The following is a 71,941-nucleotide window of genomic DNA, read 5'->3' as shown; positions in this document are numbered from 1 at the left end:
TATGGCAGACAGATTAGAGCTCTAACTGAAAACGTAACCACTCGTCCGGCCAAAGACGTGATTACCTGATATTCTGCCCAAGGTCATAGACCTTCGTTCCTCGGGCCGCACAGTCCCTTGGAGCAAAACATTAATGCAGTCGCACAGGACTCAAAAACATTACACAAATCGCAACGCTTTTCAAAACAATCGAAATCAACATTTCCATAATCATTGTTTTCCAAAAAGCCATAACACAAAACAATAAATAGCATCAATTCATGCATATTGTTTTCATACACAAATCTCAACGCTTTTCAAAACAAATCGAAATCAACATTTCCACAATCATTTGTTTTCCAAAAGCCACAACCCAAAACAATAAAACGCATCATTCATGCCTATTGTTTTCATAAATCCACAAACCACCAAAACATATATATTTCACGTAAATATATATATACGTAGTCATCCGCTCAGGAATGCCTACTAATACCAACTATAGTTTACAATTACAAAATAACTCTCAAAACGATAAAGGTATTCCGTTGGTAAATGAACCTTGTGAGATTACTCACCTCGAAAATCCCGCTGCGTCTTCAATATAGAACAAAGCAGCCAATCCACAAAATAACCGTCCAAATACTTCGCCAAGTACCTAAGGAAGCACAGCTCTGATTCAGTCAACGAATCACAAGGAATAACGTTCGAAATCCTAAATCGAACCAAAATTCCCAAAGTGGCGCCAATCGAGGCAAAACCACATCCGAGACCTCCCAAAGCCTCAGGAATACGTCCACGATCGATATGACCAAACCACAAGTCGATCGGACGCTCGAATCCTCACGGATCGAATAAATCAACCGGTATGAAATTGTAAAAATCATAAGAATTTCATACGAACTCCAAAATATGCGTATTATATATCAAAACGCTTGTATCGACGAGTAGAACATATATAATACCAGAAACTATCCCTTACATGGCCGGAACGCCGCCACAGGCGGTGGTACCGCCGCCGGGTCAAACTCGACCACCGGAAAATCAAGGCCAACAAACACGATCATCATGAAGAGTAGAGCAACTTTCATACCTGGAGCTAAGCCTAGATCGGTCAAGATCGTCCTAGATCAAGCTCACAAGATCGACCAATCGCTGCCGTCTGATCAAGCTTCAGATTCACTGTACACCGCTGATCTTCAACCCTTGATCTTCCACTCCACAAGCAAAATCAAGGCGGGTATGAGGATGATCAGAAGGAGGAGGAGATTCCAAAACCGAGAAGGATCGGCCGAGACGTCGCCGGAAAAGTGGATTTCCAGTCGGGTCCCGATCGCGTCGACTGTAGCTACTCCGATCTCCACCTTCCGGTGAACCACCGTGCAAACCAACACCACAGGGAGGAGCGCACGGAGGAGGCGAACTGATCTGGGCTCGTCTGGAGGTCTGCCGTCGCCAGAGCTCGTCGGAAAATCCGGGTCGGATCCACCGGGTCTGGGTCGGGTCAGTCGAAAATCAGGAGAGAGAACGGAGAGAAAAGAGAGTTTCCGAAAATGGAAACTTACCAAAATGAAAATAGTAACTTTCCCGAAAGGGAAACCCCTATATATAGTAACTTTCCTAATTTTCAAACGCTCATAACTTTCTCATACGAACTCCGATTTCCGCGTTCCACTTGTCCACGAACTCGTATCGACGCGCTCTACAACTTCCGTGAAGGAAGTTTTCAGAGAATCGCAACGCTTCAAAAGTCAACCTTTGCAACCCCCCCCTAAAGTCATACTTTCCGAATAAAAATTCATCCGAAACACTTCCGCTCCATCCACGAGCCACGAAACCGTCCAATAACCACAATTTAAATTCCGGAAAATCCTCGGAAAATAAATATGAATTTCCGGGGCATCACAATAAGCAAGTAGGGATCGATCTAATCTGGGGATTAAGGGTACACCTGTCATTGTCAAACAAATAAACAATTAAAATTAAAACAAAGTATTTTATTTACACAAATAAAAGAGAGTATAAACATAAAGATTGAATTATGTTTAGTCACTGTACTCTGACCATTTTTTCGTTTCAGTCCCTGACATTCTCATTTAATCTGAAAAGTCCCTGAGGTCATAATTTCCGTCTAATAGGTCATCACCGTTAAGATTCCGTCAAGTTGGACCGTTAAATTGCTGATGTGGCACTCAATTAAGGTTGTGCCACGTCAGCCTGTTAACGGAATAATTGGACGGCGAGGACCTATTAGACGGAAATTGTGACCTCAGGGACTTTTTAGATTAAATTAGAATGTCAGGGACTGAAACGATGACAGAGTCATAGTACAGGGACTAAACAAAATTTAATCCTAAACATAATTACGAATTAAGGGGGATTTTTGGATTTTTGGTTTTCAAAAATTAAAGGAAACAAAATAAAGAAAATGTATAAACACAAATACAAGAATGGAACATATGAAACAAAGATCAAAACCAAATTCATAATCAAATTCAACTCAACCCTAATATTGTTCATCTCAAGTCATGAGAAAGAGTTGATCATGTGAAATATTCAAAGCAAATAATTTCCCATATTTTACTTTCCAATGCTAATTAACCTAAGTGAAAGCACAAAGATTAATCCTATCAAACATGCATTCAAGTTCTAGAAAGCTAGGCAATCATGACATGTTAGACACATGAAGAACATAAGAAATGATATCAACTCAAGTGTACAACTTAGTATGAAAAAGTTCATCTGATTGCAATCCTTTTCAATTAAATTCGGTTTTTGCCCAAAACCTTTACTACTTTTGATTTAAGTTCACAAAACAATAAGTTGAATCATGTTCTTAAATCTAGCAACAATTATGCATAAACCCTATATGTTTCGAACCACACAAGATAAACACATAAAAGATATCAATCACACAATTTTAATTGAACAATCTCACAAAAGCAACCAAGAATCACAATGATAAGAATCTGAAATTTATTCAATCATAGAATTCGAAATTAAAATCTTGTTTCAAATGTTATGTTAACTAGAACAGAATCATACAAATTCAAACAAGGAAAACCGAAAGAGGTTACAAGGTTGAAGGTCGAATTACACCGTGAATGGAGATGGTGATGAAGAACTCGAATTGATGAACTCTGAATCTTGGAAGCAATCTTCAAAACTCACGGCTTCAAGGTGGATTATGGAGGGGATGCTCACGGCTTCTTCTTCCTTCTTCCTCCCTTGCTTGAAATTGCAGAACCCGAACTAGAGAATGGAGGAGGAGAGAACGTTATGGAGTATTTCTGAAAATTCTAAAGTGTGTAAGGTGTTGAGGACGTCAAGAATGAGGAGTATATATAGGGGACGGCAAGGTGTTGCCCTAGCTTCTTGATTCTTCTTTTATTTTCCAAGGAATTAATTTAATAATTCCACATAGCTTCCACCAATGAGAATTCGCCAAGTAAGCTTTAGTGTGTCTTCCAACCAATCACAAAACTCCAAAATAAGTCTAAATTCCTTAAATATATATCCTTGCCGAAATTATATAAGGATTTTCTGATTTTCTTCATGAATTTCGGCCAAAATTCATTTAGGGAATTTAGGGATGCACCTAGACTTGTTTTGGACGTCTTTCTTCTTGCACATACTTCTTCTTTCCTTAAACTTCTCCCTAATTCTTCTCCCAATGTCTTCCTCTTGATATTTTCTGATTTTCACGTTGGCTTCCTCCTTTCTCTCTCTCTTTTCACGCCAATCACACAAAATTAACTCCCCCAAGAATATTTCCTTCCTTAAAAATCTCCCTAGAAAATCTCTTGGTGTAATCTTTTATTCTTCTCTTTATTTTCACTCCATCTCTCTCTTCCTCTTAGGATTTCACGGCAACAACTCTTAAGTCTCCCAAAAATATCTCTTGCATCACAAAACCCTAGCTCTTTTGGGCTTTTATCCATCTTTGCCGAAAATCCAATGTCTCTTGAGAATTCTTGGGCCTTCTTGCGTCACCTCCTTGCCATGTCATCTTCTAAGGTCTTCAAGAAGCTTCTCTCATGCCATGACACTTCATTATTTCGATCACACTTCAAGGACGGCTTAGGAGTCATTTCCTTTCTTGGACAGGATTTCCTGGTTGAAACAGGAAAGCTTTTTTTCTTCATTTCTGCTCATTTATGCAACCCTCTGTATCTCATCTCGTCTCCCTCCAACGTTGGCTAGCTCCTCTTTCCATTTATGAGCTCATTCCAGCTCATTTATTCCAAGGACCTGAAAATAGAAATTGTTACCAACAATAGAAACTTTCCTAAAACAAGAAAGGGCAACTTTCCTAAACTAAAAAGAGAAACTTTCTAAAAATGAAAAATAGAAACTATAAAATGGAAACTTTCTACAATTAGGAACTTTCCCAATCGAAGAATGGAAACTTTCCTAAACAGGGTTTCTTTAAGGAAATAACGCAAGAAATGTAGGAAAATAGCAGTTAAAACGTCGCATTAAAATGCTCCTATCAATACCAACTAATCATGCAACCTAACCATGTCACTAAAGCAAAACTAGATTACACAACCATAGTTCCATTTACATTGTCTAAAACATAAAAGGGTTTTGATGTCGTAAAGCCTAAAGCCTCTCGACACTTAAACTCGTGGCCCCAAGCATTAATTTTAAAGTAACGAACCAAGGTAATATAGTTCTTCCAACGAGAATAAGCTAGACCACCATCCTATTAGCTACACATGCTTCTCAGTTACAAAAGATTGTTAAGCTTAAGTTTTCGATTTCATTAATACCTACAACATGCTTCTAGGTGACAAATCCAAAAACATATGTAAGAAAGCATTAAAGTAAAGTAACTAAAGGATTCAAAACATGCATATTCAATAAAAACATGGGATCACATGTTTTATACATGAATTTGGCTAGGGCTCCAAAAATTATTCTACTCACAACCTATAGTTACATACATCAAAGCCATAAACATAATAAATATCAAGCAAAAGAGAGGAAGAGTGGAGAAAGTGGTTGGTTACCAAACCGAAACTCAAGACCTCTATCTAGCTCCCCTTGATGCAAAACTAGTGAGAGATGTTTCAAAGTATGGAAATTGCGGTTCTTTCAAACCCAAATTGCCATACATATCCACAAAGCTCTTAGAAACTATGAAGAACAAAGGCTTGAATGTATGAAAATAAAAGTTGTGATTGATCAAAGATGTATAGATTATTCGGTTTAGAACAAAACCCAAAAAGCTATACACTTTTCTCTACTCAAAAGCTAAAAACTATGAACTACAAGATGAAGAAATAAGGAAAATGGATAGGAAATAGAGCGAGAAAGGAGATGAAATGGATGAAGGAAGCTTTAAAATGTCCAAAGTGAGGGGGGTCTATATATAGGCCAAAAGTGATGAATGGAGGGTGGAGATCAAAGAAAATGAAGGATTAGATATAATGGACAAAGATGTAAGCATAAAATGTACTACTAGAATTTACCCAATTGGTGTCAAACCACTTTTGTCACCTATTTTGAAAATTTCGTCACCTAAAAGTATGGGTGACGAAAAAAGTTCGTCACCAGTTTCGTCACCTATAGTGCGTGATCAACTCCTTTAGGTGACGAAATGATAAGTTCGTCACCAAAATAAGTTTAGGTGACGAAATGCATTTGTCACCCAATACATGATATTCCGTCACCCATTCTACTTCAAAATTTGACTGATTAAAAAAATTGGAGCCAAATTTTTTGGTAACCGCCAAATCTTACTTAATGGGTGACGGATTTCATTTCGTCTCTATTTTTAGTTTCACTGATTATTTGAAAATTTATTTCATATTCATCAATTTTATAGCTTGTTGCATGGCCTAGCATAAATTTCAATTCAACTGTCATATAATGCATTTCAAAGTGAATACAAACTGAGTATTCATATATAAAAAACAAATATGTGTAAGTGTTGGACATTACTTTACATCCAAAATGTGAAACTCCTAATACATTCCAATCCTTTCTATCCTTCTCTTGCTCATTTCATCAATATTATCATCCTCATCGCGACTAGGAAGGTGCCTTTGAGTCTCGACCTTGCAGCAATACAATGTAGCTCAAAAAGTTTGCCAAACTGTTGTATAAGAAGTTGATGCAAAGCTAAAGAAGATTATACAAGTACCTATAATATCCCAAAGAAGAGGATTTGTCAAGTAACATGAAATACAAAACACTCCCATATCAATCTCAAAAGATGAAACTTGAAGCCTTCAAAAATATAATACCTCTACTGAAAGTGATACAAATTATAAGGAAATATATCAGAACCGATCGACCTTTAATGGAGGAAAATACTCCATATGCAGATGATAACAAATGATGAAGATGATGACAAATAATGTAAGTGAAAAAAATAAAAATATGTTCAAAATTATCCCAAACTTGCCACTTGACTTGTGGCAAAAAGATGGAAGTTCAAAATTATCCAACTGTTGGATAATCTCAAGATTATATATATATATATATATAAAGCATTACTCCTTAGGAAGTAAGCACATCCAAATAGTCGGTGGCAGCAGGCAGCAAGAGCCAACTGGAAACCACAACAAAGATTACAACATTACAATACTTTTCAAATGCTAATAATAAGATATAAAGTATATATAGAGAGTCATATGACTAACCTCTGAAGGACCAAAGCAAACTTTCAAGTTCCCATCACCTAAGAGTTGCTATCTATTGCAACCAACACAAAAATACTTAATCATTGATGTGATAAAAGAAACTGTATCAAGATAATCATCTATTGAGACATACCGTAAGCTTGCTTCCATCCATCCAACACTGTCTACACCGTAAACCCTCCCTCAAACTTCACCATATATATCAACAGACTCACCGATTCATAAACCCACTACTAAATGATACAAAAATATCAAACTGAATTAGCACATACTTTTATCTCTAATGTGAATCAGCACAATACTTTACTCAATCGTAGGCATGGAAAATGCTGAACGAATACAATATAAACGCAACTACAGTTTTTTGAACTCCATATTAAGTATAGCACCTTGGCATCATCTGTGGGTGATGATCAAACTGTATTAAGTTTTTAAAACTCCATATTAAGTTCTTTCACATCCTCTTTAGCAGAACAAGCTGAACACTTAAAGTGCTCCAATTTTTTTGCTGCTTCAATTGACATGTTCTCGCAAGCTGGATGGTACCTATAAGTTCAGTTGTAAAGTAAATTCATGAGGATTCAGAAAATTTAAATAAATTAAAAAAATAAGTTGAGTGAGGAGATCAATCCATCAGGATGTTCAAAATGAAAAGGAGGAGGTTCTACTATATTGCGACAATAACTATGTTTCATCCCTAAAAGTGTCAAACTCTGAACATTTTATTAGACCAGTGGCCACTGGCCATTATCGAATGCTGCAACCAAAGTATGAGGATATTCAGATCACCCGAATTCCCTTCTAACAAGATTCAACTATGATAATATGAGCAGTGGATCATCATGGAGTTTTGAAACCACTTCTCAAGCATAACCAATAACTTCGAAGAAACACATTTAAAAACTCAAATCCACGAACTCCAATTTACCAAGAATTACTTAGAGAAATTACCTGTCTGTGCATTTCATACAACGCAACATGAAGTCATCCAGATTAATAGGCATCTCACACTTATAATACCTTCAAACCCAAAACAGGAAAAACAGAACCATCATAAACCACATTCACAGCCACCACGTTCGCACTAAAACCACAACAAGAAGCAAATATTAAGGACCTCACACAGCAATATATACAATTGCCAGAAGCCACTGCACCAAAAAAAATTCCCAAAACCCCAGTTTTTTCAGATAACAAAACCACATATATAAACCCTCGGATTTGAAACAGCCATTTCATTAACACAGACGCTTAATTTGAGAAATACCCATCAACAATCTATGCAAACCCAAAAGAAAACTACAATAAGAAATTGAAATAAACTAAATCTTCCAAAAGTAAACTTAAATCATAAAAAATCTAAGCTAAAGTTACTTGATGTGGGAGTAGTCGGAGCTGAAGAAAAGTTAGTGATGAAATGCAATCGATTTCCTTACCTCACTTCGTCAACTCAGTCAAGCCTCAGGAGGAGTCCAATGAGAATCGGAAATTGTTCGAGTGATGGGCGATTTGATTAGAAGGCGGAAGGCTGCGATTTGATTAGAGCTCGGATTACGGGTGGTGGCGGTGTCGAGAGAGAGAGAGAGAGAGAGAGATCTAGAAAGTGAATGGATGAAAAGCTATTAACTAGAGAGAGAGCCAGACTTGGTGGATAATTTTATAACATTTACCAAAACGACATAGTTTTGCATTTGTTCCACTGTCACTGACGGAAACATACGTCACTAATTCTATATTGTTCGTCACCAAAATATACGTAGCGTGGTTTCTCCACAGAGCGAAAAATTTAGTGACGAATTCGAAATTTTGTCACCAAACCCTTTATGGGTGACATATTTTTGGTTTGTCACTAATACTTTCGTGACTAATTGGGTAATTTCTTGTAGCATGTATATGTAGTCTTTAATTCCACATAAAAATGACTTAAAAGCCTATAGATATTTTGATAGATGAGATAAAGTAAGGGTAGGAGGGTCATTGTGCAAGTGAATGACCTGCACAAAAGTTAGTGCTCAATTTAAAAGCCTATCAATGTAGTAAGAATAAGTAGGGATTGTTCTCAACCGGGGATTAGGCCCTTATTAATTCCTAAAAAATAGAACGTTAGACAAAACAAACTATGTATTATACACAATATTTACGAAAATTACATGTAAGAGGATTTAGGATTTATTTTCTAATTTAACAACTAATTAAATATATACATGTGACACATCAAAACACAGAATCAAGTAGAATTTATGAATGGAACGAAATTAGATAGAATTAACTACTATTAACACATTGGCAAAGTTTCTGTAAGACCTCAAAAATTTGTTATTAATTCCTAAATGTTTCCTGGGATTAATAAGGTTTTCGTTTGTACGATTTCGTGGTTCGAGGGTGGAGTGGAATTATTTTCGGACGAATAATTATTCGAAGTGCACGTTTTAGGGGGTTCACAAAGGTTGACTTTTTATACGTTGGGTTTCTATGAAAACTTCCTTCACGAAAGTTGTAGAACGCGTCGATATGAGTTCGTGGACATGTGGAACGCGGAAATCGGAGTTCGTATGAGAAAGTTATGAGCGATTGAAATTTGGGGAAATTTCTATAAATATAAGAAAATCCGAGATTTTTTCATAAATCCCAAAACTTCCGAAATTTCCATTTTCTTCCCCAGAATTCTCTCTGTTCTCTCTCCTCCGCGCAACCCGACCCGTGGCGAAACCCGGAATCCGACCCAACTGAATCTTCGACCTCCGGCCACCAACGGCAACGTAACCACCGGTCTCGGACTCAGACCAACGTCGCCGATCGCCCTTTGGTGCTCGCCATCGACGATAACGGATGGAAGTAGCAGATCGGAGCGCCCAAAGTTATGCTTTCGGGATCCGACCGGTTTTTCGATCTCCGGCGACGTCTCAGCCGATTTCTTCACGGTTTTGGAATGTCCTCTTCCTGCTGATCATCCCCATATAAGCCTTGCATCACGATTTTGAGTGTGGAGCGAAAGATCAAGGTTTGAAGTTTTCGACGTCCCTGATTCGATCTAGGATCTGATCAGACGCACGAGATTGATCCAACTTCCCGGCTTGATCTAGGACGATCTAGACCGAATCTCACTTAGCTCCAGGTATGAAAGTGGTTCATCCCTTCATTTTGAACAAGTTTGTAGTTGATGACTTTGGCATCGGAGGTGGTTGATCTGGCGTTGACCGCCGTGGTTGACCACAATCTGAACCACCGCTTGTGGCGGCGCGTGGTGGCGCGTCTGGCCTTATTTTTGTATTCTGCTTTCAGTTTATGCATCTACGTATCGATACGGTCGTTTTGATATATTATAAGGTTATTTTGGAGAAAGTTGATGCATGCTAGGGTTTTAGGGTTTTCGATTCGTTTCGGTTTTCGATCCGTGAGGATTTGGCCGTCCGATCGACTTGTAGTTTTGATTTATTGATCGTATGACTGTCCCAATGACTTTGTGTGGTCATGGGTGATGATCCGACCGTTGGATCATCGTTTAAGTGTGTTATGAATCAATTGCTAAGTTAGGATCGTATTTGTTTAGGTGATTGACGGTTTTGTTTGGGCTGACGGTTGTGATTGTGATTTTGAGCTGTATAGAAGACGCAGCTGGATTAGAGGTGAGTAAATCTCACGGTGTTTCGGTTGATAAATTAGTTATGTTTTATTTTAGTATATTTTATTGTTAGCATGAGAAATTATTTATCAAAATAAATTATTTGTTTTAAAATATATGAACTTGATCGACAACGGTTCATGGGTAAGTTAAAACAGGGTTTTGATATAAAATGATTTTTGAGTAGTTAATTTATAAAACTATAGTTGGTATTAGTGGCATCCCTGAGTGGGCGACTACGTATATATATATTTACGTGGAATATATATATATATATATATATATATATATATGGAAGGTGTGGCATGTGATATGTAGACTTTTGATGATTTATATTGTTGAAGAGTTATTTGGAGTTGTGATGTGACAATTATGTGTCAGAAGGTTTCAGTGGTAAACCTGGGTTTATTTTGAGGACCGAAGGGTCTGAAGTTTGAAGGTTACAGTGGTAACCTGGATTTCTATTCTGAGGACCGATGGGTCTGAAGTTTGAAGGTTACAGTGGTAACCTGGATTTCTATTCTGAGGACCGAAGGGTCTGAAGTTTGGTCGTAAGGTTGAACCTCGGCAGAGGTGACAGGTTACGATTCAGTTGAGCTCGAGTCTGTCGTAGTTCAGAGAAGGTTTTTGGGGTTTTTCGTTTGTGTTTACGTGAGATTGAGATTTCTATGAATTCTATTGTTTTCTTTTAATGTAATCTCCAGAACTAAGTTATATGCTGGGATTACTACATTTTGAATTGTTTGTTTTAATGTAATCTCTTGAACTAAGTTATATGCAGGGATTACCGCTTTTTGTATTGTTTGTTTTAATGTAAATTCCTGAACTAAACTCTATGCAGGGATTTATATGATTTCTTTTGTTTGTTTTCAAGTGATCTCCAGAACTAAGTTTCTATGCAGGGATTACTGATTTTGCTTAATTCTTATTGTGGGTACAGTTGTGGGTTGTGATCTGTAGTGATTGGGAAATGAGTTGTTGTCACGCCCCTGATTTTTAACACAAATAAAAATCGATATATAACCCCATAATTATACATGCGTGAACGTTCAGTCATCAATACAAAATACCTGGAAACTTTTTCTCCTTATACAACATACATATTGATGCCCTGAACCCACTATATCAATATTGACCCGCCCACAGAGTCATATATTACATAAGCTTACGAATTAAATTGTCAACAACAAGATAAAACGTAAATACTCCTCAAAGTTCACTACAAGCGGAAGTCATAACACGGTAAAGTCACAAAATGGGCTTCCTACCGTAATGCTGCCAGCACGCCACCTCAGCTTCAGCCACGATTACCCTGACCTGCAGGATTAACCCCTACACAATTCCATTGAATAGTGCACTGGGTTGCCACACAACAAACCCGGTAAGCTTATGAAGCTCGTATGAGTAAACTCAAAACCACAAAGCAAAACACATTTCTTAAGTCACCTCAACCTAGACACGATATACACATAGCTCACACCTATGGCCATCAATTCCATAATCTTCTATATCGTGCCTACATAAGTCAACTGGTGACTACAGCCTCATGCTTAGATTCTCAACTAGCGTCCCATTACACAAATTCAATCAAACAAGACTTCCTCAAGCAATGTTTGATGCCATTCTAACGCCCTACAGCGAATCCCAAACCACGCTCATTTCCTCCCCACTAGGAGCCTTTGTCATCAACATGACATCAAAGGTGAAAACAATGAATCACCTTTCTATCCTCACACAGAGCACAATCGTCACCACTATGGTCTTCAAGATAAATCAACCAACAATCAATCAAATCAAGAAGAAAACAAGGCAATCATAATTCAAAACAAGCAAAACAATTCATAGTAACCCCTGCATATAATTTAGTTCAGGAGGTCACATTAAGTCAAGCAATTCAAGTCAAAGTAGTCATCGTAATCCCACACTCTGACGTCTGTAGGTAGCCCCGACCATCACAGCAGTCTTCTCGATTATTGTTAACTTAATAACAATTCAGCTCCGCTACCGAGCTGTCATCACACTGATCATCACACAGATTTCATCGATCATCACACAGATAGCCATCATCCTACTGATCATCACACTGATAGCGATCATCCAACTAATCATCACGTAGATATCGCCAGTCATCACACAGATAGCGACCGTCCAACTAATCATCACACAGATATCGCCAGTCATCACACAGATAGCGACTGTCCAACTAATCATCACACAGATATCGCCAGTCATCACACAGATATCACCAGTCATCACACAGATAGCGATCCTCACACATATTCATCACACAGATATCGCCGGTCATCACGTAGATAGCGATCATCACCTAGATTCAATGCTAGTCATCACACAGATAGCAATCATCACACAAATATTCCTACACAAGCTACACAGATATTTCTACACAAGCTTTACATTACAATCATCACAAAGATTCATCATATTGATGTCATCGATTCCTCATACAGATATTCCTACACAAGCCTTACATGACAATCATCACAAAGATTCACCACGAAGCCACTAATACATGAATATATATGTATATATATATACCCCATAATATACACACACACACACATAGTCATCCACTCAGAAATGCCATTAATACATGAATACATATGTATATATATATATACCCCATAATATATATATACACACACATAGTCATCCATTCAGAAATGCCACTAATACCATCTATAGTCACAGTTAATCCCATAACTCCAAGACAATATGGTAACTAGGCTCATAACACATATCACGAGATTTACTCACCACGAAATTCCCGCTGCGTCTTCAATACAGAACAAGGCAGCCACACCACAAAACAACCGTCCAAGGATACCTCGTCAAGTACCTAGTCACATACAGTTTCAACTTAGCAACAATCCACAAACGATTTAAGTCCAAAACCCCAGTTTTGAACAAAATCCCCAAAGTGACGCCAATCGAGGCGAAACTACATCCGAGACCACCCAATGTCTCCGGAATACTTCTACGATCGATATGCCAAAACCACAAGTCGATCGGAAGCTCGAATCCTCACGGATCGAAACATCGAATGGTCCGAAACAGTAAAAATCACAACATGCTCATACGATCTCCAAAAATTACAAACAATATATTGAAATGCTCGTATCGACGAGTAGATCGAACTCAGGAACAGAAACTATCCCTGAGGTGGTCGGAAACCACCGAAAAACACCACCACAGTGGCGGCGCCGCCGCCGGCCCAAAGTCGGAATTTGACAAAACTCCCAACACCAAAGTTCTTCATCTCCACTCCAATTTAAACTTTCATAACTAGCACAAAGTCTAAATCATAGCCGTTTGGCCGGAATTTACCTCGCAATATCTGAAATTCAATGAACCCTAGAATTTCAAAGCTTCGATTCGTCCTCCACAAGTGAAATCGTCCCAAGCCGCTTTGGGAGAAGCATCAACGTCCTATGGGCTTCAAAAGCCCTCAAGAATCACCGGCAATGGTGGCCGGAATCGGAAGTTCACATCTGGGTCCGACGCAGCTCCGCCGCCAAACTTCTCAGCCTTGCACTGCCCTCCACAGCTCGTTTCATGCTCCAATTCTTCCATAGACCTCAAGAGGGGATTGAGGCGAAGAGAACCCACTTTGAATCGTGTCCTATGGTAGCCGGAGGAGGGAGAACGAAGCCGGCGAAGTGGAGAGGAGAAACCGGGCTCGGGAGAGAAGAGGAAAGCTCGAGTTTCCATTTTGGGAAATCTGGGCTTTTCTGCAATTTTCCCAAAAATTCGTCCTTTTATACAAAAATGGAAAGTTTTTCCGAAGCCCATAACTTCTTCATACGAACTCCGATTCTCGCGTTCCGAGTTCGTGGACATGCGGAACGCGAGAATCGGAGTTCGTATGAAGAAGTTATGGGCTTCGGAAAAACTTTCCATTTTGGTATAAAAGGACAAAAATTCCGGAAATTGCAAAAAAGGCCAGGTTTCCATTTTGGGAAACCCAGCTTTGTTTTCTCTCTCCCCGAGCCCGAGTCGCCTCTCCACTTCGCCGGCTTCGTTCTCCCTCCTCCGGCCACCATAGGACGCGATTCAAAGTGGGTTCTCTTCGCCTCAATCCCCTTTTGAGGTCTGTGGCAGAATTGGAGCATGAAACGAGCTGTGGAGGGCGGTGCAAGGCCGAGAAGTTTGGCGGTGGAGCTGCGTCGGACCCAGGTGTGAACTTTCGATTCCAGCCACCTTTGCTGGTGATTCTTGAGGGCTTTTGAAGCCCATAGGACGTTGATGCTTCTCCCAAAGCGGCTTGGGACGATTTCACTTGTCGAGGACGAATCGAAGCTTTGAAATTCTAGGGTTTCAATCGGTCCGGTTTGTTCTAAGGTAAAATTTGATCTATTGGTTTATAATTGGACTTTGTTGTAGTTATGAAAGTTTCAATTCGAGTTGAGATGAAGGACTTTGGTGTTGGAAGTTTTGCCAAATTCCGACTTTGGATTGGCGGCGGTGCCACCACTGTGGTGGTGGTTTCCGGTGGTTTCCGGCCACCTCAGGAATAGTTTATGTTCCTGATTTCGATCTACTCGTCGATACGAGCATTTCGATATATTGTTTGTAATTTTTGGAGATCGTATGAGAATGTTGTGATTTTTACAGTTTCGGACCGTTCGATGCTTCGATCTGTGAGGATTCGAGCATCCGATCGACTTGTGGTTTTGGCATATCGATCATAGAAGTATTCCGGAGACTTGGGAGGTCTCGGATGTGGTTTCGCCTCGATTGGCGTCACTTTGTGGATTTTAGTTCAAAACAGGGGTTTCAGACTTAAATCGTTTGTGAATTGTTACTAAGTGGAAACCGATTGTGATTAGGTACTTGACAAAGTATCCATGGACGGTTGTCCTGTGGTGTGGCTGCTTTGTTCTATATTGAAGACGCAGCAGGAAATTCAAGGTGAGTAAATCTCACGATATCTGTTATGAGCCTAATTACCATATTGTCTTGGAGTTATGGGATTAACTGTGACTATAGTGGTATTAGTGGCATTCCTGAGTGGATGACCATGTATATATATATTTGCGTGATATATATATGTATTGGTGGAATCTGTGTGATGAGTTGGATGATCACAGATGGTGATGGATCACAGATGGTGATCGATATTGACGGATCACAGATGGTGATTGATATTGAGTCACAGATGGTGACGGATCACAGATGGTGATCGATATTGACGGATCACAGATGGTGATCGATATTGAGTCACAGATGGTGAAGGATCACAAATGGTGATCGATATTGAGTCACAGATTGTGAAAGAATCACAGATGGTGATCGATATTGAAGGATCACAAATGGTGATCGATATTGAGTCACAGATGGTGAAGGATCACAGATGGTGATCGATATTGAGTCACAGATGGTGAAGGATCACAAATGGTGATCGATATTGAGTTACAGATGGTAACAGATCACAGATGGTGATCGATATTTAGTCACTGATGGTGACAGATCCAGGTAGGTGATTGAGACTTGGTCATAGATGGTGATTGGGATTAGGTCACAGATGGTGATCGTAATCGGTGCAACATTTTGAGTCTAGTATGCTTGTTTTGCTGTGACTTCCTGAACTAAATTGCACGCAGGGGTTACTATGAATTGTTTTGCTTGTTTTGCTGTGACTTCCTGAACTAAATTGCACGCAGGGGTTACTATGAATTGTTTTGCTTGTTTTGCTGTGACTTCCTGAACTAAATTGCACGCAGGGGTTACTATGATTTGTTTTGATTGATCTTTAAGGTCAAAGTGATGACGATTGTACTCTGTGTGAGGATAGGAAGATGATTTATTGTTTTCACCTTTGATGTCATGTTGATGACAAGGACTTCCGGTGGGAAGGAAATGAGTGTGATCTGTGTGGCTCGCCGTTGTGAGCTAAGGGATTTCCAAACACTACCTGAGGAGGTTTTGTTTGACTGGAACTTGTGTAATTGGATGCTAGGTTGGGAATCTGAGCATGTGGTTTAGTCACGATGTGACCTACCTAAGCATGTTGTGGAAGATTTTGGAACAGATGGTTCCAATTGTGAGTTATGTGCTTATCGTTGTTAGGTTGAGGTGACTTAAGAATGTGTTTTGCTTTGTGGTTTTGAGTTTACTCATATGAGCTTCATAAGCTTACCGGGTTTGTTGTGTGGCAACCCGGTGCACTATTCAATGGAATTGTGTAGGGGTAAATCCTGCAGGTCAGGGTAATCGTGGCTGAAGCTGAGGTGGCGTGCTGACAGCATTACGAGTAGGAAGCAGATTTTGTTGGCTTTGCCATTTTTATGACTTCCGTTATGTAGCAAAACTCTGAGGAGCATTTACGTTTTATTTTGTGATGGCAATTTAATTCGTAAGCTTATGTAATATATGACTCTACGGAGCGGGTCAATATTGACATAGTAGGTTCAGGGCATCAATATGTGTGTAGTTAAAAGGAGAAAACGTTTCCTGGTATTTTGTATTGATGACTGAACGTTCACGCATGTATAATTATGGGGTTATATATCGATTTTTATTTGTGTTAAAAATCAGGGGCGTGACATCACAGTTGTGAGGTCATCATTTTGACAAATGCTTTATGTGAGTGTGATTTGTCATTGTGATGATATGATATGATATGAACTTGATGTTTGGTTCTGTTTTGTGGAATTAAATATTGTTGCTTTAATTATCTCCGAGCTGAGAAATTATAAGCATGAGTGACGTGAGTCACTTTAATTGAGTTTACTCATACGGGCTGAAAAGCTTACCGGGTTTGTTGTTTACATTCCCGGTGCACTATTCTATGGTGTAGGGGTTATTGTGCAGGTTAGAATATCGGGTGATCATTATCAAAGCTGAGGTGTACGTTCGATGGCGTGGACGTGGAAGGGTGCTCTTAGTTTTAAGTCTTCCGCTGGGTAGTGAGTTGTGGTGGGTGTGTTTACTTATTGAATTGTCATTCAGTTTGATTTGTAAACTATCTGTAATGTAATATGTGACTCTTAAGAACGAGTCGGTATTGACATTGTGAGTTCAGTTTGTTTGTTACTTAGTTTAAATGAAAAAATTTCTATATGTGTTTTCTTGTGTTTGTTCTCGCGTTTCAGATTTGAATTTTCTTTATTCAAAATTCGGGGCGTGACAGTTTCAAACATCAAATCACGAATCAAAATATGTTATAGCATAGAATCAATCAAGAACAAAGATGAACCCATACAAAGTTCTTTTTACTTCCCTTAATTAAATTAACTAGATGAACGCACCATAGTTAACCCTATTAAGCATGCAATTACTAGTGGTAGCTAATCAGTAGCAAAAACACTTTTAACTCATAAAGCACAATGGAAGTTTGATCAATTCATACCAAGAACACAAGTTAGAACGCTAATCAAGCATGCAAGCACCTTAATATGGATGCAATTACATGTTCATCAATCAAAGTATGCATTCAAAGATCAATTAACACATAAAAGATGAGATTGAAGCTCGAAATTAACAATCATGCATAAACATATAAGAAATCGCAATTTTCATAGTGAAAACCTAAAACCTAAAACATGCTTCATAGTATTCGAAAACTACATATCTAAAATCAACACTTCATCCACCATAGAAATCGCAAAACATCATAGAACAATAAAATAAAACCCGAAATCAAATTGAAACCGAAAATTGTTTTACAAAATATCAAAAACCGAAAACAAAATAAGGTGTTCATGGTTACACTTTTTGATCTTCAAGGATGCAAGAAGCTTCAAAAGGTGGTGGAATGGATGAGGATCACGGCAAGGATTCTTGAATGGAGATGGAGGATGCTCACGGCCTTGAACTTTGGAACTTGATTATATTGCCGAAACTTTGGAGGAGAATGGGAAGTGTTTGTGGCTTTTGATTATGAATTTTGGGGTGTGTAGAATGTCTTCACAAACCCCCTATATATATTGCACGGCAAGGGCTAGGGTATCAAGGTCGAAATCTACTTGTGACATCATTCAACCAATGAAAATATTCCTTGAGAAGTAAAGAACAAGTCACCTCCTTATTTGCCGAAATCATCCTTGAACATTTCGGCCTCCTTGTATGTAGAATGGAATCAGGAATTCGAATTCAATATTTATTCCCTTATTTCTTGTCCAAAATTCCATAGAAATTCAAAACTATCCCAAATTGGTTTTTGTTGAAATTCCTTATATTTTCCTTTTAATTCTCACGGAAAAAGCAAGCAATATTGGATTAGGACTCCTCCAAGACGTCATAGATGATTCTAGAGACTCATGTGCAAGTCACATGCTTCAATCTTCGGGCCAGGCTTCTTCAATTGGGTTAATTCGAAACCCATCTCATGTAATTGCCGAAAATCTTCATTTATTCCAGAATATTCTTGAACAATCTTGATTCATCTTCAAGACACAGCATCTCCTAGTCTCACCAGGTCTCCTAGCAGCATCATGACTCCTAGTGTGATCAGGTTTCCTAGTCCAACTAGGACTCTGTCATTTCTCATTTCCGAACATCATTTTTCCGAGCTCACTCATAGTTGAGTTAGGATTCCTACTTCAACTGGGATTCCTTTTCCTGGTAGGACTGTGAAAACTTCATTTCTCCATTTCTTCTCATTTCTGCGCTCTTTACTCCTTGCCTTCCATTTCCAGACTCAAAACTACCTAAAAATACAAAATAAGTTAGAAATGATAATGTTAAGGAAATAACTAAGTAAAATGTAGAGAGAAATGCACTAAAAATATAGCAAATATTAGTCTCAATAGTGAACAAAGCAATAAATGGGAGACAATAGTGTAAGGTGTAAGGTGTAAGATGTAAGAGAGTGACCACTTATTATCTTTCACCATATCTTCCCACCTAAAGTCCCTAAGCCTAGCCAACAGCCCTTCCTTGCCTTCCAGTCCTCTACACATGCTCTTGGCCGGCCAACTAGGCCGGAATCCTGCGTTGATTGGCGTTGACCCATTTTCGTCCTTTGACGCACTTTCGTCGAATTTTCCCTCTTCAATTAAATCTCTAAAAAGACTTTGGAATTGGTCTTCGCTTTCCTAATACCAAATGTTCCTCCATGAATGTAGATTATTTTGGTAAAATTTCTTTGTCTTCTAGTGCAAAAAATTGCACCGATATTTTGATGGCCTTCCATTTTGAACTATCTCTTGTACCCTTCATAAGAAACGATACTCCGGATGTCCAGAATCTCTCTGTAAAATTTCAACTGATTTGGAGTTCATTTGGTCAGACTGTCACTCCTTCCTTGCCTAGCTCGGTTTCTCCTAGCTGGAGTAGGAAAAGGTGCTAAAATTGACATTTTAGTTTATTTCCAAGCTTCTCCATAATTTTCTATCATGATAAGAAAACCATAATAAATATATATAAATAAACACAAAGGTTAAGCAAAAGTAAGTGTTCATTTAAAAAAAAAACAATCCTATAAAAAGTTATAGCTATCGCTCTGGCGCGTACCAAAAAACCCTAACCCTAAATCGGTGTCTCTGCGCCGATCTGATCTCTGTCTCATCATCCTCACCATGGCTGGCATTGATGAAGTTACTGCTAGTTTTGTTGCTTCCATGGCGCTCGTCGGGGACGACGTTCTTGATGTTTCGCGCACTTCTGTTGTGGTGACCCGAGAGGGGGGTCCCACAGCGCCGCGATTCCGAGCCAATGAGGAATCGACATGTCACGAATGGCATCTCGATAGCTCATCAACCCGAAACCGCAAGGCCTTTTGAGTTTAGGTTGTTGGTTTACAAAACACTTTCTTGGACAAAAGTCACAAAACATTCTAGCAACCGAACAACATATTTTCGCAAGCGGAATTTAAAGTGAGCTAAAAGATTTGGGCTTACAATAGGATCCCAATTTGGAAAATAACGAATCACGAAGTAAAAACAAGTATGAGAGACGCGCCCCAGGGTTACGGGTCTCTCGAAATTTTGTAGATGAGTGAATAGAAAACTAATAAACAAATAAATTAGTAAGAAAATAAATAACTAAGTTACTTCAAAATCCGATAAGGGACCAAAACCTTCCTTTAATTTGATAAAACTAAAGAGAAATGCGCTAAGCCGGGCCATGTGCCTCCCCTGTACGCTTCCCGACCACATGCTCGAAACCTGCACACTATAGTAGGGGTGAGCTTTCGTCCTCGCATGCCCAGTAGGGGCCGACCCAACCATGCTAGGTTTGAAAATAATAATATGCTTGAAAATATTTACTACATAATATTGTGCACGTTTATCGAAAAATGCTTTAAGAAAAGTGGCAACCACAAACATTTGTTTTCTTTCATAAAACATATGCAGTATGCTTCACACACTTGGAGCTCCGAGATACTTACCTGCCGGCCAATATAAATCAAATCGATGACCGACCTGGTTCGTCCTGAATTCGAGAACCGGCCAACTACTCTGTAGTCCTTGTGACTACAAGTAGCGAAAGTGTCCATTTCCTGGCCCTGAGTCTCCTATGACTGGTTCACTGTCTGTACTCACTCTTCCTCGACAAACATAGGAGCACGGCTCCCTCCGGAGGTTCACGGTTATCGACACCATGGGATCCCTAGGAATCAACGCGTCTAGGTCCCATTCACTTTCAGGTCACAAGTACACACATACAAGGGTACAGTATCTCAACATGCAAGTCTAGCCTCGGTTTTCACAATTAGCAATTATCAGTTCCGAAAACACATGTATCACGAGGCATCGACTAATGAACAACCAAAAATGTTCTTACAGGCAACATACTATCTTAGTATAGCATTCCACATATACTGAAAAGCCTCTAACAAGGAAGGGACAGCTCACCCTACCTGGAATTGGAGTGCTCGCCCAATCTTAGCCTCGTTTCCGACTTTCGATACTTCTTCCAATTTCATGTGCACATGCTCGAGTCCTTTAACAAAAAGTATATTCGATAAGTAACTAATTCATAACTCATTTGCTCAATTTCTTTGAGTCACCAATTTATTCTAAATCGATACTTAATGGTAACCATTTCCGAACAATTCACTTAACGGAGTAAGCTCATTCGGGAGATGGTGATCACACTTCTTTCCATGTTAAAATTTCGGTCAACCAATTTGACCTCAATTTATTTAGCTTCTAAACCTTAAGCAATTAAATAGCAACCACCATTCCCAAATAATCCAAATGATATAGCATTTAAATCATTTGGGATATGGTGACCATACTTGACACATTCACCTTCATTTGTTTAACATTTCTACTTTAAGGGAACAAATGATAATTACCATTCCCGAAGGATTACGATTTTGGGAGATGGTAACTTTAAAATACTTCACTTGTAATTGTTTCCTTAACCATAATTGAAAATCCTTCTTTAACTTAATGGCATGCATAAAGTCCACTATTCACTACCACTAATTTCCTCTCGATAATGGTTAATACTCATATCTCCTATTTTTCGTATCAAAACTTCTTTGAAAGAGTTCACCAAGTTAACCATTACTAAATTTCCAAAATTTACAACAGACCCACTTCTTTAATCAAACAAAACCAATCATCTAATTGCAATGAGCTCATTCAAGCCAAGTTTCCAACAAAACTAATAATGCACAGAACCACTTAAACATTTAAGCAGCACCAAATCTTAATTTGCACTTGGTGAAACCTTAACTTCAATCAGTACAAACAATACACGACCAAATAGATCCAAATATCCAACCCTTACCATTCTTCTTTTCCACAATCAATTCTGTTCTTCGATAGCCTTTGACACCAACTCGATTTCTTCATAGCCTTCAAAACTATAATAACAGTACCAAATCACTGCCCTATTAAGCATATAAAATCAAAGATCATACAATTTTTCGTGACAAGACAGAGTCCAAAAATCAAGGCCTTACCCCATCTTCTTCAACTGTGGATCAACCAAAACGCAGATGTTCTAACCCCAGCTTCGTGCTATACTCTTCAAACCCCAAAATGAAGAACTCCTCAAACCTCAATTTCCAAATTAAACTGCAGTGGATTAGGGATTCCTCCATCCAAATCGAAATTCGGGGTTTAACCAAAAGAGGGTACGATAATTACCTATTCGAAACTGTGCGGAAATTTAGCATCCATGAGGGACGGAGCAGCGGTGGCTCATAAGCCAGCGGCAGCGCGAGAAGCGCGTGCGGGGGCTCTGGTCGGAGTCGGAGGTCGGGGCCCTAGGGTTTTGGTGTTTGACAAGGCGCTGATTCGATTCTTGATGGTGGTTTCGCTCGGTTTGAACTGGAGACCGGAAAACGAAGACATGCAGAGGCAATACTCCGGTGACGGTGCGTGCGGTAGTCTTCCGGCGTCGATCGTCAGCGAAACTTTGGGGTTTCAATGCTCGGTTTGGTCTGGGCACGTTGGTGTCAGCGGTGTGTTGAAATGATGGTCGGAGATGGAAGCTCTGGCCGGCCAACCCGGCGGGACTGTGGTGGTCGTCTGTGGAGATTAACGACGATGCTCGGTGGTGATCTCAGTTGGGCTTTGGTCAGATTTTGGTGCTGGTTCGATTAGTGGTGACGGTGTGGTGAGATGGTGGCCGGAGCTGGAGTCTCCGGTCGTGTCAGAGAGAAGGAGAACGAAAGAGAGAGGTTGGGGTCGATGCATGGCTTCAATTTCTCTTGGGTTTGGGTCGCATCTTCGTGCTGCATTGATGGGTGGTGGCGGTTTTGCAAGGTGGTGGCCGGAGATAGTGGCTTCCGGCCCTTGCAGAGGGAAGAAGAAGAAAGAGGGGACGAGAGGTCGGGAGAGAGAGAGAAGGGAGGACGCGGCTGCAAGGGAGAAAAAGGGAGAGTTTTGGTTTTAGAGTTTCCCATTTTCCTATTTATACTTGTGTACGTGAAATACCAATTTTGCCCTTGCGATGAATTACGGAACTCTCCTAGCTGATATCCTTCGGGTTTTGGGCTCGTAACTTTCCTTTCCCTTTTCCTTAGTAATTTCTCGACGTTGCCTAGAGTCCAAACTCGATTTTGTTAAAACTAAAAATCCAAAACTTTGTTACAACTTAATTTATCGTCTTCAAAACTTCAACAAACGATCGCCTCACTAAACTTCGGTAACCTTCCAGGCCCAAATGAAAGAATCTCGGCCCAAACTTAAATCATAAGGCTCAATAGGTGGTCTCGACACCAAAACAGTCTCCGAAGTCGATTTCTTCACTTAAATCACCTTGCGAAAAATCTTTTTGGTGAAAATTACCTTCTAAAAATTAAGCAAAATTTTCGGGGGCTCACATCTGTAGGGACAATTTGTCACCCTTCACAATCCTTCCTGTTGGCTAGACCACTGACTCCAAAACCTTTTGGGCTGTCAGATCTCACGCGTCAATTCCGACTTGTATGGCATTTGGATGGCAAATTTAAGGTTCAAGAGAGGCCTGAGAAACATTACGTGTTTGCTTTCGATCTGAGGCGCGATCGAAATCGGGTGCCATGGGGAAGACCATGGTATTTTAACAGTGCTCCAATGATTATCCAAGAGTACAATGGTTTGACTCCGATTCATACCATTGATATGGCATCACTCTTCTTCTGGGTGCGGATCAAGAATATCCCCCTGCTTTGGAGGAACCAGAGACGATGAAGGCAGTGGCCTCTGTGGCTGGTATGTATCTGGATTTGGATGAGAAGCTGTTTAACTGGAAAGGGACCATTAGGGTTCGGTTAGCTAATGCCATTGATAAGCCTTTCCTCCTGAAATAGACTCTGAAGCTTGCACCAGGTATTGTGGAAGAAATTACTTTCTTTTTCAAAAACTTGGTGGGATTATGTAAAACTTGTAATCTGATCATCCATAAGGACGGGATATGCAAAGCTACTCCTCGAGTATCGGTGCAGGGTGCTTTGCAAAAGGAAAACAGATTGGACTTGCCCAATCCATTTCAAAATGTGGTTAGTGAAACCCAAGCAGCGGGAAGTTTTAGCTTTCAGGGAGATCGCACCTCCATTACTATCCCTCGTACTCTCTTTGTGGTAAAAGAGCCAACAAAGCCAAGGAAGCCGGTGGTTATAAAAGAAGGTTGCCCTGAAAGCCTCAGAGAATGGAAGTACTTCGAGAGCTCTGGCGATCATTGACACTTGTTGGTGACATCACGAGTATGAAAGTATGTGCAAATTTGTGTGATGTTACCTACTCCCAAGATTAGGAGGTCAAATTTTAGTCAAGGGGAAAAGTAAGAGTATCGTACTCATGGAATTCAGTAACTCTACCCTAAGCTAGATTACTGCGAAAATAAAACCTAGAAAAACATGCGAGTCTATCTTTTTATAAATTAATAGTCTCGGCCCTTTGGAAGCCAAAACTATCAATAATGACATTTACAATGGTAAAGTTGCACAAAAATAAACTAAGCAAATAAAATAAAATAAAATAGAGACTTTGATCAATGAGATAAATAGGAGTATAGGTTTTGCACCTAGCCTCCCTCATGCATATAATGTAACCCATTTTCTAATAATAACATGCTTTGATAGATTTCCCCTTAGTGCTTTGATGAAGCTACGAAGAAACCAACTAGTCATGCAATTTAACAATCTCTTCCGAAGCAAAGCTAAATTACACAACCTTTATACCATTCAAATCTTCCGGATCCTTAATTGCCTATGGTGCGGTGAGCCTAAATTCTTCTGGAACCTAAACCCATACTCTTTTTGTATTTTTTTTTGGATTAATTTTAGTTTACCCCCTGAGGTTTGGGGGTGACATTTGTCACCCCCTCTATTCTCAATTTTGAATTTTTACCCCCCAAACTTTCCAATTTCAATCAGCCGTGTCCAATTTCTCCTATTCCGTCCAAATTGGACGTTAACTCTGATCGGACCCACATTGAGGGCTAAAATATTAATTTCAAGACAAAAAAAAAAATTGATAGGAGCATTTTAATGCGATATTTTAATATTTAACTCCCTATATTTTGCTTAGGTATTTCCTTTACTTAATCATTATTAATTTAGTTTCTATTTTCTAGGTACATTGGAATAAATGACAAAGAAATGAGATGAGATGAAGAAATGGAGTTTTCCTGGTTCGACTAGGAATCCCAGTCAACGCAGGAATCCTGATGAGGCTAGGAAACCTGAAGGCATTAGGAGACCACATGGCTTGAAGATGACGTTGGAGATATTTCGGGAGATTAAATCTGATTTTTGCCATGGGAAATGATGGAGATAATGTGAAAATCAAGGGAGAGTCATAAGAAGATTACGTTGGAGATATTATTGGGGAATTAAATCTGATTTTGCCATGGGAAATTATGGAGTTAATGTCAAAAATCAAGAGAGGATCAAGGGTAATGATGCCATGGAGAGATTTAAGGGAGAAAATGTCCAAAATAAGTCCAGATTCATTCCTAATTTCACTCAAGAGTATTTTGGCCGAAAATTAAGAGAAAAATCAGATAAAATCTTGGGAAAATCAGCAATAATATATTTGGAAAGATTATGGAGTTATTTTGGAGCTTCCTGATTGGTTGAGTGACATGGCAGAGCTGACGTGGCATTAATTTATTGGTTGGAGCTGTGTGGTGCAACCAGAAAATTCCTTGGAAATTAAATTCATGAAGCCTTGCCTTCCCCTATATATACCCCTCTTTGCTAGACGTTTTAAACCACAACACAACACAACAACACACCTCTCTCTCCCTCATAAAATAAACATTAGAAAAATTCTCTCCATTCTCTAGTCTTCAGCAGCTCTGCGTCTCAACCAAGGAGGAGAAGAAGTCATGCAATACATCAAGATCCTATCCGCCATCCACCCTTGTGTCGTCCCTAGAAGACTGCTTGCTTTCAAGGATCCTCAAGTTCTTCGTCTCAAAGCTTGTCATCCATCTTTCACGGTGTATTTCATACTTTCTTTTATTTTCCTTTGTTTGATTCGTAGAGTTATGAATTCTAGTTAACATGACGTTAAGGGCAAAGTTTAAAGCCCATTTTTATGTTTTGAAATAAAGTTGTGATTTTTATATGTTGATTTATATGTTGCTTATGTGAGATTGCTTAATTGATTTTGTTTTATAGAAAACTTTTATATGTATGTGTTCTTTGGTGGCCAACTTAGGATATATGCATGTAATTGGAGCTAGATTTAAGTAGTGAAGGCTTTGGACAAAAGTCGAAATCAATTAAGGAGGATTGCAAATAGATGAGCTTTGTCATACTAGGTTGTGCACTTTGGTTGACATCCTTTCTTTGTTCTTCATGCATTGAATGTGTTCTTGAGTAGCTAGCTTTCTAGACTATGATTGCATATTCAATAGGTTTAATCACTACTAGAATTATGGCCCCAGACATCGGCCAAAAACCGATGAGAAACAAAAACCCGACTGATGTCTTTGTAGGTGATGAGAAAGATCCGGAAAATGCAGACATCGGTTTTTAGCCGATGTCTAGTATTCGTGTAGACATCGGTTCCGAATTATAAATCGATGTAAATAGGTTTAAATGATAACATTATTTTACTATTGTTGAACCCACATTTTATTGTATTTAATGCTTAAAGAAATATAGATTACACAACACAAGTTTGCGTTTTAACATCGTTATTGATTTAAGAACCGATGACTGATACTGTTACAGACATCGGTTCCCATTTTGGAACTGATGTCTGGTACTCAGTAACATATCGTTTTCGACAAAAAATCGATGTCTGTATATTTTAGTAACATCGATATCCATTTTGGAATTGATGTCTGGTACTCAGTAACATATCGTTTTCGACAAAAAATCGATGTCTGTATATTTTAGTAACATCGATTTCCATTTTGGAACTGATGTTTGGTACTCAGTAACATATCGTTTTCGCCAAAAAATCAATGTCTGTATATTTCAGTGACATCGATTTTCATTTTGGAACTGATGTATCTGTATTACTAGACATCAGTTTTTATGGTTAAAACTGATTTCAACTTTATATCTAGACATCACATTCTATAAAGAGGATGATGTCCACAAAATATGTAGCTGCTGTTATAAATTGCAATTTCAATAGTTGACAAGAGTGATTTGAATATTGGAGTATTATATCTGAAATCATCATCCTTAACGGTTTACAAAATGGGCAAAATAAAACCCCAATTCACCTACTACAAGGCTAGCCTAGCAATTGGTATTCATGTTTGTTCATAATTGCTACAAAAAAGTTAATTAAAAGCTAGCCTAACTCAAAATCAAGAAACTGGTCAGAACCTACAGCAGAGTCTGTAAGTAGTCGGCTACTTTAATGCGGACCTCGTCAAGTTGTTGTTGGGTATGCCATCACCAACCTACGAAAAAAAAACAATTGTCACAGAAGAGGTATAGCAAAACTTACGATTTATATGATCATGTCATGAGAATGAATTAATGAACAACCACCTTGATGCAAAGAGGAGCTCTAAAAGAGCTATTTGATTGCATGCATGGTCATATGGTTTAAACTATTGGCTATTTACCAAAACCACCATTTAATCCCATTGCTGAAATGTAGAGTATAAAATGGATACATTGGAGTGAGGCAGCCACTACACTTGGATTTCAATGTTACAACAGCTTTGGCATAGCTAAAAACATATGAAAAAGCAAAATTCACAGAACAAATTGGAGATGGTTACCATTGCAACATGATGCCCTGCAGCTTTAAGACTAGAAATAGCTCCAAATTTTCCCTTTGGAGTCAATGATGACTTGATAAATTCCTTTTCTATTCCAACTGATTTTGCTATAGTTGCAACTGCCTCTTCCTTGTCCCCAGAAAACAGGACAGTTCTGATACCCTTCTGCTGGAGTCTTCCAGTCGAAGCAAAAACAAGTCAGCACACCATGCAGAAAAAACGCCAGATAATCCTTGGTAATTTCAACTTTTCAAATCATCAACTGCCTATTGTATGTAATGAAACCACAGCCACACATGAAAAACGCCATCACAAAACCACCATAACAATCTTTGTTATGGTTCCATGAACACACAAAACATTGAATGGAAACAAAATGACAGGCGCATTGCTATGGTTGCCATGGTAAAGTTCACCAGAAATACAAATAATAATACAGATAAATCATTTCCATGCACTTTGCACCTCAATGCTTCAAATGTGATAGAGATATTACCTAGTTACAGTAAACTCAGCATCTTCCTGCAGGCTGTCGGATATTGCAATAGCACCGATGATACCTTCCCCTTCACGTCCAACATATACAATTGTTTTTGAATAATTTGAGGGTGTTATGCCTTCTGATGATTGATGCACGACATGCTCTAGTTTTGAAATGTCAGATCGATCTGTTCTTCTCTGGAAACGCTCATGAACCCATTCCAAAGAACCCACTGCAACCAAAAGGCCATCTACTTCTGCTAATGTTCCAAAACCTGGTTCGGTTAATTGCCTTTTTGTGACTGAGATACTCAACTCCAATGATTTGGCTTTGTTTAAGATAGCATCAGCAATTGGATGTGATGTTGTACTCTCTACAGCAGCAATTATTTGAAGAATTTCCGAGTCTTTATACTTGAAAGAAGCAATGCTAGAAATAGCAGGTTTTCCTTCAGTGAGGGTTCCTGTCTGAAGGTTGAAGCTTCGAGTGAGATTGCAGAGATAACTTCACATATGAGCAAGAGTAAAATGATTCATCTCTTCAGAGCCAGTACAATGTGTATGAGTGAGCATGATTGTGTAAATGCAAATCTACCTTGTCTAAAGCAATATGATCTATACTGGCCAAGCGTTCCAATACATCTGCTCCTCTCACAAGGAGTCCTTGCCTTGCTCCTGCTCATTTTTCAGTGCAACAAAAGTAATATTAGAACTCTCCAGAAATACCTTAGTGTTATAACTAGAAAGAATATTAAGCATGCTTGAATATATGATTGAACCTCTCAAACACCAAATTAACAATATTAAGTAAGGTTGACAGAAGTATGACAATTATATATCCAATACCCAACACGAGTTTCTCACAGATATACAAAATCAAAGTGAATATAAATGAAGATGGTAGATGGTGCACCAAGAGAAGTGCCAACTAGGATTGCTGTGGGTGTTGCAAGACCCAGTGCACAAGGGCAAGAAACTACCTGCAATAGAACACGAATACTTCATGTTTTGACATGTATGCCTTATATGAGATTTCAATACGAGATCTAATTTTATTATACTTTTCCTTTTGTAATAGTTTGACATGTATGCCTTATAATGAAGAACTATTTCTGGTATTTACATCATTACATAAAAATAATTCATCCCTAAATTAAAACTCTTGCGAATAATTAATGTTTAACTATCATAACAAGACTCACCGAGCTTGCAGAAACACCGAATCCAAAACCCAGAAATCGAGCTTGAAGAATCACCACTTGAACTCAGAAATCGAGCGTGAAGGATGAAGAATCACCAAGCTTCGAGGTTGAAGAATCACCGAGCTTGAAGCCTTGAACCCAGAAATCCAATCCAAAATCAAACCCAGAAAACCCTGAAAAGTGTGAACCCAGAAATTCGATTGAGAGTAAAACCCAGAAAGACTGAGAATAGAGTTTACCTGCGAGCTGGAGAGCTAGAGAGCTGGCCGGACAGAGACTGAGAATCGAGTCAATCGACTGATCGAGAGAGAGCCTGTCGGATAGAGAGAGAGCGACTGGCCAACGGTCGACGGAGCGTGCAGAAAAGAGAGAGAGAGCGACGGAACCCAGAAGAGAGAGCGACGGAGCGTTTTAGAACCCTGGATAAGGGTAAGGTGCTGCTCAGAGGCGGAGGAGGAAGACGAGGAGGTCGGGTGAAAATGAGTTAGGGTTAGGGAATGACTCAAAGTCAATGCAAGTGGTGTGGGAAAAAAAACTAAGTGTGGGGGGAATGAAATTTTTAGTCCCCGCGTTTCTCAAATTTTTCAACTTAGTCCCTCCGCGTTTTTGTAAATTTTTCGTACGAAACTTTTCTCATCGGTTTCTTTGGTGACTGATGTCCATAATAACAATAGAAATCGGTTTCTTCACAAACTGATGTTAACATGATTTTTAACATCAGGTGCAATCCTGACCGATTTAATAGTGGTGATGTCTAATGACATTATTCTAGTAGTGAATTTAGGTGCTTTCACTTAGATTAAATATTCAAGGAAAGTAAAAAATGGGAAATCGTTTGCTTTCTAACGGTTCACATGGTCAACTTCTTTCTCATGACATAGAAAATCAACTATAGGAATTGTGATTGGATTTCATTCATATGGATGTGGTTTTGATCTTTGTTCCTTGTGTTCCACCCTTGTATATGTGTTTTTAGATTTTCTTTATTTAATTTTTAATTTTATAATTCTAAATCCCCCATTTTCGATTACTTGGTTTCTTTTGTATATAATTTTGTAAATATAATACTTTTTACTTTTATTAATTCTTTATTTGTTTTTACAATTACAGGTGTACCCTCAATCCCCGGTTAGAACGATCCCTATTTACCATATACTAACAACTACATGCAGGGTTAAATTGTGCGCTTACTTTAAGCGTTATCAATTTTTGGCGCCGTTGCCGGGGATTGAAAAATCACTTGTTTTTGTTTATTATTTTTGTATATAAACTGTTTGAAACTTAGTGTAAATTAACTAGGTTATTTTTTATATTGTTGAACACGAGTTTTAATTGTAAGTTGTAAATTGAATGGAATAGGTGAAGTCTCTTTTGTTAATATTGGTCTAAACCCGTTATTGGTGCCTAGTTCAGGTCCCTTAAGGTTGAGGGCGGCCTTTATTAACACTTGTTGAACTGTCTTCACACTTATGACCTTTTTCATCTTAGTAAGTATAGCCTATGTGGAATGATGTCTAGGAAGGGGACAACGATCATGACGGTTTTTGAATCCAGAAGTGCTTGCAAATGGGCCTAAACCACTATGTGGGAGTAGCTCATGTCAAAAATGGATTTTGTCTCTCGTGTTCGTCCTCCCCTACCTGGCCATTTCAGTAAGGTTGCCCAAATGATGTGAAGGGAGTTTGTGTCTAGGCGACTATACTTGGGCCGCACGTCCACTTGATTTACCGCTTAGAATTAAATTCGATATCAATAATATTTATAACAAAAGAAAATGTTGTGATACACTAGGGTACAAAATTAACACTTGTAAAAAGACTTGTCACGTTTTATACTCACTTGTGTAACTTGTGTCTTATGTACAATTTACTTGTTAATTATACTTGTATTTTGTAATTCATAGTTACATGTTTTTATATTTTTTATTTCTTTGTTAATTATAGTGACTAACTTTATTTAATGGAGGTACTGTCTGGCTGAAAGACGTTAAACTCAAGCGCTGCTTGGGAGGCAATCCAATTCAGAAGCAGCTGTGAAGGAATCTACAAACACAGATTTGCTTTCTCTTTCCCTATTTTTTTTTATTTTTCAATTTTTCTCTTTTGTTTTTATTGTAGGATTTGTTTTCATAAATGCCTTCTATCTATGCTTATTTGTCTCATTGCATGCTTATAATTGAAAATGGAAAAATACAAAAAATAAAAAAAATGTCAAAAAATAAAAAAATTGTATTTGTTTTTGTTTTTGTTTTCGAGTCATAGGATGCCCTTTCAACTGTCTAGGATGATTCAATATCTCTGAAATTATGGCTAAAAGAGGATCACAATATTGAGATGATTTTAAATGGTATTCTTTGGTTAATTGAGATATATGAAAAGCATATGCATGTGTAGTGGATATGGATTTCGTGACCTTGGTACAGAATATGAGCATGTTAAGATGAATTTTGATTCATGCCCACGTCCCTCTTTTTCTTGGAGTGATAAATGAAAAATATTCTTATTTTCTTGGCGATATTTTGATGATCTCATTATTCTTTCATTTGATTGATTGCTTGCCATAGATTAAGTTAAATGGACTAGAGAATGCTAGAATTCACTCTTGTGCTTGTTGAGAGTTTTATCAATACATGTCCCTGATTTTGGAAAAGATAGAGGCACCCTAGGAATTACCACCATTGCCAAATAAGCCTATATCCCCATTTGTGCCCGTCGTGGGACCCCCTAGATAAAACCCTTTGAGCCTACATTAAGCCTTTTCTTTCATCACCCTTAAAATCCTTAACCCTGAACCTTAGTATAGTTACAATCCTACCCTTTGTTCTAAAAACTTAGTGGAGCTATCTTTTGAGACTTACTACATGGATTTGGTGGCAAGGATGGAGATTTAGAAGAGGTGTAAGTTCAAGTGTGGGGGTAGACTTGTCCATCAAAAGGAAAAAAAAATTATGTGAAGGAAATGAAAAAGATGAAAAAATGTGTACGGCTAGAAAAAAAGAAAAGAAAGAAAGAAAAAAAAAAAAAAAATATATATATATATATATATATATATATATATATATGTTTATGGATTTTAGTCCCCATACTTGGTGAGTTTGGAGTTTGTTTTGAATTGAAGACCCACTATAGAAAAATTTGGTCTTTGTCCAATTCACGAGAGTTCAAAGGAAGTTTAGAATGAAGACATTAGTCCCTTTTATTTTGCCTCTATGGGTGTGGCGTTTTGCTTTGGTGGATTTCTAGAAGTCTCTCTACATCAACACAAGCTCTACTAGGTTTTTAGGATACTTTGTTAAATTCCTTACCTTTGTTTCTTAAAACCTTGAGCCTTGGCCCCATTACAACCCTTTATAAGACCTTCTTGATCCTTAAGATGGGACAACCTTTGATCTGTGGAGATGAGTTATAAGAGTTGAACCTATGGCTTGGGTCCATTTGTGAAAGTAGTTGATATCTTTCATGAGATCTTTTGAAAAAATTATATTCACAAAGTGCTTTTCGTTTCTTATATATGTGAGCTATTTGATTGCCTCAAAATATTTTCTCTCACATATAATTGAGTGATTATAAGCTTTTAAGCATTGCTATAAATCTGAGAGAAGAAAGAGTGGATATACCTTGTGAGGATATGAATCATACTTGTCTAAAACATGCTGAGCTCCACCCCATCACCATTGTTACAACCAAGTCCTACTTGTGTATATGTGGATTATATGCTTCAATTAACTCTCGAATATCTAAATATTGATTCTTGGTTGAGTGCTAATCTTGATGCTATGAAAGTAAGAGATTTCTGAGACAAATAGTTGGAAGGCTTAGTAGTTTTTGAGTTAAGTGTCCTTGAGTCTTTTACATTTTCTATACCTAGTGTATTTCATGAGTCATTGAGTCTTTGTTTTTAATTTCTTTCTTTTGATTTTGCTAAGGGACTAGCAAAAGCTAAGTGTGGGGGAATTTGATAGGAGCATTTTAATGCGATATTTTAATATTTAACTCCCTGTATTTTGCTTAGTTATTTCCTTTACTTAATCATTTTTAATTTAGTTTCTATTTTCTAGGTACATTGGAATAAATGACAAAGAAATGAGATGAAATGAAGAAATGGAGTTTTCCTGGTTCGACTAGGAATCCCAGTCAACGCAGGAATCCTGATGAGGCTAGGAAACCTGAAGGCATTAGGAGACCACATGGCTTGAAGATGACGTTGGAGATATTTCGGGAGATTAAATCTGATTTTTGCCATGGGAAATGATGGAGATAATGTGAAACTCAAGGGAGAGTCATAAGAAGATTACGTTGGAGATATTATTGGGGAATTAAATCTGATTTTGCCATGGGAAATTATGGAGTTAATGTCAAAAATCAAGAGAGGATCAAGGATAATGATGCCATGGAGAGATTTAAGGGAGAAAATGTCCAAAACAAGTCCAGATTCATTCCTAATTTCACTCAAGAGTATTTTGGCCGAAAATTAAGAGAAAAATCAGATAAAATCTTGGGAAAATCAGCAATAATATATTTGGAAAGATTATGGAGTTATTTTGGAGCTTCCTGATTGGTTGAGTGACATGGCAGAGCTGACGTGGCATTAATTTATTGGTTGGAGCTGTGTGGTGCAACCAGAAAATTCCTTGGAAATTAAATTCATGAAGCCTTGCCTTCCCCTATATATACCCCTCTTTGCTAGACGTTTTAAACCACAACACAACACAACAACACACCTCTCTCTCCCTCATAAAATAAACATTAGAAAAATTCTCTCCATTCTCTAGTCTTCAGCAGCTCTGCGTCTCAACCAAGGAGGAGAAGAAGTCATGCAATACATCAAGATCCTATCCGCCATCCACCCTTGTGTCGTCCCTAGAAGACTGCTTGCTTTCAAGGATCTTCAAGTTCTTCGTCTCAAGGCTTGTCATCCATCTTTCACGGTGTATTTCATACTTTCTTTTATTTTCCTTTGTTTGATTCGTAGAGTTATGAATTCTAGTTAACATGACGTTAAGGGCAAAGTTTAAAGCCCATTTTTATGTTTTGAAATAAAGTTGTGATTTTTATATGTTGATTTATATGTTGCTTATGTGAGATTGCTTAATTGATTTTGTTTTATAGAAAACTTTTATATGTATGTGTTCTTTGGTGGCCAACTTAGGATATATGCATGTAATTGGAGCTAGATTTAAGTAGTGAAGGCTTTGGACAAAAGTTGAAATCAATTAAGGAGGATTGCAAATAGATGAGCTTTGTCATACTAGGTTGTGCACTTTGGTTGACATCCTTTCTTTGTTATTTATGCATTGAATGTGTTCTTGAGTAGCTAGCTTTCTAGACTATGATTGCATATTCAATAGGTTTAATTTAGGTACTTTCACTTAGATTAAATATTCAAGGAAAGTAAAAAATGGGAAATCGTTTGCTTTCTAACGTTTCACATGGTCAACTTCTTTCTCATGACATAGAAAATCAACTATAGGAATTGTGATTGGATTTCATTCATATGGATGTGGTTTTGATCTTTGTTCCTTGCGTTCCACCCTTGTATATGTGTTTTTAGATTTTCTTTATTTAATTTTTAATTTTATAATTCTAAATCCCCCATTTTCGATTACTTGGTTTCTTTTGTATATAATTTTGTAGATATAATACTTTTTACTTTTATTAATTCTTTATTTGTTTTTACAATTACAGGTGTACCCTCAATCCCCGGTTAGAACGATCCCTATTTACCATAAACTAACAACTACATGCAGGGTTAAATTGTGTGCTTGCTTTTAGGCGTAACAAAAATATTTAAAAAATCATTTTTTAAAATTTTTTTCTATTTTTTATTTATTTTATTTTTATTTTTTTTATTTATTTTTTTATTTATTTTGTCTTCAACCTATACACCACAAGTTATAATAGGTTTATAAAAACAAAAAGATACTCTAGGTGGTTGAAAGCCGCTCGCTGATCTACGATATTTGTGATATATCTCCGATAAAGTGAAGAATTTTAGGATATATCCCCAATAAAGTGAAGAAATATCTGTGTAAAATCACTTTTTACAATATTTACAAATAAAGTGTAAAATCGCTTTTTACAAATATTTCTTCACTTTATTGGGGATATATCCTAAAATTCTTCACTTTATCGGAGATATATCACAAATATCGTAGACCAGCGAGCTACTTTCAACCACCTAGAGTATCTTTTTGTTTTTATAAACCTATTATAACTTGTGGTGTATAGGTTGAAGACAAAAAAAAAAAAAAAAAAAAAAAAAAAAAAAAAAAAAAAATATTTAGAAAAAACAAATATTTTTTTTTTTAGTTTTTTTTTGTCTTGAAATGACCATTTTTAGCCTTCAAAGTGGGTCCGATCGTCAGAGTTAAGGTCCAATTTGGACGGAATATGAGAAATTGGACACGGCTGATTGAAATTGGAAAGTTTGTGGGGTAAAAATTCAAAATTGAGAATAGAGGGGGTGACATGATGACACCCCCAAACCTCAGGGGGGTAAACTGAAATTAATTTTTTTTTTTTCACTCACACTATTTTTGCACACACTTTTTTCTATTTTTCCATTTTCTATTTTTTTTTCCTTTTGGTGACCCTAGTCCATATTGACTTTGAATAATTCTTTTGATATTTGGAACATGTTTCTAGGGTCACCCTTTTCTTGTCATGGCTAGCTACAACCCGTAGCCCACACACACAATACTCTCTACCCACCTCACACTTATTCTTTGAACACTTCCTCTAACTCATTTACAAGCACCAAAATACTAGGACTCACATTGTTTACCAATTAGCTTAGAAAGGGTAGGAAAATTGTTTAAGTTTAAAAGGGTAAACATTTGTGTGGTAAAGAAATGAAAAGGCTAAGACATATTTTTATCATCTCAAATTGGCTTACTAATGGATTTTCATTATTAAGGACAAAAGCTATTTGGCCATGGTGGATTCCTAATGCCTTGGTCTTCCCCAATAACAACTCATGCTTTTGATATAAAGTCTCAAAAGATTTGGAGCAAGTTCTAGATTACATACACAATGAATTGATCACACAATGAAAGAACAAGTGCATTTTTGACTATGTATGCACAGTTTTTGGCTCAAAATCTCACATAATTAGGCATAGATAGTTTCAACAAATTTAGTCATTATCTTTCCCACATGAATGCATCTAAAATGACATAGGCAATATGAGTTTAAATGCATGTGAGCACAAAACGCCAAACCCATTTATTAAATAAGCATTGATCTTCAATCGCTAAACATGCTCAAATCAATCAATCAAATTAGACATAAGTTCGGTCTCATCCTCGCGGGTTATTTCAGTTTAGGAACCACGCAAGCAAGCCAAAATCTTTTTGTATTTTTCAAAAATTTTCAATTTTTATGGATTTTTCAGTAAGGGTAACAAATGAAGAAAATGATAAGGAATGTAATTGCTTAGCCTTACCAATAAGCACATAGAAAATAGGCAACTTTCCTAGCATTGAGTAGAAAAATATGTGTAAATATGATATCTCCTACTTTCCTAGGATTCACTTTGCTTATACCTCAAACTTACACTTTGCTTATACCTCTAACTCTACTCTTGATTTTTCCTAGCATGAATTTCGTTTGTTTATGTGTTTACATGTTGTGGCTTTGAGAGTTTTGGATAGTTATTTCATCCTTGGTCAATGGATAAGACACAAAAAATTTAGCTTTTATTGAAAGGATTATCCAAAGTTCAAGTGTGAGGTGGCTACCCTTTCTCTCTCTTGCCTTGTGTTAGTTTAATTGTTTTGAATCCTAGTCTCGGCCATATGAGCATGTCCCAAAACATTGATAGGATCTTAATAGCTTCATTATACATTAAGGACTATATGATGTTTTAAGTGTGAGGTGCTTGTTAAGTCAATGTTTAGTTTGTTAATAAATTATGTTGACTAGCATTAGGCAGTTTTTATTTGGTCATACGCTTTGCACATAATTCACAATTGTTCATAACGGCACATTGAGGACAATGTGTGATTTAAGTGTGAGGTGGTAAGGCTAAGTAATTACATTCCTTATCCTTTTCTTCATTTGTTACCCTTATTGAAAAATCCATAAAAATTGAAAATTTTTGAAAAATACAAAAAGATTTTGGCTTCCTTGCGTGGTTCCTAAACCGAAATAACCCCCGACGATGAGACCAAACTTATGTCTAATTGGATTTATTGATTTTGAGCATGTTTAGTGATTGAAGATCAATGCTTAATTAATAAATGGATTTAGCGTTTTGTGCTCACAAGCATTTAAACTCATATGTCATTTTAGATGCATTCATGTGGGAAAGATGAAGACTAAATTTGTTGAAACTATATATGCCTAATTATGTGAGCTTTTGAGCCTAAGAGAGTGCATACATAGTCAAAATGCACTAGTTCTTTCATTGTGTGATCAATTCATTGTGCATGTAATCTAGAACTTACTCCAAATCTTTCGAGACTTTATATCAAGCATGAGTTGTTATTGGGGAAGACCAAGGCATTAGGAATCCACCATGGCCAAATAGCTTTTGTCCTTAAAGTAAAAATTCATTAGTTAGCCAATTTGAGCCTATATAAATTTGTGTTAGCATGCATTTGTACTGTCAGGACACTAATATTGACCTGATGACACTAATATTGAACCTACGGCTGATGGGGAGGAAGCAAACTTGGTAAGCAAAGACACCACTCCCGCCCTACCTGAGAAGAATGACATCAGTTAACCATTTGCTGCAGCAAGTGTAGAATCGCCGCCGGTTAGGACAGTACTTAATGGTATCCCTCCTGCAGGAAGCAAGACTCTGGACGTGGAAAAGCAGGTTGGTGATGTAGTGACTGTGCCTAAATCAAAACAGAAGAGGGAGATGAACACTACTAGCCCCTTTGTTGAAAGTGAAAATATGATGCAAGATGTGGTTGTGGCTTTGGAGAAACAGGATGTGGAACCTACAAAGGAGGTCACTAGGGTAGACAAACGGGGAAGACCTACATCCCCTCGTGCGTCTCCAACAAAACTGAAACCAGATGGTTCTGAACTAAGCATGAACCCAATGGATTATGACTTTCCCATTAAGAAGCTGAAAATGCTAGTCAGGTTTACTGCTAAGGCTCTAGGGTTAAGGGAAGCCCAAGGTGGAATCCTTGTCTCAAAGCATGCATCTGTACTGTCAGGTGTCAAAGAGTCAAAGAAGAAAAGAGGAATGCCATTGGGTGCGCGTAATAAGAACCCACCAAAGACTTCAAAGATCCCTGCTGATGATGTGATAAAGGTCCTCTATTCGAGTAATCCTCCTAGCCCTAACCCAAAGGGCAAGGAGAAAATTTAAGATGTCTTTCTTTGCCTACAGTTTGAATTTGATTCTTCACATCCATTTGCAATGTTCTTTGGTGTACCGCAATTGGGCGCATTGGCATCGGGAATGTTGTCTACTATTTCTTCTGTTTTAGAATTAAGTCATTCTGCTAGGCTTCTGAATAAAGGAGCAGAATTGTTTTAAGTGTAATGGCACCTAACCTCCCTTGTGAGGGCTTTGTATCTGTGTCATTCTGGCATGCGTTACTATGACTGAAACCATTACATTTTCCTAACAATTAAAAAAAAAAGTTAAGCAAAAGTGCAAGATTAGGGGAATAATTACTAGGTAATTATGAACCTAACAATTATTATGAAGACCTTAAAAGGACATTGCTAAAAAAAATTCCCTTAATCCTATGTGTCATTATAAGCATATTACTTAATCAAATCCTTCAAGGATTCATATTACCCAGATGGAAAATTCATGAATAAATGAAAGATCTTGAAGCTCGCTCATGAAATAAATGAGTCTAAAGCTCATATAAACTCATTCTATCATAGTCAAAGTGAATAGCCTTAATGAATACTATGACAAGACTAAGATATCAAATTCGAAATGTTGTAACATAAATTCTAACTTTCACGAAGTTATGAATTTAATCAGAGCTCCTACAGAGCTTATAAGAAATTGTCAATTGCACAAATTGATATTATGGCTAAGTATGCTATGTGAATTTTCATTGTTCAAAATATCGTATAAAGGTAAATGTCTCAATTCTTATTCATTTGTATTGTAATTCTTTAGCTAATCTTATGAAATTAATTATACTCTTATGATATGAGATAAGATTTATTAAGATCATAATTTTATTGGTATTACTGTAACATTTGCAGGATTGGAAATTCATGATGAGTCCACTATGTGTAAATCACACTTGATCTCTCTTCAATGATAGACACACCAAACCATTAAACATGGTACATGGTACATGGTACTTTTCCATATACATGATTTGAAGCTCGCAACAAATCAGGGTGCATAAAAAAACATGATACCTAAGACATAAGCACATTATACTCTTTTTCTCCTTCGACCAGGGTTGTTTTTGTCACACTGGATTTTTGTTACCTGGCAAAATTTTTTACGAGAAAACATTAAGCGCGTCCAACACCATATCATTTATTGGTAGACATCCAAGGGGGAGTGTTATAAATATTATAAATATGTGGCTATTCACGTAAATACTCATTAGTTATGTCATGTTGATGTAAACCCTAACTCCTATATAAAGGGGTTTAATGAGTATGAATCTCACACTTTTACCTCCTCTTATATTCTCTCTTGATGAGGACATCCTCGAGTATGAATTAATGTGCAAATTATGTGTGATGTGCCCTACTCCCAAGTATAGGAGGTCAAGTTTTAGTAAAGGAAAATTTAGAGTATCATACCCAAGAGATTGAGTAACTCTACCTTTTTACAAGTTCACAACCTTAGCCCTTTGCTTCAACCCAAGAGATTGAGTAACTAAAGATCATGAGGATGATATTAACAATTGTGGTAGTGAACGGCTTGGGTGATTTTTTTTTTTTTTTTTGAGTAAAAATTTGTGCATTTTATTCGATATTTAAAGATTGAGAACCACAAGACATTGTGGACAAACAAACATTAATATCCCACAGAATGAAGTAACAAATCCCATTAAATAAATCTCTATGAGCATCGAAAAGAAACGCAAACACAAACACAAAAGTCTATGATGTTCCGCATCAGCACAGCCACAAAGTCCTCAGCAGCAGAAAAACCTGGTCTCATTCTCGATAAAAAGCTGGCCTAATAAAAGAAACCAAGAACTTTCCCACCGACATTCTTTCTTCTAGCCTCTTCATATGGTCCATGATGCCAGCAGAAGTGGTGAGCACGATATATCTAAACTGTCTTGAAGGAAGCAACCTAGCAGCCCAACCTTCAATCTCCTAAACACCAATATCAAAATGAGCGCTAATGACCCCACACTTGTTAAGCCTTCCATTCAGTTCGACCACAATTTTACCAGACCTGTGGTCGTCAACATACTCGAACTCTCCAATGTATCCATTCTTCTGCATGACAATAAGGAACTTGATGATCACTTTGGATGACGGCCTGATCATCACCTGACGCTTATCACGTTTCTCCGCATTGTACATGCTCTTGAGAGCATCATTCAGCATGCTAACCCTCACCATTGTCGCTGCAAAAGAGATGAGCAAGCAAAGCAGAGGCACTTCCGACTCTCCGAGATTTAGGGTTTTCTAGGGCATAAGAAAGAGGGCTTGGCTGATTGTAATTTTTATAAAGTAAACTAAATTGCGCAAAAATAAACTAGACTAATAAAAATAGAGAGACTTTGATCAATGAGATAAATAGGGGCTTAGGGTTTACACTAGCCTCCCTCATGCATATAATGTAACCCATTTTCAAATAACAACATGCTTTGATAAATTCCCTCTTGGTTTTCACTAAAGAAATCTAGATACCAACTAATCGTGCAACCTAACCATGTCGCTAAAGCAAAGCTAGATCACACAACCTTAGTCCCATTTACATTTGCTAAAACATATAAGGGCATTCATGCTGCAAAGCCTAAGGCCTCTCGACTCTTAAACTCACGACACCAAGCATTAATTTTAAGGTAAGGAACCTAGGCAATCTAGTTCTTCCCGTAGGAATAAGCTAGACCACCATCCTATTAGCTACACATGCTTCTCAGTTACAAAAGATTGTCAAGTTTAAGTTTCCGATTTCATTAATTCCTACAAAATGCTTCTAGGTGACAAATTTAAAAAAACATGTAAGAAAGCATTAAAGTAAAGTAGCTAAAGGATTCAAAACATGCATATTCATCAAAAACATGTCATCACATTGTTTTGTACATGAATTTGGTCTAGCCCCAAATTTATTCTACTCACAACCCGTAGTTACATACACCAAAGCGATAAACATAATAAACAACAAGCAAAAGAGAGGAAGAGTGGAGAAAGTGGTTGGTTACCAAACTGAAACCTCAAGACCTCTATCTAGCTCTCCTTGATGCAAAACTAGTGAGAGATGTTTCAAAGTATGAAAATTTTGGTTCTTTCAAACCCAAATTGCCATACAAATCTACACGAAACTCTTAGAAACTATGAAGAAAAAGGGCTTGAATGTATGAAAACAAAAGTTGTGATTCATCAAAGATGTATAGACTCTTCGGTTTTAGAACAAAACCAAATAAGCTATACACTTTTCTTCACACAAAAGCTAAGAAATGTGAACTACAAGATGAAGAACTAAGGAGAATAGAGAGGAGATGGAGAAAGAAAGGAGATGAAATGGATGAGGGAAGACTCAAAACGTCCAAAGTGAAGGGAGAGTCTATATATAGGCCAAAAGTGACGAATGAAAGGTGGAGATCAAAGAAAATGAAGGGTTAGATGTAATGGACAAAGATGTAAGCATAAAATGTGGATCTAATCTTTAATTCACATAAAAAAAGACATAAAAGCCCATAGATATGTAGATCATCTTGGTAAATTTTCACGGCCTAGTTCGCCATGGTTTGGCCGGAAATCTTGCTGGAATCCGTACAGGTCCGGTTTTACAATTTTTGTCTTCTAGTGCAGAAATTTGCACGGATCTTTTGAAGGCCTTCCACTTCGAACCAGCTCTTGTACTCTTCAAAAGAAATGATCCTCAGGATGTCTAAAATGTCTCTATAAAATTTCAGCTCATTTGAAGTTTATTTGGTCAGGCTGCTGCTTGTCTTTCCTTGCCTAGCGCGGTTCTCCTAGCCGGAGTAATATTCTCTATCATTTCCTAGCATGATAAGGAAAAAATAATAAACATATATAAATAAACACAAAGGTTAAACAAAAGTGCAAGATTAGAAAAATAATTACTAGGTAATTATGGACTAAACAACCCTAAACATCTCTCTCTCTAGTTTATAACAAATGACACTTGACTATTTTTCATCGGGGGTGAGGTAGCAAGGCACCTCAATTATGTTAGCGAGTTAGTAAATCCACCCGCTCAGTATTCAAACTGAGGTCTACGAGAGTATCCCAACAAAACAAGACTAATCCCCCAACGCAGGCGCACGAACTTGAAGGGCCCTCAACATTCTAGCCACAAACTAGTGGGAGTTGAGTCTCGAGCGTTTAATTATTTAGCAAACAAGCTGGGAATGAGCGTAATTGAATTCTTTCTTAAAAATATACAAGTTGCTCACGTCCTTTACAAGCCGAATATACTAGAGTTGAAATTTGTCTAAATTTTTATATCGAGTTTAATATTAAACTCAAATTCAGCTCATTTCTTCCACAGACACAAGTCGAACGATTCAAAAATAAGCCAAACATGAGCCAAACTCAAATAGTATGAATTACGGTCTTTTTTTTTTTTTTTTTGAAAGGTAGTTTCATTGAATCAGATAACGATTACATCGTTTCGAATGACATCCCTTATAAAGTTGGGAGCTAGGACAAACCACACTTGACTATCACTATCCCGAAGAGCACGAGAAGCCAAAGTATGGGCGACTACATTAGCTTCTCGACGAACATGGCCAACACTAAAACCAATCTGGCCTTCCAATAGTTGCCTTACTTCCTCAATTAACATGTTCATCGTAGACAAGTCTGGCGAAGGAGAGTTAATGGCTTGGACTAATAATGCGCAATCACTTTCAAACAAAACCGCTTCATGTTGCAACGACCGGGCTAGTAAGATACCATCTCTAAGTGCCATCAGTTCAGCATGAAAAGGTGATGTAAGTAGAGCATAAGGTCGCAGCTGTCCAGCTATAAAGCTGCCCTCAGAGTTGCGCAGTACACAACCCGCTCCTCCCAGTCGAGACGACGCTTGATATGCGCCATCACAGTTCATTTTATATTGGCCCACTGCCGAAGCTTTCCACCGTACCAGTTGTGGCCTCAGCCTGTGAGGATTTGTATTGAACTTCTTGAACTCGGCATACCAACCCATAGTTAAAAGTAGAGTCTCCGAGGCATGTTGACCTTTCTGTTCCCATACTTGAGTATTCTGATTCTTCCATATCCCCTAGAGTAGCATGAGAGCCTTATTCAATTCTTCTTGGGATAGTGTGACGATCATATCCAAGAACCAATTAATCTTGGATGGACACAAAAGTCGGTCCCTGCAAAGCTAATTGTGCTTGATTCCACACCTCACATGCATAAGGGCAGCTAACGAATAAATGGAGACTATCTTCATAATTATGTGGACATAAACTGCATTCCAAGCTACCATTGTAGCCCTTAGTACTAAGGCTAACACGTGTAGGGAGAATATTGTTTACTAACCTCCATGCATGCAACGCCACCTTACCAGGAACTTTTGCAGTCCAAATAGCCGTCCACACTACCCTCAAGGGATCAATAGGTGGTTTAGGAGCAAGAACGAGTCCAAGTGCCAAGTCCTTGGCTACATAATAAGCACTATTAATTGTAAAGAAACCTTTCTTAGTAAAATGCCAAACCTGATAGTCATCCCTTGCAACTCGGCTCAACTGTAAGCTAATTATCAACTCAACGTCCGCTGGAAGAAAATATCTCTGTAGGATGTTCAAATCCCAAGTCCGAGTGATTGGATCGATAAGCTCCGCAACAAATCTAGGAGCGTCTCGACAAGGGGGAGAAAGAGGACACCTAGGATACACATCAGGGATCTAGTTATGCTTCCATATTTCAATCCGAGAACCATCACCGACCTGCCATCTGAGGCCACGGAGGAGAACTTGACGTGCTTCCCATATACTACGCCAAGAAAAGGAAGGTGGAATTCCCAAGCTAGCCGTCTCAAACTTATCATTGGGAAAATATATAGCCTTGTATAACCTGGCAATAAGAGAATTGGGAGTGTGCATTAACCTCCAACTTTGCTTCGCTAGCATAGCTAGATTAAACAAATGAAGATTTTTAAATCCCATACCACCATCCTGCATGTTTAGAAACACACAGCCGCTCCCAAGACCTCCAGTGGATCTTATTTTTTTCCTTTGAGTCCCCCCACCAAAAACCCGCACACAATTGATGCAAGTCATCACATAACCCCACTGGCAACTTGTAACAACTCATCACATACATTGGAACTGACTGTCCCACTGCCTTGATTAAGATCTCCTTGCCAGCACCACTAAGAAGCTTTGGTCTCCAACTCACCACCTTCTTCGTAAGTTTCTCTTTCAAATAACTAAAAGCCGTTGATTTCTTCCTGCCTACATGAGTCGGTAATCCCAGATATCTATCATGCTTGTCCACACGCTTAACTCCTAGCAAGCCAGCCAAGCTTTCCTGTCTATTCAAATCTATACCCCGACTAAAAGCAACTTCACTTTTTTGCAGATTAACCTGTTGCCCCGAAGCAATCTCATACGTATGCAATATATTGCGAAATTAATTGTCGGCATTCCTCCTCGTTTGCAGTCCCAAATAGTAGGTGATGCAACACCGGAGCACGAGGATTAATCTGAATACCTTGTATCCATTGTTGATGCACAAAATGTTCAATCAAACTAGTCAAACCTTCCCCACACAAATAAATAAATAAGGTGATAACGGGTCCCCTTGTCTGATGCCCCGGGTTGGCCTCACATAGCCACAAACTTCCCCATTCAACAAAAAAGAATAGCTTACTGTTCTGATGCTTGTCATTATCAACTCCACCCACTCCTCGGCAAAACCCAATTTCAGTAGCATACTTCGCAGAAAACCCCACTCAAGCCGATCGTAAGCCTTACTAATATCCAACTTTAAAGAGAAATGTTCACCCGATTCCCGTCTTTCATTATGTAAGAAGTGAGCTACCTCTGTTGCGACAAGCGTATTATCGGAAATCAACCGACCCGGTACAAATGCACTTTTTGCAACCGAAATTGGAACGTCTCCCGCTGCCAAACATTAAGTCGACCTCCAGTATGTCGAATTTTTTGACACACTTTATCCATAGGGTCACCCTCTGATTCTCCTTGCCAACCCGGTATGAATTACGGTCTTACTTCAAAATACATATTTAATTTTTCTAGTTATATAAAGTGGCACTGCATATGAATATGAATAGGAATGAAGGCAAATCAATCTTGTAGGTGTCACTAAATCATTGGTTACAGCAGTGGCTGCAAGTAGTCCCGCAATGTGTTAACTACCGATAAAACTATCTATGGATTTTGTTCTACGTCGTCCATAACGGTAACCTTTTCTGGTTATACGGATATTCCTCATGACTCCAACTTGTTAGAAAGAGAGAAAGAGAGGCATTGTTTAATTGGATCTTTGGGTGATACTTTGTTTGATATCCACACATTTCTTAAATCTATTTAAGCAATGACCAACCAACCTCCCTCCCTCCTCCCTCCTCCCTCCATCCCATTCAGTCAAGTCTATTATATAAAGCCTCTCTTTTGCAGTTTCTCTCTCTTCCTCTTGTTTCCCTTTCGGTCTCTCTCTCTTTCTATTTGTTGGTTAATAATTTGTGAGAGAGAGAGAGAGAGAGAGGGTGGTTGAGAGGACGGTGAGTGGGGGAACCGGGGGATTCTGATGACATCAAGCTTGTAATGCAGAATCCGTTCAAGGACCCACCACAATCCTCAAATTAGATCACCACCGCTGGGATCACCGGCATCAATCTCAACTAGTACCCAGGTCAGTTTTTTCTCCACCATCCGAATCCATATATATATATATATATATATATATATATATATATAATTTTGTTTGTTTGAAAAGAAAAGAAAAGAATATGAGAGAGATATTGGAGGATACGGGTCTCTGTATGTAGACTCATGTTAATAGAGAATATATTTGTTTTTGGGAAATCCAGGTGTCAGAAAACCCAGAACAGATCTCATCTGAGTGCCCCATATTCGATTCTTTCTTCCACTCTCTGAATGACACCTGTTGAGGGTTGTCTGTACGGCTGGGTTCTTTAAAGCTCTAAAGCAAAGCAAAGGCACTTTCAGTGGATCATTGAAGAAGAAACAAAGTTCATTTTTACTTTTGGTTGGATCTCTTCTTTTGATTGGCGATTGGTTATTGCCTTATTGGCTAAGAGCGAGTGTTTAGATAGGATTGAGGAGAAGACCAATTGCTTGTTTTGTGATTATTGATTACACTCTTTGAAAAGAAGAGGAGGCCCACCGTTGGGTTTTTGGTGGGCTTCTTTCTATCCAATAAAAACCCACCCACTGACCCACCCTATCCAATCCAACTATAATTCCCTCCATTTGGTCAGCATTTGCTTTTAGGTTCCCAGAATCGGTTAAACAGACTAATAGAAGTGGAAAAAATCCCCTCAACTTTGTAATGCTACTATACTTTTTCATTACTTGCCTCTCACTCCTCTTTTTCAAGAGTTTTCCTGTCAAGTCTCTCCCACTCCCACCATGGGTTTTTGAGGTCCAATTATTGTTCTCCTCGAAAATCAAAAGCCTTGTTTCAATTGGTTTTCTTTCTCAAACTCATTCCGCAAGGTCTATGTCAATGTCCGTAGGAGTAGGGAGTAGGACAACTAGTATCGCAGAACACGATGATGAGATTAATACTGAACCACAGATGTGTGTGTTGGACTTGCCAGAATTGGTGTTGGAATGCATTCTGGAGAGGCTACCTGCTGAGTCCCTTTTCAGAATGAGAGGGGTTTGTACCTCTCTGAGGGAGAGATGTGTGACTGACCACCTTTGGGAGAAGCACATGAAAAAGAAATGGGGCAGAGTAATTGGCCCTGCTGCTTATAGGGAGTGGCAGTGGCAATCCATGGCCAATCAAAAGCAGAGCCCGAATCAGAATCAGCTGACCAAGCCGCAAAAAGCAGCAGGCAAAGGCCTAATGAGAATTCTATCACTGTCTCTTTCTTGGCCTTTGTCGTGGATTAGATCCTCCAGCGACCATGATGAATTTATCAAAAGCAGGAGGAGGACTTGCTTCCCGTCTCATCAGCATGAGAATTCTGTCATGTCTTGGTACCTTGCTCTTGAGACCGGCAGGTTCTGGTTTCCTGCACAAGTCTATAACCGAGAGAATGGTCATGTTGGTTTTGTCTTGTCATGCTATGATGCTGAGCTTAGCTATGATCCCCGCACTGACACATTCCAAGCCAGGTAGCTAGCTAGCTATCCGTCAATTAATTAACTCTACAGTTGAGAATTTGTTAGTTTAATTGATGCTATTATATATGTGCAGATATCCACCACATGGAAGGAGAGCAGTTGCAGTTGAGAATTGTGTGCCCTGGGAAAGGCTTAGAGCACCACCTGTTGACACTTCGCCTCATGATCTTCATATCTCTGACTGTTTGAATGATTTGCGTCCTGGGGATCATATTGAGATTCAGTGGAGAAGAAATAAAGAATTTCCTTATGGTTTGTTTCCCTTTTCATTTAATTATTAATTATTTTCATTTCTAGCTGTAACTTTATGTTCCATCTACTTCTTCGTTCCTTCCATTTATCCTCGTTCTCTGTTTTTTTTTTTTTTTGTTCCTTTGAACAAATGTTTGGACTATTAGCTTATAGGCCACAGCACGCATTTGGAAGAATCTGCATCTGCAAAGTCTAAAAAAATTACATCATGCCATAATTAAAAAAATAAAAAATAAAAAGAAAGAGAAGAAGAGCATGGTGTCTTTTGCTTAAAATGTTTTATAAAGCGTAACCATGAATTGTATGTGAAAGAAATGAAGTTCTCGTGATTCATTATTTGATAGGATTTTATGTATTGCAGGTTGGTGGTATGGTGTTGTAGGTCACCTGGAATCATGTGATGGGAATGAGACTTACTGCCTTTGTCATAATAGTGGTTAGTTAATTCATTCTTTTTCTCCTTCTCAAAGTGTTAATCATCAGAGCTTGCTAGTATTGCTCTTTGGAAAACCTGAACCAAAGAATGTAAATGATGTTCACTTTTACAGAATAAAAACGAGGATTTATGCCCAGATTTCATTAAATGGACTGCCTTTAATTTATGCTATTTGATCAACCTTAGGACATATGTCATTGTCAGTATGTCATAATGTCCACCAGCATTGTAACCAGCAGAATATATAGCCATTAGCCAAGACCAAACACATTCAGTCTAGCTATGTGCTTTTTCTGTGAATGGATCATTCTAGGCTATCCAGTCTTTCCTTTGATTTCCCCATCAAACACTCCCACCACCAGTCTTTCCCTTTAGCAGTAGAGTGTAATAGTTAACTTCTAACTACGTACGTCATATATGACAGAAAAATGGAGAAACCTCAAGTATGCAACTTAACTACTTAAGCAAGCCTGCTCTTGACTATGCATAAATTTTTCAGCTGCAGAAAACTGCTTATGTTACATTACTATAGATGATAATCCATTTCGTAGTCTTGGTTTTTTTTGTATGCATATATAATCTGTACTGAACTGCTATATGTTACATTACTATAGATGATAATCCATTTTGTAGTCTTGCTTGTTTTTGTATGTATATAATCTGTACTGAACTGCTAAATGGGTTAACATACCTGTGTGTACAGACAATGTGGTGCTGGAGTTCAACCAGTACGCACGTGGTTCACGGTGGAGATGCACAACAATCAGCCGGAAAAACCATCGAGAAGAGGGAGACGAGGCAGATGGTTTCTACGGGGGAATCCGCAAGCTTTGCACCAAGGAAGAGATCTCCGTGTGGAAGTGTCTTTGGCCAACTCAAGTCCTGGAATGATAGAACTATGCAATTTGCATTTAGAGCTGACTTTTGAAATGTTAAATATTCGTGTAACTAGTCACCTTAGTTTACTTTCATTCTGCGGTCATTTGTGTAATCCAATGAAATGTCACACGCATAGCTAAGATCACCTTTATCCCCAAGCCAAATGCAAGTTTTGTACGTTTAGGGAATTTGTCCTCAGCCTTAGAAATCAGTTCGATAGAGAGACACCGGCAACACTGTTAAGCATATTTCCTCGCCTCTTCCTTTTTTAATTATTATTTATTTTTTATTTTTATCTTTTCCATCTGCTGATTGGAAATTCTGAAGTTGACTCAGAGCAGCTACAAGATTAGCGGGGTAAATTGTAGGAGAGTTACCAAAACTGACATTTATACACAACTAAAAGCACAAAAAAATTATCTTAATATGACGCTCATATCTACATTTTTGGCTGCAAGTCAACCCGTTGCGGTAAGGCGCGAGCATTGTTCATGTCCTTGGAGTTTAGTTGCTTCCATCCTTTAGGGCAAGGTCAATTGGGGGAGGATTCAGAGCATCGACGTACACTTTCACTAATAGGAATGGATGGTTAGATAACCTCAAGTGAATTTTTTGGTTGTTTAAAATAATGTTAACTACAAATATCAAGGGTTGAGATTATCTAATAGGTGGTGGGTCATTTGTACTGCCAGTGTATAGAAGAATTTTCAGATAATAAGTTCGTTTTTATTTTTTATTTTCAAAATATTCTATTGATGATAAGCAATTTGCTGAACTAAAATGCATGGTAAATAAATATTTATCCATGAAAATGGCTGACCACGACTTGGCAGTAGGTGTTGCCTCCTAGGTAACGTGGCCTCCTATGAACTCTATACCTACATCCCACATCGTGAGGCCTGTAAAGGCCAAGCATGTGAAGATCATCTTATCCAATGAAAATACTTGGATGAAACGTTTTTCTGAGTTTCGGGGATTGATAGACACGTTGCAATCCTTACTGGGCAGAAATCAAAAAATTCACATAGAAAGCATAATTTTGGTTACGCAGTGAAAACCTCAATTTTGAGATTAAAAACACTGCGGGGCTCTTACTCTTGACTCTTGAGAACCCAAATAAAATCAATCAACTTATTGATGAAGGATATGGTTCTTTACAAACACATATAGCTCTGTACGCGGCTACAATCTCTAGACTCACTAGAGAGGTGCTTGTCTTGAATCTTGACCTTCTTCTTCACTTGAACGATATGCAAATATCACTCCACTTGCACCACCAATCTTCTCTACTGATCTCGAGAGAATCAATGCATGTATATGAATGAACAATATGAAACACTTAGACACGGAACAAGTGTTTCATGGACTCCTATGGAACTCTTTCTAAGCAAGCAAGACACACAATAATTCTTGCATCAAAATCTCTACACAATCAATGCTACTTTTCTGAATATATTGAGGAGAAAATAAATTCTCAACAATTAAGACTTAACCATAATTGGACTCCTACTAGGAAAGATCTTTTAATAAAAGATATCCAATTAAAATAAACAAATCCTAAATCACCTAGGACTTCAAAAGCACAATTTTAACAGTTGAAAAATATCTTTGTAAAATAAAATCTAAAAACCAAAATATACTTTCCAAAATTGGACTCCCAAAAACGTAGGTTGACTAGGACTGACTCGGGCTGACTCGGGGATTGCAACACATGTTGCAATCTCGTGCTTATGCATGAGATGCAATTACCTGAAATTCTCCGAGATCAGTTTTGATGAACTTTGTAGGTTTCTTCAGTGCTTTGTATAGGGATGCCAACATATCAAATGTAAACCTTATACTGTGGTGACCCGAGAGGGGGGTCCCACAGCGCCGCGACTCCGAGCCAATGAGGAATCGACATGTCACGAATGACATCCCGATAGCTCATCAACCCGAAACCGCAAGGCCTTTTGAGTTTAGGTTGTTGGTTTACAAAACACTTTCTTGGACAAATCATTCTAGCAACCTAACAACACATTTTCAAAAGCGGAATTCGAAATGGGCTAAGAGTTTTGGGCTTGCGATCGGAGCCCAATTTGGAAAATAAAACTGATCTCTAAGTAACGACAAGTAAGGGAGACGCGCCCCAGGGTTACGGGTCTCCCGGAATTTTCGTAAACGAGTAGGAAATAAATAAAAAGTAAATAAACAAGCTACTACAAAATCCGATCAAGGACTAAAACCTTCTTTTGATAAAACTAAAGAGAAATGCGCCAAGCCGTGCCATGTGCCTCCCCAGTACGCTTCCCGACCACATGCTCGAAACCTGCACACTATAGTAGGGGTGAGCTTTCGTCCTCGCATGCCCAATAGGGGCCGACCCAACCATGCTAGGTTTGAAAAATAATATACTTGAAAATATTTACTACATAATATTGTGCACGTTTATCGAAAAATACTTTAAGTAAAGAGGCAACCACAAACATTTGTTTTCTTTCAAAAAGCATATGCAGTATGCTTCACACAATTTGGAGCTCCGAGATACTTACCTGCCGGCTAAAATAAGATAAATCAGTGACCGATCTGGTTCGTCCTGAGTAAGAGAACCAGCCAACTACTCTGTAGTCCTTGTGACTACAAGTAGCGAAAGTGTCCATTTCCTGGCTCTGAGTCTCCTATGACTGGTTCACTGTCTGTACTTACCTTTCCCCGACAAACATAGGAGCACAGCCCCCTCCGGAGGTTCACGGTTATCGACACCGTAGGATCCCTAGGAATCAACGCGTCTAGGTCCCATTCACTTTCAGGTCACAAACATACAAAGGGTACAGTATCTCAACATGCAAGTCTAGCCTCGGTTTTCGCAATCAACAATTATCAGCTCTGAAAACACATGTATCACGAGGCATCGACTGATGAACAACCAAAAACGTTCTTGCAGGCAACATACTATCATAGTATAGCAGTTCACATATACTGAAAAACCTCTAACAAGGAAGGGACAGCTCACCCTACCTGGAATTGGAGTGCTTGCCCACATTCGGGTTCGTTCTCGACTTTCAACACTTTGTCCACTTCCAAATGCACACGCTCGGGTCCTTTATAATAAAATTAAACCAATAAGTAACTTGACTTCATTATAACTCAACTAACCGAGCAACCAAAACATTTACTTAATTTCCTTATAGTCCATCGGATTATCCTTTAATCGAAAAATGATCTAGAACTTGTGTTTATAGAATTTTCCTTTAGTTGATAAATTCTATTATCCATTCCCAAACAATCCAAATCCAAATGATATAGCATTTGAATCATTTAGGATATGGTGATTATACTTAGCACTTTCACCTTCATTTCTTTACCCTTTTTACCTTAAGAAAACAAATGGCAATTTCCATTCCCGAACAATTCATTTAACATAATAAGCTCATTCGGGATATGGTGATCACACTTCTTCCCATACTAAAATTTCGGTCAACCGGTTTGACCTCATTTTATTTAGCCTTTAAACCCTAAGCTATTAAATAGCAACCACCATTCCCGAATAATTTCATTATACGATAATTCCGGGAAATGGTAGGTTTGGAATATTTCTATTCACGGATCTTAAATTGAACATTCCACATATTAATTCACTTATCCAAAACCGGTCCATTCTTATTTATAATTTTTCTCATGTAATTAGCCAAATCACCGCTTTCATAATTGAATCAACAAGGACAATTTCCTATCAATTCCAATCCACTCAACAACATATCCATATCACCATTTTAACACTTTCCCATTCATGAGGCTACAAACAACAGATTACAACCACCACAGTTTCACCAACAATAGATTCAAAACCCAGACCCTTACCATTTCTTCTTTTCCAAACATGGATTCGATTCAAGCCAGCTGCTTTTTCCACCACCATCAATCCATTCAGATTCCCTAGTACGTACGCAAAAATAGGATCAATAATCCATTCTCAATCAATCCATATCCAAAACAAAGTCTCGAGTTTCTTACCAATTCCTCAATACAAATGGAACTGACCCCGCACTTCCCTTCTCCGAAAGCTTACAATTTTGCAGACCTCCCTTCCTCCAAAACCTCCAGAACACATATTCCAAAATCCTCACAGATTTCAAATTAAGAAATCGAGTTAGGGTTCTCAATCTAGATCAAAGTAGAAGCCTCACTAAGAGGAAGGGATAGAATCCAGCTTACCGAACGAAGAGAATAAGCTGGTGGTGCTCACGGTGACGCTAGGTTGGCTCACGTGCCAGCGGTGGCGCGTGAGACGCGTGCGGGGGCTCTGGCCGAAATCGGAGGCTGAGGGTCTATGGCTTTGATGCATCGTGAAGCCTTGATTCCAGCTACGGAGGTTGTTTAGCTCGATCCGAGCTGGAGAGTAGAGAACGAGGGCATGCAGGGCCGAGGCCTCCGACGATGCTGGTACGGCGGTCTCCCGACATCGACGAGTGATGATGCTCACGGGTTTCGCTCTTCCTTGTCCACTGAGTCGGACGGTGGTGTCAGTGTGGCGAGGTGATGATTAGAGGTCGACGAAAGAGGAGGTCAGTGGCGTCGTAGCTTTCGATCTGTGGTGGAATGGCTGGGCTCTGATCGGACTTGAGTGCTGGTTCGAAGGGTGGAGGCGGTGTTAATGGGTGGTGGCCGGAACTGGTGTTTTCCGGTGGTTGCGGAGGGAAGAAGAAGAGAGAGGGCGAGAGGTCGAGGTTGATGCATGGCCTCGATTCCTCTTGGGTTTGGTTCGGATTTAGGTATTGAGTCGATTGGTGGTGGTGGTTTTGTGAGATGGTGGCCGCACGCTGTGTTTCCGGCGATGGCAGAGAGGGAGGACGAGAGAGTGAGAGTTCGGGGAGAGAGAGAGTGCGACGCGGCTGGGAGAGGAAAGAGGAGAGTTGTGAGGTCTCTAGGGTTTTCTAACCCTTTTATTCTTAGCTCGTGTGAAAAGTCCATCCTACCCTCGTGTCCAATTACGAATTTATCCCAGCTGTTTGCTTTCAGGTTTTGGGCTCGTAACTTCTATTTTATTCGTTTTTCGTCGAAAACTTCCTAAGTTAATTCTTCACTTTGTCCAAGGCCCAAAACTCGATCTCGTAAAAATCCAAAATCCAAAACTTTGTTACAACTCGATTTACCGTCTTCGAAAATTCAACAAATTGTCGCCTCACTAAACTTTTGTAACCTTCTGGCCCAAAACGAAGGACTCTGGCCCAAACTTAAATCATAAGGCCCAAATTAAAGAATCTCGTCACCAAAAATTTCCAAAATCGATTTCTTCACTTAAATCACCTTGCGAAAATCTTATTGGCGAAAAAATTACATTCTAAAAATTAAACAAAAAATTTCGGGGGCTCACATATACCTACATCCAATAACCAGATGCTGATAAAAAAAAGTGAACTCAGATGCAGTGACGTGAATCATGAGATACCGATGCCGGTTGCCTGCAACACGGTGGTGAGCCATGGTGATCGGTTATGTTTAGAATGACAGACTCGCTCTCTGATTCCACCTTGGAATTAGGTGGAATCCAAGGTGGATCTATGTAGACTGAATTCAAGAAAGATTTGATCGAAAATTCGACATAATATCCCCTAAAAATGGACTACCTATAAACCTGTAAATCAACAATGCACTTCTAATATCATAAATATCCAATAACTTCCAAATAGGAACTCATGTTCTTCACAAAAACAACTTCCAATAATAGCCAATGAATAGATAAATTAAAGTGATGATAGGAGCATTTTAATGCGACGTTTTAAGTGTTATTTCCTTAAATAAATCCTTTTTCTTTAGGAGAGTTTTTATTTTTAGGAAGTTTCTATTTTTGGTAACTTTAATAAAAGTTTCTATTTTTAGGTCCCAAGGAGCAAACGAAGCTGAAATGAGCTCAAAAGAGAAAGAAAAGCTAGAGAACGTTGGAGAAGGCTAAGACAAGGCACAAGGGCTGCAAAAATGAGCTGAAACGAAGAAATGAAGTTTTCCTGGTCCAGCCAGGAAATCCTGTTTCAACCAGGAAACTCTGTTTAGAAGAGGAAACTTTGTCACGCAAGACTCCTAAGCCAACTAGGAAGCATGATCGAAATAATGAAGAAAAATGACGTTGAGAGAAGAGTCCTGGAGGCACTACGAGACCTTATGGCTTGAAGATGACACATGGAGGCCCAAGAATCTTCTAGATTAAAAGTGGATTTCGGCAAAATGGTGGAAGCCCAATTGATTTTGGGTTGTTGGCGTAAAAAGAGATATGTTTTTGTAATGTTAATGGTCCATGAAAAAACAATGTCATGCTGTTTACATATAACCAGTGGTTGGGAGGATCATTTTCTATATTTTTCTGTAATGCTAATAGTCCCTAAAAAACAATCAACAAAAAAAGCAGTCATTTTGTACATCTACTGATCAATGTACATAAGGGTTTTTTCTGTTTTTTTTTTTTTTTTTCCTTTCTATATCTTTCCAACTTTACATTCCGATTAATATGACGGTTGAAAAATTTGCAACATCACGCAGGATTGATCCTTAATATATACCAAAGAAGCCAAGGTTGTAGCTTAGAACTAAATGGTGTCTATGATAATTTACAGATGATCAAAGCCACAAACTACAAATTAACATGGATAAATATTTGCAATAGCATTTGCAACTTTCATCATAAAAAATGTATGTACCTGTAGACATAGATAGGATACAATATATTTTTCAAATTTTTTTACATAAAATATAAAAAAGAACAAACAACATACCTTTATAGATATCCAGGCCCGAGAGGAGTCCACTTTATTAATCATTTGGGAATCCCAAAACGGAAAATTAAGGAGCTCATCTTATTTGACTTATAGAGAAGCAAAAATACATGCATTGGACTGACTGATTTAACACATCGATTATTTGTGGAAAAGAACATGCTTTCCTTGTTTTTAGTCCAAAACATTGACAATCTGTACAGTTCTTTAGTCCAATAGTTGGTCTCAGTCAACCTGAATTTACCACATTCTTTCTTTCTCTTCATATTGGGCTTTGGATTTGGATCCAGCTGACCTGTTATTATTTGATCAGGAAAGGGATACACCATTGTCATGCACATCCCATCATTTTTGTTTTCACATCTATTTAATTACTTGCAGAAGTTTTTTTTTTTTTTTTCTCCTCCAATTATTCCCTCAAACTTTGCCTTATGCCCTTCTCATATAACTATAAGAAAAAAAGTGTAATGGCTACGGAGGGAAGCACTCCCAAACTCCTTGCAACCCAGATGAAAAGTGTCGCTCCACAACCACCCAAATCTGCTTCTATGGGACTGCAGTAGGAGATTGCAGCGTTAATGATTGCCGGTGATAATACGAACTGTTGTATACCGACTACACTGAATGAGGCCCGCGTTAATGAAATTCCTCAACTGTTCTTTCTTGCTCATAGTCTAATTATCATCTTTTGCATATCATGGTCATAGATTAATTAAGAGCTCATTGATTAATCATGGCTATTCTATTAAGGGATTTATTATTTTATTTTTTTTGTCATTTTTAGAGACTTATTGGGATTTTTAATCATATATTAGTATCTCGTCCGTTCAATTTTTACATCTCAAAGAGTAGAGTACTTTTGAAAAGACTAAGTCAAATTGACAATCATTAAGATACCAAACTAAATCAAATCAACGGACGAAAAAAAAATCTAAACCTAATACTACATAAGATTTCTTTTACATAAGCCAATGATGATACAAAACTACAAACTATGTTTAACTCCGTGTGCAAGGGTCACTCTCCTCTTCTCGTAGATACGGGCCAAGGAATTCGGATCTAATTAAGGCTTTTTTATTATGGTTTATAATGATTCTTCTAAGTTCATTTTGTTAAAAAAGTAAGAGTGTGTTTCTATTCATACCTCCATATTTTTCATATGGACCTCCACTTATTTTTGTACAAATTTAATTCTCATTCATCCCTCCAAACAAAAATCATAAGAAAAAAACAATGACCCAATCCTACCCCCTCCCTTGCTCCCTCCCTTCTCCTTCCCTCCCCTTCGATCTCTTTCAATCTCTTTCTCTTACTCGTACAAGTAGCTACGATTTTTTACCTCATTTAGAAGTTCATAGCTTATTGATATGTAATTATTAAACATGAAAATTTTATAATTGGAATAGTTGGTAGACGAGAAGTGGTCTATTAATATTCAATTATCAAATATGGAGTTTTAAATAGAATCATCCAAAGAGTAAATATATATTTAAAAAAAATATATCAAAAACAAAGAGTGTGCCCAGTACCATTTGGTCTAATGACATAATCTCTCTTTTGTAAGTGGGAGGTTGTGAGTTCGACTTACGAAAGACTAGTTGTAGCAGTTGTTTATTTGATAAAAAAAAAAACACACAGAGTGTGTTTTAAGTATTTAAGTGGGTTCATAAAATTATGTTGCAGCGTAGTCGTTAAATATTTAAGCGGGTACATCAAATTACGTGTTTTAAGTATTTAAGCGGGTACATCAAATTATGTTGCAGCGCAGTCGTTGAATATTTAAGTGGGTACATCAAATTACGTGTTTTAAGTATTTAAGCGGGTACATAAAATTACGTTGCAGCGCAGTCGTTGAATATTTAAGCGGGTACATTAAATTCATGACACGATTGGTTTCAGTAGTTGATTAAGATGCTTCCTGGTTGGCATGATGCAAGACTTTTCTAATGCTTTTTGGTTTCTGATTGATTGATTTCATTAAAATATGGTCGTTTTCCCACATGTGCGCAACTCAAATTCTTTACCAAGTGGGCAGGTGGCTCCCAAAACCAAATGCTTAGCTCGATCAACTAGAAGCTTCAAATTAACACGGCCTCCCTCTAGAAGCTCTAAACATCTTTAGTTCCATCACTTCCAGTTCCATGTGTGGCGTAGCTAGCTCAACCAGCATTTCTAATGGCTTTATTATATCAACTGTAATTAGGAAATGTACGTAGTTGAAAAAAAGTCATCCACTACGCTATCAGAGTAGCAAAATATCTATTCAAGGAAAGAGGATGTGATTTCTAGCTAGTGCATTAAATATCTAATAACCTTATTTTAATTTAAAGTTATAATTTCACCTAATTTTCAACAGTTAACTTGTATATCAAACTTATAATTAATTGCGAAAATTAGCAAGCACAAATTGTAAATTCACACTCTTTAATTTTATTAGATTTTTCATCTATAATTCAACCAGTTTCTTCGCCAAATTAGAGATTTTGTCGACACCACTGTTTTGTTCTCTTTCTTGTTCATATTAATACCCAAGGAGGCGGCTGCACGTGATTTGAAGGATTGGTTTTTTGACATGGTTGATTATTTAAACGTGGAGCAGTTTGACTGTTTTTTGCATGGCTTTATGCCTTTATGGATGATTTGGTGTGGAACGGAATGACATCATTTGGAAGGGCCACAGTTTCAAGCCCATGCACATTACTTATTGGTGTAGGCTCAGGGTTGAAGATTTTCGACTGTATCATCCAAAAGCTACTTGGAAAAGTTTCTACATGCACACTCAGTTATCAATATGGAAGCCAAAGCATGTAGAGCTGGTCTTCTTCTTGTTATACACTAAGGTTGGACGGAAATTAACATTGAAAGCAACTATGCTTTATGATTGCTGCACTCAATAGTACTGAGGAGAACTATTCAGAGGTAAGTCGAGTTTTGGATGATTGTAAAGTTTATCTTTCTGCTTTCCAGTCATGTAGAATTCAGCATATTGACCGTGAAGCAAATGGTGTTGCACACCTTGCTAATATTGATGGGTTGGATGATTTGCAGTTAGATGAGAGTCCTGCTATTATTCAGGATATTCTCTATAAGGATTATGTCACGGGGTTCAGGTTTTATGTCCCCCCCCCCCCCCGGTTGCAAAATATTAATATTAAAATTTATATTAATATAAAAAATGAAACCGGACGTGAGGCTGAGCTTCTCAGCTAGACTGGGTTCCAAATCCCTTTAAAAAAAAAAAAGGTTTTGAAAAGTTATTTAACTCGTTTTTTAAAATATTAATTTGTTGAATGATAGACACAATAACAAAACAATGGGCCCCATAAATGTTTGATTACTTACTAACGGAAATATATATGGAAAGTATTCAATTTGTTGGAACTTGGAAATTGTGCAAATTAGGGCTGGGCGTATGGACCCGAGAACCCGACCCAAACCGATCAAAAAAGCCCGATTCGGTTCGGTTTTGTGTTGGAAAATACCGGTTCGGTGCAAAGCCCGACCCGAATTACAATTTATCGGGTCAGTGTCGGGCTTGATATTTTTTTGGACCGAAAGACCGATACGAACCGAATCATCCTTCTGCTCTGCTCTTTCTTCATTCCCCTTCTTCCTCTGCTCTCTCTTCTGCTATCCTAGGTTGGATCACCTGCAAAAACTCCTTAAGCTTAGGATCAGCAATCTCATCCTCATCCTCACTCCTCTTCTCTCCCATGCCGCCCCGACTTTTCCTGATGGCCTCCTGAGCTTGAGATTGAAGTAGATCGAAGTAGAGAGGAGTAGATCAAAGTATATTGATGAAGAATGAACTGGAAGAAAGAGGAGAGTATTTGCAGTTGATGAAAGACGAGGAAGAGGAAAGGAGAAGAACTGCATAATGGGAATTGCTGCAGCTACCAAGGAGAAGAAAAGAATGAAGTCAAGGACCGGGTGGAAGGGAGGAGAAGAAAAGAAATGATGTCTCCACCACCAAGAAAAGCTGCCTCCCAAGCATTAAAGAAATAAAAAGTTGCTGCAGCTACCAAGGAGAAGAAAAGAAAGGACCGGGTGGAAGGGAGGAGAAGAAAAGAAAAGAAAAGTTGTCTCCACTTTCTTTGTCTCCACCCCCAAGAAAAGCTGCCTAGGATGAATAAATATAAACTTTGCACACAAGGTGTTGAGAGTGTCTCGTGCTTCCGTGGTTGGGGAGTAAGGCTTTTGTATTGGAGGTCGGAGGTTCAAACCTCGCCTCTTACCGATTTTGTGTATATTTTGCATATTATTGGACTTGCAGGCAAAGTTGGGAATTTGGGCCCAAAAAACCCGAAGACCGAACCGGCCCGTTTGGGGTCAGTTTCTATCGGTTTTCATTTTCGAAAAAGCCCGAACCGGCCCGAACAGATTATTTCGGGCTCGGTCTCGATTTTATCAAATTTCGGGCCCGGCCCGACTCGAGCCCAGGCCTAGTGTAAATTGACAATTTATGTCAATTTTTTTTTAAAGGATGTTAATTTTTGCGATTGTTTTTTTTTTTTGTTTGAAAGAAGGCAAAGCGTCAATATATTGATCAAAAGCCAGAATGACCCTTACATACCCTTCCGCTGCCATCTATAGACAGATAAGAAGATGTGTTAGTACCCACAGCGGTACATACAACTAGGTCACTCATTTGACATTAAGTACATCGAGATAGCGTGAATCCTCTATCGGTACTACTCCAGAAGATTCGCTAAAGGCACAAAAAGTCCGTAGGTCCCTAAGACATATTTGCATTTAAGCCTACATTTTCTTTTTCTTTTTTTAAATATTTTATTTTAGGTTGAATGTAATATAACTTCCGTTTTTTCAATTATCAAAAGGAACTTAATGTTTCTTTTGACTACTAGTTGCGTGGTGGAAGGACAAGGGATGAAATCTGCTGTCCCCAAAAATACTGTGCCAAACCAGTCCCCATGCATTCATTGGTCCACAAAGAATAAAATATGGAACAAAATATTAAGAAAATATTTTCTTAATCTTTATGGACCAATGAATGCATGGGGACAGGTTTGGCACAGGGTATTAGGGACAGCAGATTTCTTCCCGAAGGACAAATGAAACGAGAAGAAGAAAAACAGACGACACGGAAAAGGATGCACATATTTATTGGTCCAAGTGTGTGCCCTCGAGTTGAAGGAACTAGGAACTTACCCCATGCCACTACAGTAGTCTAGAAATAGTGCAGAGAAAGAGGTACGTAATGAGCCGAGGAGAAACCATTTCTAACAAATATGATATGTTTTTCTTTTTTCTTTTGTTTGGAAAAAACGTCCACCGCCTAGTGGCTACATCTAGAAGCCGGCGTGTTCAATCTCAAAAATTATGTTTTTATTAAAATTAACCATCTTTCTTTCTGATGATACAATTATCTAAGCACATATATATAATGTGCTACGATTGTGCTCTTTGTACATATGAAAGAACTCTGCAAACCTTTTCCTTTTGTATGTTATGTGATAGTTGGCACAGTTCTTTTCTTGATTTATTAACGTAGTTTTCCCAAAAAATCAGCTATATTGGTATTTGTTCGTCTTGTCTAACAAAAAGACATGTGAAGTGGAAGACAAACGTTTTTTGACTGTGCCCCTCTTAGGGTTTGTAACGCGGGAACATTGCTTTTAGCGAGGAAAAAAATTACGTAATTTGTATAAATTGCTACTTACATCTGAGTAAGGGGGAGTTGAATAATGTATTATGCTTTTTCACTACATAATTGAGAGTGAGATGCTACGTACGAACATTAAATTTAAATAAACTTACATGTAATTGCTAAGCGGAGAGGATTCCATGCACCAAGGTTCACTTGCACCAGCAGTGTGCAAGTCACGTGCACCGTTAGTTCAAACCCCAAAAGTTAATCGGTCTGTTAAGTGTTAATGAGAATGAAATGGAGATAAAATTATTTTTTTACTAAAAAATTTTACGAGTTGTTAGCAGACACCGAATCTAATGAGAACCGAAGGAAGTGCCCTACCATTGGTAGGGATAGTGGCGGGAATTCTCTTTCAGAATAAAAATAAGCACCGCTTCTAGAAGGGTCCAGATGGGATAGATGAGAAAGAGTTTTTACACCGCAAAGCATCGGAACGCAATGGAGGATATTATAGGGCGATTGGGTGGATGCTTCTAATTAGTGGGTCTTGATTCTGATGAGCTAGAAATGATGCATGTGGTTTTTGAGTCAAAAAAGCATGTAGTTTGATTCAAAAAGAAGCAAAGAAGACCGAGACGGAAAAGCGCATGAAAAGTTAGACCACCGCGGCCTCACAAGTTTAAAATCAAAACTGTCTGCGTTGAAATGTAAATGATGTCACTCGTGAGGTCATTAACAGGAAATTCCGGTCGCTAGTTTGGTTTAGGAGAAATTCTTGCGTAGGGGCACCTGCACCACGTGGTGATGCAGCCCTCCAATCAGAAGAAAGAAATTTATTATTCTTTTCCAAAACTGCCCCTGATTTTATGTGAAATATCCAAAATACCCCCCTACTTGGACACTGATTGGGCCGCCGCACTACCATGTGGTGCGGGTGCCGTACGGAAGTCTCTCTCTTGATTTAGTAGCACACGAGTCTCACCATCCTTAAATTAATTTTGTTAATGCCACGTGGACGTCTTATTTTTCAACAAACCATAGTATTTAAATTACGACACCTGTGACCAACAGAACACGTATTTAAGGAATATGGTGATTTCACGTGCCTGCCTCTGCTACTGCTGGTCTTTTCTTATTGTTTCGCTATTCCTCTAACCCCACATGCCAGAGTCGCTATAAAAGGGCAACACGAGACACAGTTTGCATATTCATTCCATTCCAGTCAACAAATATCCTACTAGGCTACTAGCTAGCTGTAATGGGTTCCATGACACTTCCCAAAGAGCTTCCCACCATAAATTTCTCCCTCCAGGACTTGAAGCCTGGCTCAAGCTCCTGGGCTTCCACCTGCAAACAAGTCCGCTATGCACTAGAAGAATACGGTTGCTTTGTTGCATTGTACCAACAAGTTTCCCCACAGCTTATGGACAATATCTTTGGCCAATCCAAGGATTTGTTCGAGGTTCCCCTCGAAAACAAAGTCAAGAACACCAGCGAGGAGCCTTACCGTGGCTATATCGGACCAAACCCGCTCATGCCGCTCTATGAAGGCATGGCCATTGATAACGTCACATCCCCACAAGAAACTCAAAAGTTCAGGGATCTCATGTGGCCTAACGGAAAGACCAAATTCTGGTACGTATCTACTTAAGTTCTTTTACTTAATAAACTAATTAGCCTTAATTTCTTCAAATTAATTAATAACCGGTTGTGTGTGTTCTTCCTTTGCTTGCAGCGAAATCACAGATCTATTTGCCAAGTTGCTCGGGGACTTGGAAAACACTGTGGAAAAGATGTTGTTCGAAAGCTTCGGGATACCCCAAGAGCAATATGAATCGTTGGCGAGTTCAAACAGTCATCTTCTTCGTTTTCTCAAGTATAGGACACCAGAAGAGAGTGACGCAAACATCAGGTTTCCGAGCCACACGGACAAGAACTTCACCACCATTGTTGTTCAGCATGATGTCGGTGGCCTCGAGGTTCTGACTAAGGATGGTGATTGGATTAGTGTTGAGTCTGCACCTTCTCAGTTCCTCTTCATGGCTGGTGATGGACTTCAGGTACTTAAATAACCTATTCCATTAATTTTTAAAACAAAGTTATGTGCCGCCTAAGAGCTCTATAATTTATAATAAATTTTCTAGTTAGTTGTATACTATGCCCGAGAGACGTACGGAAGGCAGGCTAAAAGCGTAAGGGCTAGAGTCTGCACGATCTTCATTCTAGTAACATATATTCCAAAATGGAAGAGAAAAAAAATAATTTACTGTCCCTATTGTAAGTGAAAACAAGGAAGGATCCATGAACCGGCTGCTCTCTGCAAAACAACAAATTAAGCAAATAATTATGCCTACTCTTAACATATATATATCTTGCTCCCTCTAGCTTTAGTTTTGTTTTGTACATGTAAACTAATCAATTTTTTTTTTCTCGGTTAGTTAACTACAATGTACGTAGGTCTTGTCACTAGCTAATACATTAAACTTTAAGTTTCGAATAAAGAATTGATTAAATTAATTTGAATAGTCATTTAATGATCTAATTTATTTGATAATAGGTATGGAGCAATGACAGAATAAAAGCATGCCAGCATCGAGTGAAGCACTGCGGAGACAAGACTCGATACTCGCTGGGAATGTTTACGTTTAACAATGGAGTATTCCAAGTGCCCAAAGAGTTAGTAGACGACAGCCACCCACTACTCTACAGGCAGTTTGACAGCCGTGGTTTCATAAGATTTTACACCACACCGGAGGCTAAGAAGGCAGAGTCGCCCATCAAAGCGTACTGCGGAGTTAAAAACTAGCCTATTCTCCACCCGAATGTTTACCTATAGAATAAATATACATCAGGTAGCTAGGAATGAGGATCCATGCTTTGCTTTGCGATCCCATATGCATCTGCTTTGCTTTTGCAGTTATGAGAGGTCAGGATTCATTGTCCATATAATATATATCACCATGTATCAATCTATTAAGAAATAAATTATGTATTATACAAAGAAAAATTCTACTATGGACCATAATACTTGGTCCACAGAAAACTCTTCAGTGTACAAGATAGTTTTGAGTCCCTGCCATCACGCATCTTCCATTATACGTGCCGTGCGCTACTGGAGTACTAGTTACTATGTACTGTTACGATATGGGCATATTGACTTGTAAGTCTTCCAAAATATCTATGATATGGGCATAAATCAGTCTTCCAAAATATCTCTGTGGTTTTGTTTTATGACTTGTCTCTGCCAAGGATCTTTGGCCTAATTTCCTAGAACTAATATGACATCATGTCACGTCTTTGCTTTTTTTTTTTTTTTTTTGACGACAGAAAAAACACGTCTTTGCTTCTTTACAGTCACTGCTTACTCTTTTACATACACCATCGGAGACAAACGAGTACTGCTTCAGTTAGCTCACTCTTCTATTAAGCAAACAAGTTGATCATATTCAAGCAAACGTTTTTCACATGACATCTATTGAAGATCGATGACATCCTCTAATAAACATTCATCGAAAATAAAAAATGGAAAAGACAAATGCTCGTATAAAAAGTAGTTGTACTATAATTAATTAATTATATATTGTTTAAGGACACATAATATATATGTCTAGCCTAAATTCTAGTTATTTGTTCCTGGGTGTAGTCTTGTAGATATCTTCTTAGATATCCTAAAAATTATACAATTATGTTTCTTTGCTTGTAATACTCTATATAAAGAGATCTCTATTATCAATAAAAGTACAATTCATTAATTCTCCCAATTCATTATGCTGTTTTCTCTCAGACAACGGTGTCAAAAATTGATATGCTAAAAGTAGCACGCAATTTAATCCTGAAAAATGTCATCATTAGTATATGGTAAATAGGGATCGTTCAAGCCGGGGATTGAGGGTAAACCTGTAATTGCATAAAAAAATAAAGAATTAATATAAGTACGAAATGTTATTTATAAAAATGTACAATATTACATAATATAGAAATTCGGGGATTTGGGATTAAAATCGAAAACTAAAAGAAATAAAATTAAAAAAATGTAAAAACATATATACAAGGGTGGAACGCAATGAACAAAGATCAAAACCACATCCTTATGTAAGAAATCCAATTACAAATCCTATAGTTGATTTTCTATGTCATGAGAAAGTTGACCATGTGAAACGTTAATAAGCAAACGATTTCCCAGCTTTTACTTTCCTTGAATAATTAATCTAAGTGAAAGCACATAAATTAATCCTATTGAACATGCAATCATAGTCTAAAAAGTTAGCTACTCAAGAACATATTCAATGCACGAAGAACAAAGAAAGAATGTCGATCAACTTTTTTTTTTTTTGAATGAAGGGCTGGTGCAGCTGCCCTCAAGCCTTTATTAATGAAACTATTAAATACAAGAGGGGGACATTGAGCCTAAACCCCTGATTACAATAAGCAACTAGAGTATGTCCCGAAATAATATCAGGAATCTCTACACAATACTTGTATTCTAACAAGCACCAACTAGCAAAGAGCGCTCTACTGGCTGCTTCATTTGCTTTGAAATAGCAGTGACATAACGGAAAGATAACTCGATATGTAACACGATTACAACGTAGCATAATTGCCAGCTTTAACACAGCTTTCCTACTATGTTGTCGCCAGATGATAAATCCGACGACACTTAGCTTCACCCTGCCACTAGGCGGTAGCGACCATTTGACGAAGCAAGGAACTCGCCGCCTACCCAAAGCAGACAAAGAAAGAATGTCAACTTAAGTGCACAACCTAGTATGAAAAAGTTCATCTATTTGCAATGCTCCTCAATTGACTTCGACTTTTGTTCAAAGCCTTTACTACTTATGATTTAGGGTTAAAAAAATATTAAGTGAATTGTTAACCTAAATCTAACTTCAATTACATGCAAATCCTAAAATTTTCGAACCAATTAAGATTAACATATAAAAGATTTCAATAAAGCAAAACCAATTGAGCAAACTCACATAAGCAACATGAAAATCAAATATAGAAATCGCAAATTTCATTCAAGCATAAAGACGGGCTTTAAACTTTGCCCTTAACGTTATGTGTTAAGTATAAATCATTGTTCATGAATTCAAACAAAGAAAAACAAAAGAGTTTACAAGGAAAAAAATTAAACTACACCGTGAAGGGATGAATGAAGAACACTTGAGACGTTGAACATTTGAATCTTGAAAGCAAGGCTTCAATGCTATAGCACAAGGGTGGATGATGGTGGCTAGGGCTTGCTCACGGCTTCTTCCTCTTCTCCTCTTTGCTTGAAAAGCGCAGAACCTTGAGAGCTAGAGAATGGAGAGAGTCTTGGCGTATGAAAAGAATGAAAGAATGTGTGCTTTAGCTCTTTTTAATTATTTGTTTTCCTTTTTTCTGATATTCTCTCTTCATTTAATATTTGTTTCCTTTTTTTTTCTTTTCAATCCTAAGGCCTCTCTACTTTCTTCCAGTTTCTTGACTTTTTTTTTTTTGGTGGTTCTAGTTGGACCTCCAAATTTGCTATGTGGACCTCCCATGCTTAGTATACCTCTAATTTACTTTTCAGAATACTTGAAAAGCTAAGTAGACCTCCTTATTTTTACCAAAACGCCCTTGAACATGAAATACAATAATCTGTTACTTTATTTTTTTATCTCTATCTTCAACCATGAGAAGAAGAAAAATCAAAATTACATGATATTGCTCTCTTATGAGTAGGTCTGTCCACCAAAATTAATCAGAGAGTTGGTTCTCGATCTTGATATGTTGTTGAAATCCCTTTGAATTTGCTAAAAGAAGGATTTCAAGGGTTTTGGGTTGGAAGATCGAGTATTAATAACTATATCATAATATTCAATTAATTTAGTTTAAAAAAATTCTAAATCCGATTGTTTTGAATGTACTTTTGTATTAAATGATGAGCCATGTATAGAAATTATTATTTTTACTTAATTATTTTAGGTAAATTATAAAACTATATAGGCAATATAAGGAAATTCCGGGAAAAAAAAAACAAATCAATATATTTGGTTGGAGGAGGTAAGAAGAGTATTCATTTATTTATTTTTCTATTTTTCTCTATTTGTCCTTATTTGTCTTTTCATGTAACTTGACAAAGTCTATTAATAATTGAAAAAAGTTGGAGGTCCAAATATCAAATTTGGAGGTCCAACTAGAACCACCCTTTTTTTTTCCCCTATTTTTCCTTCCTTGTTTATGTTTTTAGGCCTCCACCATTTTTTTTTCTATTTATACCAAACATTTTTTCTTAGTTCTTCTAATTGAGATCGTGATTAATTAATAAGACATCATGAGATCGTGATTAATAAGGCATCATTGAAATTTTTGTATTAGGCCTCTTAATTTTCAGGACGGGCCTGGGTGGGGATAGTGGGGCGAGAATTCTCTTTCAAAATAATAAATAGGCGCGGCTTCTAGAAGGGTCCAGATGGATAGATGAGAAAGAGTTTTTACAGGGAAAGCATTGGAATGCAATGGAGGATATTATAGGACGATTGGGTGGATGCTTCTAATTAGTGGGCATTGATTCTGATGAGCTAGAAATGCATGTGGTTTTTGAGTCAACAAAGCATGTATTATAATAAAACATTTGATTAAAAAAGAAGCAAAGAAGACGGAGACAGAAAAGCGCATGAAAAGTTAGACCACCGCGGCCTGCCGGCCTCGCAAGTCTAAAAACAAAACTGTTTGCGTTGAAATGTGAATGATGGGATCACTCGTGAGGTTAGCAAGCACCAGGAAATTCCGGTCGCTAGTTTGGTTTAGTAGTACACCAGTCTCACCATCCTTAATCAATTTATTAATGTCATGGACGTCTTATTTTTCAACAACTAGGTATGACGGCACCTGTGACCAACAGAAACACGAGTATATTAACCAATAATCAATTATTATTTAGGGAACATGGTTATTTAACGTGCCTACCTGAGCTACTACCGGTCTTTTCTTATTGTTTCCTTATTCCTTTAACCCACATGTGGAGCCATGCCAGAGTCACTATAAAAAGACAACACGAGACGCATGCAGTTTGCATATCCATTCCATTCCAGTCTCTCTAGCAACAAATATCCTACTAGCTAGCTAGCTGGAATGGGTTCCATGACACTTCCCAAAGAGCTTCCCACCATCAATTTCTCCCTCCAGGACTTGAAGCCTGGCTCAAGCTCCTGGGCTTCCACCTGCAAACAAATCCGCTATGCACTCGAAGAATACGGTTGCTTTGTGGCATTGTACCAACAAGTTTCCCCACAGCTTATGGACAATATCTTTGGCCAATCCAAGGATTTGTTCGAGGTTCCCCTCGAAAACAAAGTCAAGAACACCAGCGATGAGCCTTACCGTGGCTATATCGGACCAAACCCGCTCATGCCGCTCTATGAAGGCATGGCCATTGACAACGTCACATCCCCACAAGAAACTCAAAAGTTCAGCGATCTCATGTGGCCTAACGGAAAGACCAAATTCTGGTACGTATCTACTTAAGTTCTTTTACTTAATAAACTAATTAGCCTTAATTTGTTCAAATTAATTAATTACCGGTGTTGTGTGTTCTTCCTTTGCTTGCAGCGAAATCACAGATCTATTTGCCAAGTTGCTCGGGGATTTGGAAAACACTGTGGAAAAGATGTTGTTCGAAAGCTTCGGGATACCCCAAGAGCAATATGAATCGTTGGCGAGTTCAAACAGTCATCTTCTTCGTTTTCTCAAGTACAGGACACCAGAAGAGAGTGACGCAAACATCAGGTTTCCGAGCCACACGGACAAGAACTTCACCACCATTGTTGTTCAGCATGATGTCGGTGGCCTCGAGGTTCTGACTAAGGATGGTGATTGGATTAGTGTTGAGTCTGCACCTTCTCAGTTCCTCTTCATGGCTGGTGATGGACTTCAGGTACTTAAATAACCTATTCCATTAATCTTTAAAACAAAGTGATGTGCCGCCCAAGAGCTCTATAATTTATAATAAATTTTCTAGTTAGTTGTATACTATGCCCGGGAGACTTACAGAAGGCAGGCTAAAAGCGTTAAGGGCTAGAGTCTACACGATCTTCAATCTAGTAACATATATTCCAAAATGGAAGAGAAAAAAAGAAAAAGACAAAAAAAGAATTTACTGTCCCTATAGTAAGTGAGAACAAGGAAGGATCCGTGAACCGGCTAATCTCTGCAAAACAACAAAGCAAATAATCATGTCTACTCTTAACATATATCTAGCTCTCTAGCTTTATTTTTGTTTTATACATACAAACTAATCAAATTTTTTTTTTCTCAGTTACTTAACTACAATTTACGTAGGTTTTGTCACTAGCTAATACATAAAACTTTATGTTTTGATTAAAAAATTGATTAAATTAATTTGAATAGTTATTTAATGATTTAATTGATTTGTTAATAGGTATGGAGCAATGACAGAATAAAAGCATGCCAGCATCGAGTGAAGCACTGCGGAGACAAGACTCGATACTCGCTGGGAATGTTTACGTTTAACAATGGAGTATTCCAAGTGCCAAAAGAGTTAGTAGACGACAACCACCCACTCCTCTACAAGCAGTTCGACAGTCGTGGTTTCATAAGATTTTACACCACCCCGGAGGCTAAGAAGGCAGAGTCGCCCATCAAAGCGTACTGCGGTGTTAAAAACTAGCCTATTCTCCACCCGAATGTTTACCTATAGAATAAATATACATCAGGTAGCTAGGAATGAGGATCCATGCTTTGCTTTGCGATCCCATATGCATCTGCTTTGCTTTTGCGCGCAGTTTAAATTAATTATAAGTGGTTAGGATTCACTTTCTATGTAACATATATCACCGTCTATCAATCTATTAAGAAATAAATTATGTATTACGAGTATACAAGATGGTTTTGAGTCTCTGCCAAGAATCTTTGGCCTAATTTCCTTGCAGAAGAGGACAATCGCATGCTTGACATAACCTCTCTCATCATGCATCTTCCATTAAATGTGCCATGTGCACCTGAGGTACTATATATGGGCATATTGCACTACTACAGAAAATAGGTTTAAGGACATCCGAAAAACGTCATAAAAAACTTTAGATGACACGCTAAAAAAACATCATCTATCAAGGAGTCATTGTAAGTCATCTATTATGACGTTGAAAAAACGTTCTTAAATATCTACAAAGACACTGAAAAAGTGTCTGTTTCTATGAATAAACGTCCTCTAATATCTATAAGGACACTAAAAAAGTGTCCTTGTTTTTATGAATAAACATAACCTCTCTCATCATGCATCTTCCATTAAATGTGGCATGTGCACCTGGGTAATACAATGATATGAGCATATTGAGTCGTAAGTCTTCCTAAATATCTTTGCTTTTTTACAGTCACTGTTTACTCTTTAACATACACCACCGGACCGAAGACGTACGAGTACTGCTTCAGTTAGCTCACGCCTCTAGTCACGACAAACAAGTAGGGTTTCTATCTCAGAGCACATGCACCCATGAACTAAGGGTAATTGCTGATTTGCCAACTAAATTGGTAAACTAATTAACTACTCATCTGAAATTGGTAATTGCCTCCAGTTTACACAATACACAAATAAAAGACAATTTGACTATCAATCCACTATTCACACTTCAAATGTCATGCCCCGGAAATTCGTATTTATTTTCCAAGGATTTTCCGGAATCTAATTTTTGGTTATTGGACGGTTTCGTGGCTCGTGGATGGAGCGGAAGTGTTTCGGGCGAATAAATTTTCAGGAAGCGTCATTTTAGGGGGGGGCGCAAGGGTTGAATTTTTATACGTTTAGATTCTGTGAAAACTTCCTTTCACGAAAGTCGTAGAGCGCGTCGATACGAGTTCGTGGACATGTGGAACGAGGAAATCGGAGTTCGTATGAGAAAGTTATGAGCGATTGAAGTTTGGGGAAATTTTTATAAATAGAAGAAAATTCCGGATTTTTCATTAAATCCCAAAAGTTCCCTTTTTCTCATTTTCCTCCCCAGATTTCTCTCCGTTCTCTCTCCTCCGCACGACCCGACCCGAGACGACACCCGG

General features: G+C 38.2%; 4 protein-coding genes, 2 long non-coding RNA genes and 1 pseudogene across 7 annotated transcripts; 3 read left to right on the top strand and 4 right to left on the bottom strand.

Moving 5' to 3' along the window:
* Window positions 1-20,326: 20,326 nt before the first annotated feature.
* On the bottom strand, window positions 20,327-22,391 carry LOC133733643 (uncharacterized). 2 transcript variants are annotated; one of them, XR_009857812.1, is made up of 5 exons: window positions 22,320-22,391; window positions 22,133-22,247; window positions 21,958-22,033; window positions 21,077-21,159; window positions 20,327-20,388 (listed from the first exon to the last, which is right to left on the bottom strand). It is a non-coding gene; the product is annotated as an uncharacterized LOC133733643 (long non-coding RNA). The 2 variants fall into 2 exon arrangements; XR_009857811.1 differs by lacking the exon at window positions 22,320-22,391 and having other exon boundaries at window positions 22,133-22,313.
* Window positions 22,392-27,323: 4,932 nt separating this feature from the next.
* On the bottom strand, window positions 27,324-29,463 carry LOC133730621 (copper-transporting ATPase PAA2, chloroplastic-like). Its single transcript, XM_062158176.1, has 6 exons — window positions 29,459-29,463; window positions 29,249-29,334; window positions 28,931-29,010; window positions 28,352-28,803; window positions 27,856-28,030; window positions 27,324-27,528 (listed from the first exon to the last, which is right to left on the bottom strand). The coding sequence occupies exons 1-6, from the start codon at window positions 29,461-29,463 to the stop codon at window positions 27,478-27,480; spliced, it is 849 nt and encodes a 282-aa protein (XP_062014160.1). The 3' UTR covers window positions 27,324-27,477.
* Window positions 29,464-40,526: 11,063 nt separating this feature from the next.
* Window positions 40,527-41,113, bottom strand: LOC133733267 (small ribosomal subunit protein uS8z/uS8w-like; annotated as a pseudogene).
* Window positions 41,114-46,219: 5,106 nt separating this feature from the next.
* On the top strand, window positions 46,220-49,851 carry LOC133732767 (F-box protein At2g26850). The gene is made up of 5 exons (XM_062160350.1): window positions 46,220-46,519; window positions 46,698-47,973; window positions 48,056-48,234; window positions 48,596-48,670; window positions 49,374-49,851. The coding sequence occupies exons 2-5, from the start codon at window positions 47,180-47,182 to the stop codon at window positions 49,559-49,561; spliced, it is 1,236 nt and encodes a 411-aa protein (XP_062016334.1). The 5' UTR covers window positions 46,220-46,519; window positions 46,698-47,179; the 3' UTR covers window positions 49,562-49,851.
* Window positions 49,852-53,291: 3,440 nt separating this feature from the next.
* On the bottom strand, window positions 53,292-54,491 carry LOC133734354 (uncharacterized). Its single transcript, XR_009858242.1, has 2 exons — window positions 53,543-54,491; window positions 53,292-53,464 (listed from the first exon to the last, which is right to left on the bottom strand). It is a non-coding gene; the product is annotated as an uncharacterized LOC133734354 (long non-coding RNA).
* Window positions 54,492-63,058: 8,567 nt separating this feature from the next.
* LOC133731833 (deoxypodophyllotoxin synthase-like) lies at window positions 63,059-65,002 on the top strand. Its single transcript, XM_062159256.1, has 3 exons — window positions 63,059-63,541; window positions 63,642-63,966; window positions 64,464-65,002. Exons 1-3 carry the CDS (start codon window positions 63,165-63,167, stop codon window positions 64,710-64,712), a joined length of 951 nt encoding a protein of 316 aa, XP_062015240.1. The 5' UTR covers window positions 63,059-63,164; the 3' UTR covers window positions 64,713-65,002.
* Window positions 65,003-68,934: 3,932 nt separating this feature from the next.
* LOC133732246 (deoxypodophyllotoxin synthase-like) lies at window positions 68,935-70,773 on the top strand. The gene is made up of 3 exons (XM_062159743.1): window positions 68,935-69,381; window positions 69,482-69,806; window positions 70,311-70,773. The coding sequence occupies exons 1-3, from the start codon at window positions 69,005-69,007 to the stop codon at window positions 70,557-70,559; spliced, it is 951 nt and encodes a 316-aa protein (XP_062015727.1). The 5' UTR covers window positions 68,935-69,004; the 3' UTR covers window positions 70,560-70,773.
* The last annotated feature ends 1,168 nt before the right edge of the window (window positions 70,774-71,941 follow it).

This window comes from Rosa rugosa, chromosome 2, assembly GCF_958449725.1.
Source record: "Rosa rugosa chromosome 2, drRosRugo1.1, whole genome shotgun sequence".
NCBI classification, from domain to species: Eukaryota; Viridiplantae; Streptophyta; class Magnoliopsida; order Rosales; family Rosaceae; genus Rosa; species Rosa rugosa.
Note: the sequence above shows the minus strand (reverse complement) of the source record. Positions and strands in the feature narration are given on the sequence as shown.

What these genes read in the sequence shown, in the direction of transcription:
- LOC133732767 (XM_062160350.1), top strand. Translation starts at nt 47,180, where the DNA reads ATGCTACTATACTTTTTCATTACTTGCCTCTCACTCCTCTTTTTCAAG. An exon ending in ACTGACACATTCCAAGCCAG is followed by an intron (nt 47,974 to 48,055) that starts GTAGCTAGCTAG and finishes ATATATGTGCAG; the next exon opens with ATATCCACCACATGGAAGGA. An exon ending in AAATAAAGAATTTCCTTATG is followed by an intron (nt 48,235 to 48,595) that starts GTTTGTTTCCCT and finishes TATGTATTGCAG; the next exon opens with GTTGGTGGTATGGTGTTGTA.
- LOC133731833 (XM_062159256.1), top strand. Translation starts at nt 63,165, where the DNA reads ATGGGTTCCATGACACTTCCCAAAGAGCTTCCCACCATAAATTTCTCC. An exon ending in AACGGAAAGACCAAATTCTG is followed by an intron (nt 63,542 to 63,641) that starts GTACGTATCTAC and finishes CTTTGCTTGCAG; the next exon opens with CGAAATCACAGATCTATTTG. An exon ending in TGGCTGGTGATGGACTTCAG is followed by an intron (nt 63,967 to 64,463) that starts GTACTTAAATAA and finishes ATTTGATAATAG; the next exon opens with GTATGGAGCAATGACAGAAT.
- LOC133732246 (XM_062159743.1), top strand. Translation starts at nt 69,005, where the DNA reads ATGGGTTCCATGACACTTCCCAAAGAGCTTCCCACCATCAATTTCTCC. An exon ending in AACGGAAAGACCAAATTCTG is followed by an intron (nt 69,382 to 69,481) that starts GTACGTATCTAC and finishes CTTTGCTTGCAG; the next exon opens with CGAAATCACAGATCTATTTG. An exon ending in TGGCTGGTGATGGACTTCAG is followed by an intron (nt 69,807 to 70,310) that starts GTACTTAAATAA and finishes ATTTGTTAATAG; the next exon opens with GTATGGAGCAATGACAGAAT.
- LOC133730621 (XM_062158176.1), bottom strand. An exon ending in ATCATATTGCTTTAGACAAG is followed by an intron (nt 28,804 to 28,930) that starts GTAGATTTGCAT and finishes TTCAACCTTCAG; the next exon opens with ACAGGAACCCTCACTGAAGG. An exon ending in GCTGAGTTTACTGTAACTAG is followed by an intron (nt 28,031 to 28,351) that starts GTAATATCTCTA and finishes TTCGACTGGAAG; the next exon opens with ACTCCAGCAGAAGGGTATCA.